This window comes from Halichoeres trimaculatus, unplaced genomic scaffold, assembly GCF_033239565.1.
Source record: "Halichoeres trimaculatus isolate MK-OKI-2021-1 unplaced genomic scaffold, fHalTri1.1 fHalTri1_scaffold_3, whole genome shotgun sequence".
Classification (NCBI taxonomy): Eukaryota; Metazoa; Chordata; class Actinopteri; order Labriformes; family Labridae; genus Halichoeres; species Halichoeres trimaculatus.
Window position 1 is genome coordinate 11431872 of NW_027437181.1, and position 57608 is coordinate 11489479.

General features: G+C 39.4%; 4 protein-coding genes across 6 annotated transcripts; 2 read left to right on the top strand and 2 right to left on the bottom strand.

The window, feature by feature from the left end:
* Positions 1 to 16161: 16161 nt before the first annotated feature.
* On the bottom strand, positions 16162 to 18818 carry tmem208 (transmembrane protein 208). Its single transcript, XM_074666784.1, has 6 exons — positions 18594 to 18818; positions 17934 to 18029; positions 17641 to 17700; positions 17398 to 17534; positions 16891 to 16975; positions 16162 to 16796 (listed from the first exon to the last, which is right to left on the bottom strand). Exons 1-6 carry the CDS (start codon positions 18597 to 18599, stop codon positions 16659 to 16661), a joined length of 522 nt encoding a protein of 173 aa, XP_074522885.1. The 5' UTR covers positions 18600 to 18818; the 3' UTR covers positions 16162 to 16658.
* A 1442-nt stretch (positions 18819 to 20260) lies between these two features.
* On the top strand, positions 20261 to 26988 carry slc39a1 (solute carrier family 39 member 1). The gene is made up of 4 exons (XM_074665613.1): positions 20261 to 20558; positions 21584 to 21714; positions 22180 to 22494; positions 25648 to 26988. The coding sequence occupies exons 1-4, from the start codon at positions 20444 to 20446 to the stop codon at positions 25999 to 26001; spliced, it is 915 nt and encodes a 304-aa protein (XP_074521714.1). The 5' UTR covers positions 20261 to 20443; the 3' UTR covers positions 26002 to 26988.
* A 7019-nt stretch (positions 26989 to 34007) lies between these two features.
* On the top strand, positions 34008 to 38350 carry rlbp1a (retinaldehyde binding protein 1a). The gene is made up of 7 exons (XM_074666862.1): positions 34008 to 34050; positions 34445 to 34573; positions 34658 to 34862; positions 35804 to 35982; positions 36071 to 36229; positions 36318 to 36428; positions 37615 to 38350. The coding sequence occupies exons 1-7, from the start codon at positions 34042 to 34044 to the stop codon at positions 37759 to 37761; spliced, it is 939 nt and encodes a 312-aa protein (XP_074522963.1). The 5' UTR covers positions 34008 to 34041; the 3' UTR covers positions 37762 to 38350.
* A 220-nt stretch (positions 38351 to 38570) lies between these two features.
* Positions 38571 to 57268, bottom strand: LOC141787908 (monoacylglycerol lipase ABHD2). Of its 3 annotated transcripts, XM_074666623.1 has the most exons (12): positions 57067 to 57268; positions 55221 to 55294; positions 54688 to 54729; positions 54254 to 54469; positions 50278 to 50453; positions 49280 to 49447; positions 48553 to 48736; positions 47376 to 47468; positions 46925 to 47026; positions 46766 to 46835; positions 46588 to 46672; positions 38571 to 43550 (listed from the first exon to the last, which is right to left on the bottom strand). In XM_074666623.1, exons 4-12 carry the CDS (start codon positions 54460 to 54462, stop codon positions 43342 to 43344), a joined length of 1296 nt encoding a protein of 431 aa, XP_074522724.1. In that variant the 5' UTR covers positions 54463 to 54469; positions 54688 to 54729; positions 55221 to 55294; positions 57067 to 57268; the 3' UTR covers positions 38571 to 43341. The 3 variants fall into 3 exon arrangements, with proteins under 3 accessions (XP_074522724.1, XP_074522723.1, XP_074522725.1); XM_074666622.1 differs by lacking the exon at positions 54688 to 54729; XM_074666624.1 differs by lacking the exons at positions 54688 to 54729; positions 57067 to 57268 and adding an exon at positions 56939 to 56958.
* Between the last annotated feature and the right edge of the window lie 340 nt (positions 57269 to 57608).

A 57608-nucleotide genomic window follows, 5' to 3' on the forward strand; every position in this document is an offset into this window, starting at 1 on the left:
AAATTTGTGAAAGTAAGTTAATGATTGTTATCTTTTGTATCTTAAGCTATGATAAATATAGCTCTAAAGCTAACGTAACTAAAGAAATATAAGCACTATAAAGGACATCACAAGATGACACCCTTACGAAGCTGTATTTATAGATTAAGTTAATAATTTACTTACTTTTACAACACTTCTGTCCATTTGGATAAGAAACCTCTTTTAACATCCGTTGTGTTGTGGCATTTGCATTTGTGTTTTTTGCTCTTGCATTTGTGTCATGGCATTTGCAAATGGCCTGACATCCACCAGCCACCATGTTAATTCTGTCAGGCAAACAAATAAAATGTAGTAACACTTGCAAGTTAGCAACAGAATAATTTCTCAAATTACATTAGTCACATACATTAAAAGCCTAAAGGCCATATTATAGCCATGCTGTAGTGCAGCCACCTACCACTAGCTGGGGCTGTGTCTTCGGTTAATGGCTACAGACGCAATGCCATAATGCTCTACTACCTGGGTGTAAATGAGCACAGGTGACAGCACAGTTTGGGAAAATTGTGGTGGCGAAAATATTGACCATCCAACTCAGATGCCGTCAGGGGTCTTGTGAAGGAAGAAAAAGGTTGGTCTGCATAATGAGTGTGTGACCTGTCACTTGTGAGGTTAGCCTATGGTCACAATAACAGTTCTCTTGAGTTGCTGCGTGTGTGTGTGTGTGTTTGTGCTTGTGTTCAAGGCCAGGTAGGGGAACAAAAAAAAACATATGAACTGCGGCCTATCACCATTATGTTACACTTTACTTAGACATGAACCTGAATGGAGTGATGCTAGCTCTGCTAACATTAGCCACACTCTGCAAACCAGTTTAATGGACACTGTGATCTTGTGTGTAGCTCCCCTGTTGTGCGCAGTCTTGGTTGTTTTATGACTGTTTCCTTACTTAGCTGCAAACTTCAAATTTCTGTTTACATTAATGGGAAGTTAGCAATTACAGAATATCCCCAGTTTTGCACGTCACTTGAGTATGAGTCAAAGTTTGTTATTGTTCCTTTAAAGTATTTGCAGGCATTTCTTGCAATTTTTACATTTTCATAAACTAAGAAAGAAAAAGTTGTTCTTGTTGGGCAGAAAATTAGAGCAGCTGAGAAGGGATAAATATTGACCATTAGAATCAGAGAGCATGGGGGGTTGGATGGAGGGTAAACAGGGGGTTGGGGTATCCCCCAGTGGCAGTACGCCAGTCTTTCCACTGAGTGCCAATGTGACCACCTCCTCTACTGCCTGTGACTGGCATTTTAACAACTCCACTACATATGTATTTTCCAAGTGGAAGCTACTGCTGCAGGATTAGCTCAGTCATCCTGGTGGGTGACTGTTCACACCTCATATCATCAGTGTTACATGTATGTTCAGTTACGTGTGCTGTACCAGGACCAGAGCACCCTAAGTCTGCTTCTGCTGGAGTATGTGAGGGACGCTGGCTGGAGACGTGGGAGTCAGGTTACAATGACAGTGTGTGTGTGTGTGTGTGTGTGTGTGTGTGTGTGTGTGCTTGTGTGTGTGTGTGTGTGTGTGTGTGTGTGTGTGTGTGTGTGTGTGTGTGTGTGTGTGTGTGAGGGAGGTCCACTGGGCACCTGTTCAAAATGTGTTCCCCTGTGTAACTCAATCAGATGCAGAGAGTGAAGTGTTTTCGAAGAGCTTTGTACAGAGTTGAATGTTTCACTGGCCACATAAACAATAATAGTCCTCACATGATTTATTAGTCTTCAAAACAATATAAATTTATTATTTCACCAAGGAGAATTTCAGGAGCGTCCACTTTTCATCAACAGCTGATGTCATTAACTGTCACCACTTTCTTTTTGTTGTGTTAATCATTGTTTTCTGCGACTCATTACCAGTGCAAATTGAAAAAAAAAAAAAATTCAGATGAAGTCAATAAAGTCACACACGAGAACACACAAACACATAAATCAAAGTGGGTGTAATGCATTCCTCTGAGTCAACAGCCAAACACAGATCGAGTCGTCAAAGTTAAATCACAGCAGGTTTAGGAACAGGTCAGGTGTGGCTGGAAACTGGATGCGTTTTTGTTCATCTGATTTCAGTGCTTCCTGTGTATGACATTCTTAAATAGACAGCATAAAAATATCATGTTTACATAAAGCAATGGCGGGAAAAATCATAAGCCACTATTTTAACTACAATCTAGGCCTAACTTTGGGAAATAACTTCTGTCATCTGACCGTTAGAAAAACAAATTCAAAGGGAAAACTATGAAATGATAACGGAAACAGTTGCATCAAACCCAAAGTCCAACAAAGTGGATGTGAGTCAGAAAACATGGCAATAAATTGTGTAATATTCCTTCACTATCACATCCTCTGAAACATCCGGTAAGCGCTCATAAAAGACTATAAATACAGTTCACATGCCTGAGCCATGAGTGGTTTATATACATAGAGACCAAACGCAGCATGTTCACATTTTCTCTCACACAGCAACACAAGCATGAAGGACAGCTAAACAATTAAAAAGCTAACAATTATTACACAAATAAGTGCTCTATAAACTGTATTCACCAAATCAATTTTGGATTTATTTACGTGCATTTTATGTTTGTATTATACAAATTGTGGGAATTAATGAGTGGAGTAGATTCGCTGTAACTCAGTTTTTATGTCAAACAGGTTAACTTTATTATCACAATGCAATATGTAACTCCTGATTAGAAAAAATTAAAGTTAGAGAGCAATATTTTTCAACTCTAAATTTTCATCAATTATTCAGAAGGTAACAAATAGTTAGCTATAACTGCATCAAAACAATGTAAAAGTTAAGCTATTGGGAAAAAAAGTTTTGTCCAAACAGGTAAAATATCAACGAGGAGACTGAGAAAAGCATTTCTGGTAAACACATTGTTTTCTTATTCTTTATAATTCCAATTTAAGCAATGTGCATATCACAATATAATAACATAAAGATTTATGGTGTAGTTTGATCAAACATTCATATTCCCAGGCACCAGTTTGGCCTAGAAGTAAAATAGTATACAACAAGTGTAGACACTACAATTCCTGTCGCAGGCTACCTGCTACAGGAAACCGTAGACTGTATAATACTTGAAGGTAGTCTACATGACATCCCCTATCCGTTTCTGCCAAGCTTTGAAGCCTACGGAGAACCAATATGCAAATGCCAGGTCAACCTAGCTCCTGAAGGGTGTGTGAGGTAAAGAGGCAAGCTTAGGCCTCGTTTATACGGCGTTTCACCCTAAAACACAAAAACTCAGGGACAAAAAATCTAGGCTTACACTGTAATGCAGAGGGACTGAAAATGGCGCCATAACTGTCTTGTCCAGAAGCGGCTTTTGGTAGATCCCCACTAAAGGAGAGTTAGGATGATCATCTGGTGTATTGGGGAATGCTGATTGCAGAAGTGGTGCAACAGTGGTGCATTAAGTTGAAAGTCAGTCAGCAGATTCAGTAGATTAAGCAGCACAAGCAAAACATGGTAGTCCACGATGATTGTGACAACGGTACTGTTTTATCGTCAATGCACATACGAGAAGTTGAGCATGACATCACCGTTTCCACTAAAAACACTGGCTGACTATTTACAAGACAACAGTGGTGGCAGCATTAGGTCAGCTGAAATGCTGTTTCCGTGTAAATGAGAGGCTGAAATGCAACAATACTTTTGTGTTTCATCCTAAAAGCATTGTTGTGTAAACGTCCTCTTAGAGCCTCCTTACTGACAGTTATATAGGCGCTCGTCAGTCAGATGAACTGTGCCTCTGATTGGACAAACTCTTCATCTTCTTCTGAAATGCCAAGTTATGATCAAATTCACCCCCTGTACAGGGTGTGCTGATAAAAATTTGAGCTATCCAAACAGATGTTACATTCTGTATCTGACTATGAACATGTTAATATTTGCTTTAAAAACCGTCTTTTTTGAATTGATGTGTTTGTGGTTTCCATACTTCCCGAGTCAGCCTCGTGTGGACACTTGGCGAGCTACAGTTTTTATCACATATGCACCGGCTTCATTTCTCATTGCCAAAAATTGTCACTTGGTTCAAACATGACCTGCATCCGTTTTCAATGTTCTTTCTTTCTTTCTTTCTTTCTTTCTTTCTTTCTTTCTTTCTTTCTTTCTTTCTTTCTTTCTTTCTTTCTTTCTTTCCAACTGTATCCACTCTCCTATCATCTGAATAGAGGCACCAAAGAAAAAATAATAATCTTTAAACAGAAATAATTATTCATGATCTGTATTTTCTCTTCTTGAATTTGATACAGTAAAACACACATTCTGTAATTAAACTATAAAGTAATAAATTGAATATGACCTTGTTCTGTAAACTCTGCTAATTTAATGACATTATATTCAGTGTTGTGAATTACTCTCTGCTTGACTGAATATGTTCATGCAACCACTTAGCTTGAAGAGTATAAAAGTTGGGTTTTCTAAAATTACCTGAAATTCAAATCAGTAGTCAGAAAACTGTTGAGTCTGCATAACTAAAACTAAAGGAGGACAAACTGATGTGTTGACCAGAGAGAAACTGGACACTTGACTAAAAAAGCAATAGTCAGCAGCCAAACCATCACTAGATTACACATTCACTGATTACTGCTATACTACGGGGATTGTTTCTCTAAACACAAATAGAAAAGAAAGACATGAAAGGAGAATAGAAGCAGATGTGAAATGTTGCATTGACTCAACAAAAAGTTCTCTAAAACAAGCTGTGTTCAATTTATGATCATAACTTTGTCCTCTCTTAAAATGTATTTTGTACATGTCTTAATGAGATGCAGCACAGAGATGAAAAGAAAAGAGGGAGGAGAGAGATGGGAAACAAGCCAGGTTTTTGCATTATCTTGGCCACCTGCTCGAGTCTCATAAATTTTCTGATTAAAACAGAACGTGCCAGCTGATAGTCATATTGATCTTTGTATGACTGCAACTATTTTCTCTAAGCTCGGCCATAAACTCACCAGCAGAGAAGAGTCACTTGTAAAAGTTGACATGTTTATGGACCTCACTGTTAACAGTTTTTGTTCGGTTTACTCTCTGTTGAGGAAAGACTTTCTATAAAAATTTTGTTAACTGCATGTCTGGGGTTAATGCGTCTGTGAGTGGACTTCTGGAAAGTGAGGCTGATGTTGAAAGATTTTTAAGTGATTTTCAAACAAATTGTGCACAGTTATCAAATTTCTCTTCATCCCATTTGTGTATTCCTGACGGGTATGTCTTCAAAGAGGGAAAACTCAAAACTTAACAACTCTAGGCACTAAAACATAACAATAGAATATGTGACATTTTTATATCATTTGGCCCAGCTGAGCCTTTAATAAGATCTGTTGTTTCAGCATTTACCACTGACGCCACGTAAAAGCCTTCTGGTTCTGTGTGTTGGTGATAAGGTGTGGGTGTGTGTATTGTGAGTGTGGGAAGAGGGGGGCGGTGGTGTTGGTGTATAAAGGTTGGTGGGAGAGTAGACAGGGTGTCCGGCACCAAACCACCTCCCAAAATAAACTGTCCCTGCGTCTCTGTGTCTGTGCGGTGGCAGACCTGTGGCTCCCACAGATCCAGCAGCAGGAGCAGCAGGAGCAGAGAGGAGTCTGGGGCCAGGCGGCCTGTCACAGGAACAACATGTCATCAGCTTCATCACTCCCCTAATGGCTCTCCTCTTGACCAGAGACATGGCAGACTGTGTTGCCCCACCAAGGCGGCAGTTTACTCTGCACTTACACACACATACACGCACACATGCGTACATAAACATTGGTGTGCGCACAAATACTCTGCTGCCCACTCCCTGCCACTTACAGGCCAGCACAGGAGAGACTAGGAGGCCCCCTTATGAAAATATGCAGAGGTGCTGGAGATAATGTCGAGCCAGACCCCTGGACCCGTGCCAGGCTGCCCTCTTAATCTGAGGTCTGGAGGAATCTCTGCCCAGGAACACTGCCAAGGGTCAGGAACATTAGCCAGCTAAAATATTTATCTGTTTGACGCTGATCCTGACTTAAAGGAATAGTTCAACATTAAGGAGCAACCCTACTGCTTTTTCATAGATATGAGTGGTTGCAAGCTTATCATTAAGTGACATTTGAGAAAACTTCTAAACAGAAAACATATAGTCAGCGGAGCTTCATCCTCATCAACGTCATCATCATCACTCATTTGTATGTGCAGCTCAATCTTGTAATGGAGCAATATTAGTGTACCAGAGTGCAACTAGGTGTTAGAGTGTTACGAGACCAAGAGGTAAACACACAACAAGAGTTACACAAACATCCTCAGGCAGGAGAAGCAATAGTCTTAGTAAAGTCACAGACAAGTCTTAAAAGTCATTATTTTAAGACATTAATTTTATGAGTTTCATAGCCAGGGGCATGGATGACTTGACTGACAGATCTTCACATTGCAGCTGGTTGTCAGGAGGCTAAAGGCTAACTTCAGCTCAACCTGGGGTGGTGAAAAGAGGAGGAAGATGCACAGTGAAACTAGACCATCAACTGCTGCAATGAGGACTAAACTAAGTGCTCAAACCATAAGGCCAGTAGTGCCTCCTCTTTTGCTTGTCTGACAAAAAGTGAGGTTTGAGTGAGTGTTTCCAAAATGGTGACCACCATCATTGGATATTGATAAATGGATGTGTATTATGTGTATTTGTGTATTTTGTGTACAGATGGCAGAGTGTGCTGGTTGGTCCCCTTCAGAAACCAATGGGTGGCGCTACTAAAACTAAGGGCATGCATCCCCCACTAGCAGCACAAAATATGAGGCAATGCAGAAATACTAAAATCTGCTGTTCGTCATGCGTCCGCTTGAGGCTAGTACCATAAACCAAATACACTACAAGCCAAAAAAAGCCATTTTCACAGCAGAAATAAACATGTTCACAGTCTGGTACAAAAATGCCTCCAGTCTAGATCACTATTTTTCTAGCACACACTGTGATGGGGTGATTTTTTTTCTCTTTCAGTTTAGAAAATACTTAGAACGCAAGTTCACCCAATCAGATGTAAAGCTCGGCTGATTGATTGACTGTCACCCCATAGCTGTTAGAGTGGAGTCTCAAAGCCTGCCTTATTTCCAATATGGCCCCTTCCAAAGATTTGCTTAAAAATTCTGCTTCACAAACAGACAGGTGACATCACGAAGCCTATGTCCATTTATAATACTGTCTATGATCCCTCACTTTCAACTGGCAATGAGAAAAGAACCCCAGGACATTAATTTGGGGTTTTGAACATGAATATAAAAACTTAACCGCAAAAACTACTTTGTTTTAGAATTTTTGTTACCAGATTTCACTTCTTATGTTCTTTCCACTCAGTGTACCTTCAGTGAGATACACTGAGTGGAAGCTTCGAGTGGATTATTATTTCATTGACAATTATGAGATATCCTTATTCCTAAAACATCAGTCTCTTAAAAATTCTGAGAAATTTTTACAAAAGCTTGCCATAAAGGGAGGCAACCACTGTATTTCTTTAAAATTAGAAAAAAAAATATTTTGTTAACAAGACATCTGCCTTATGATAAGAATATTTTTTGATTGCATGATGGCAGAATTTACTTTCTGTGGTTTCTCTTCCAGGTAGATAACAGACAGCTGGCTGTCAAAAGAGAAAGAGACAAGTATATTACCCATGATTCCAAACCATACCTTTAACTCACAGTTGGAGGCAGGTTAGCTTACCTTGAAAAATGACTTAGCCGGATTCTGTCCAGAAGTTTAAAAAGCTATTTATCCCAGGGCTTATATGGGTCATATTAGCAACTTATCCCTTTTTTGTTTGTGTTTCAAATCAAGATCAGAATATCTCTTGAACTCTTTACTTGCTTTCAACTTGTTTCCAGGGTTAAGCTAGGCTAACAGACTGCTGGCTGTAGCTTTATATTTAGCATTCAGACATGAAAGTGGTATTGATCCTCTCATCTCCACAGGAACCTCACACCTTAAGAGAGCCAAAAGGAGTCAAGAAGCCGCCTGTACTGCTTTCCTTGTTAACAGTTCAGTCCAGCACACACCCATCCCCAGCCGTCTGCTGGACGTCTGGCTCCAGAGAGGGCGTAATCATGCTTCGCTCTCTGCCCTCTCACTCACAGTTCAGCTCTAATGCTACACCATCCCTTTGAAACTGCACTCAGCTACCCTTTCAATGAATTTCCATGCACTCTTTTTTTTTTTTCAGGGGCCACATATTTATTTTCTTTCTCTGTCTTTGTGGGTCTGACTCTCACGCTCAGCACTGGAGCTAGGCGAGCCGCTGGCTGCACTAGTTAGCTCATTAATCACTCTCCTCCTCTCCCCCTCCTTTCTGAGAAAGAGTCACTAATTAATGGAAAGCACTTTATGACAGAACACAGGGGTTTCCTGGAAATTAACCATTAATCTAGACTTCCATTATAGGTCTAATAGCATAGGGTGGGCGGGATGGATGGGTTTGAAATGGTGAAAAAGTGTTATGGCAGAAACGTAACGCCAGAAACAAGAACTGCATAAAAAGTTGTGTTAAACCTCATCAGTGTTTATGCCGGCCATGACTAAATTTACAGCTTGCAGCATCGCTGACAGGATGTTTTAGATTATTCTGGTGTAATCTGGACGTTTCATGTGCACGAGTAAACACAAACATGTGGAGCTACTTCAGGCCTTTTACTCAAAATAAAGCAGCAAAGCATTATTTTATTGCACATGGCATTAACTAAAAATGCTCATGCTGCTCTGAGAATGCTTTGCAAGAATGCTAACACTGGTGTTTAATTTTCAGTGTTTTCAGTGACTTGCATCTCAGTTTTTTCTTACAGAGCACCCTCAATCTTCTGTTATCAATAAGTTTATCAAAATACTCCTGTAGTTATATCCATGCATGAAGCAGCTTCTTAGGCATATACCATATTCATTCACCAAACCTTGTCCTTGGCTTCTCTAAAAACTGAGTTTAGTTTATGGTAAAGGCCAAGGTTGTAGGACATGATATTTGTGCGTTTGTTTACTTTCACAGTATTGTATTTTGTTTAGACTTACATCAGGGGGAACAGTATCTGAGAAAACGAGGAAGGAAGCGGGATGAAAACAAAGGAAAGGGAAGGGAACCCAGTGTGATGGAGCCCTCTCTCACTGGTCCTGGATCAGCTGGAGTCATGTGGACAGTGGCGCCACCACCGCGACTAATGGCTGTGGTGCTCATGGAAGACTTTTATTTATTTATTTAAATAAATGCAAAATAATGAATGGAAAGAGGGCTGGTGTATTCTGCTGGAGCTGTGGTACCAATTAACAATCAGTCACTGACACTCACAGAGCCACTGAGGAGGAAGGATTTGAGCCTGACAGTCACAGCTTAGCAGGTTCATATCATTGCTGGGTCAGATAATTAACATGAAGAATGGGAGTTTTAGTGTGTTGTTTATAAGTTATGTATGTCTTAACGGTTGATGCATCTGTCTGACAAGAGAAAAAGAAAATGAGCGAGGAGATCATGGATGTCAAGAGACCACAGTTATTTTTGAAAAGGGATTTTATTGATGGTAACTTTAACCCAAATGATGCGTGCTTCTTTCAAAAAGAGTAGAAATCTTCATGGATAGGTTTAACTGTGAATAAAAAACTGTGTTTTTTTAAAGGTCCTATATCCTGCTCCTTTTCTGCAGTTTAATATGGATCATTGATGTCTTCATGAAATGGTAGTAACATGTTTTGGTCCAAAAAGCCAATAAATCAAGCACAGCAGCATTGTTTCCAGGCTCTCATAGCCCCTCTGTTCAGAACGGTCTGATTTAGTGGGCGTGGCCTTCATATGTAAATGAGTCCGCGCTGATACCGCCCCGCTCACTGAGAGCAGCGCCACGAGCTCCGAATGCACAATGTTACGGTAAACAGCAAAGCTTGTTTACCGTAACATTACAGGCTAAAACAACAGGCTAACCACAGCTAAAGTTAGCATCCTGAAGCTAACACAGAGACAGGGGGGACACTGAGGAAAAGCTCTTACATCTGCTCCACAGCACTCAGCATTTAAAATACTCACATTTCCAGGGTCTGAGGTTTGTTGGTGGATGGTTGGTAATGCGCCTGGATTCAGGACCAGTCTATTCACTAGCCCTCTGTTGTACTGTCCAAAGTTGGAAAAGCAGTCATCCGTGAAGTGACTAGCACACACATGCACAGTTTTACTGAGTGTAGCTGGCACATTTCCTTGATAAATGAACTCTAGCCACTTACTCTTGACTTCTTCTGAGATGGGAAGCTTGTGCATGATGGAACTATGTGGTTGTTTACAGCCCAAAACAGCCACACTCCTCTCCCTGCTGCTGGAGAGATTTCTCTTCAGATGCGGGAGCGGAGTGGACAGAGAGGGGGTTCGGGGGTATCTGCTCTGGTGGACCAAACAGGTCAGACTTGCTCCTGATTGGTCAAAAAAGGGAATCACTGATGTCAACAAACCCCAGAAATTCCAAACAGCATGATTTAGGTCAGGATTTTACATTCACAAGCACTATTAAGTACAGGTTTTGTCATTAAATATCACATTTTGTGGGCTTGGAGGAAATTCAAAGACCCAAAAATTTCAGTAAAAGACTTAATAAAGTGATTTATGCATAATATGGGACCTTTAATGACTAAAAATATGTTTGCCGGGGGGGGGGGGGAGTTAAGTTTATCACAGGAGAAGAGGTGAGTAAGTGATATTTGTCAATATTCAGGGTACGATGGATAAAATAATCAACGTTCAGAAAAAGAATAAAAGACGTAGCGCAGATGGCTCATTGGCAAAGGTTGCACCCCATGAAGTTAAGGTAGCTGGTGGCCAGAGTTGGTCCAGCCTGTGGCACCTTTCCTGCATGTCACTCCCCACTTTCGCCCCATTTCCAACTCTAGCTTTCCTATCTAACTGAAGCATAAAAAGCCCTAAAAATAACTTTAACCAAGAAAAAATATTAAATACTAAGACTAATAATACAAAGAAAAAGTTATGGGAATCAATATTAGCAAGATGCAAGGTGGCTTGCACTCGTTTGATTTTTAAAAGCTTAACATTATTTAACTGGACTCAAAAGCCTTCTACTTGCATTTCATTTTGAATGTTAATGAGAAAAGGTTTTCTCTCTCAACTTTCGGTCATCCAACAAACCAAAAAATCTATAAAATCTCTTGATAATGCCACATTAATACCGAATGGTTTTGATTAATTCATTCAGTTCTAAAAATTAAAAAGGTGCATTTGGTTTTTTTTTCACACTTGGTGTTGAACAGTTTATTTCTTCACAAATGTTAAAGTCAAAACGTTGTTTCATCTCGTGGTTACTGTTTCAGCTCAAAAATATCTCAGTACTTCCTTTAGATAATATAAAGAAGGTAACTTCATGTTGCTCAGTGGACACTAGTTTGCACTGGTTTGCTTTGTTAAACTCAGGAATCACAATTTTCTGTCTCTACTCAGATTTAACATGAGTGTTTTGGAGTTCAGGTATTATTTTGCTAAGACAGGAGATAAATAAACACTACATTGGTTCTATGTGCATGTATGATTAATTCAAGGGAATAGCCAAAATGCCCAGTTAGGTCTTATTTTATTGTTAACGGGCTTTGTTTTCTCAGTTAGCATGCTGCACCTATTTACGTAGGCCTAATACAATGACCATCCTCTCACACTACTTAAAGGAAGTCATATGATGTTTAGAGTAAATCATCAGAGTAATTTTTGCTGATTCAGGGGTGGAAAAAATAGAGGATTGATTTTGGATTCAGGGCAGACTTGTGTAAAAATAAAGAACTGATGGCTTTGATTCATTGATAGTGATGGGATAAGTGAATACTGATGGGCATTTCACGCAGCATCCATCCAACAGTTAGTGGGAATAGTTGTATGGCTTTGTAGAGTAAAATAGCTTTAAATGGTCAAAGACTGAGTTATACCTACTATGTTCTCTTCAATACTTGCTAATTTGTTAGAATTTGAGTTTAATATGTAAAAATGTACACACTGCACATTTTTTTCTCTTTGTGAAAGCCTCTGGATACAGTAACGCTTTGACAGTGCAGCTACAGTTTCACTTCAACAGAAAAGAGCAGGGTTACTTATTCCTAATTAGTGCACCAGGCAGACAGCAGCTGTGATAGATTGTTTTCAGGGCGGTGTTTGAAGTGTAGACACCTAAATTATCTTTAATGTCCCTGGACAATATTTCCAAATCAGCATAAGTTTTGTAAGACACTAAAAAGTGACGCTCAGTCTAGAAGTATTCTGAAATCTGATAATAAGTTGAGGCACATTAACAAATGCATCATTACGTTTTTAGTTTTATGGATTTGTGTCTTTGGTTTGCAGCTGCTAACGAGTAAGGGCAAATGAAAGGCTCACAGGAGACGGAGAGAGATGTGAGACAGAGGTGACAATCCCTGAGGAGGGAAGAGTATTTGCCACCGCGTCTGATGCTCGAGACACACATGGACACACATGGTCACACACATACACATGCAGAAATTCTTCACAGCTTCCTTTTAAGGTTACAGAGGGAGCTGTGAACGCTGCCTGGTGGGTGTCATCTTTAAACTGAAGATAAGTGAAAATATATTTGAAAAATAACTTCCAAAGCTGTTTCACTGTGACCTCAAACTGTGAGACCTGTTTGGGTCAGTAGTAGTTTGAGTCAAAAGGAGGTCAACGCAGAGCTGAGATTATAAACTTGAAGCAGACTACACCCACAGACAGGCCAAACACACTCAGAGAGCTCTGATTCTGTTTACACAAGGGAGGCTAAATGTTCAAGGGAACACACTCTGCATCGCATGTTATTACTTGTGATTCTCTCTCTTGACTTCAAAGACAGGCAACGCTGCAGTTCAAAGGTCAAAGGCTCTCCTGTTGCCCAAATGCCCCCAAATTTCCTGTTTTGTCTGGCTTTGTGAGTGTAATGAGATCTAAAATGTGAAGGCCACGTTCTGCTGGAGCCAGTGAGACGAAAAGATCCATTTCAACCCTGCTCTATTCAAATATATATCTGCTTTCCTTAACTTGAAAGTCTTTTTTACTCTTAGCGTTAGAGTAGGTTTAAACTTACATGGAGAGGGGTTTAAGTTATAGCATGTAAAGCTGCACATAAAGACAGGAAAATGGCCCCAACTGCCTTATTTCATCTTGTCAGGATGAACCCGTTTTTACCGCCATGGTAAACAAGAACCTCTCTCTCCCACTTTTCTCTCCATCTTAAATCAGCAGCAGTGACAGGGTTATTCTAGGAGATATTTCTCTAGGTTAGTCTAAACCTCAAAGAAAGGAACAGACAGTTTAAGATAATTAAACAAGAAGAAAGGCAGTCTGTCTGCAAAAAAGCTTCGGGCAAAAGAAAAAACATGTGGCAGTTTACCAGCCTCAAGGTACGCAAGTGTTTTCTGGGAGTTTCCAAGCAGACAATTACTCGAGTTAAACAAAGTCAAAATGCCCGTTTCTGCACATCTTCCTGCAGAAAACACAGACTGCATATGTGAGTGTTGAGGGAGTGGGGTTACGTGCAAGTGAGAGGCCCCGGTGCTAAATTACATTGCAACATGGTCCCTCTCAAAGCCCACATCTGGGATTGGCCCTGACAACTGGATGCCGTGCTGCTCTAATTTTGGTTACTTTGTTTATAACCCTATAATAGAGACAGTATAGGACCACAGGGCTGCTGGAATGAAGGAGGGTAGGACTCAGGCAAAGGAAAAGCAGTCATTTTGCAAAGGCTTGTGGGGATATTGACATTTGAGGAAAAGTTTAAAGTTAGGTAGAAAGAGCTGTGTTAATTTGAGGATAACTTTGAGTTCAGGAAACTTGGTAAAGTTGCCTCTGTTTTTATTTTTTCCTCTAAAAGATCCACACCATCCCACTTGAAGACTACATGTTGCAGCTTGTTGGATGCAACAACAACAACAATAAGAAATCTATAATTACCTGCAGCAGATCTGAGCTTTGCCTACCCACTCAATCTCTTTGGAGTCTGAGTGGAAACATAATCACTGAATACACTTTGTCAACACAGGATACACGGTGTAAAGACACTTAGTACGCTTGGTAATAAACAATGCTATCCCCTCAGGGACCGGGCTCAGCTCACATGATGAAAACAAAATGCTGAATGTAGCTCTGCACCAAGTGTCTGCCATTTCTCAAGTATTTGGGGATTAAAGTGTCAACTGTGCACCAATACGTCAGCCCTTACCTGAAATCTCTGCTCTCAAGTAAGAGAACAGTTTCTTTAACAGCTGGTAAATTCTCAAGAGAGGTGAATGACAGCTTTAATCTGAGGTCATTATTCATTTATTCATATTGTATTTTTTTTAAATCCTCTGTAGTCTGAAGCTGCAACATCCCCCTGGTGTCTAGCCACATATATACATTCCGAATTGTATTATGGGATAAGACATTTAAAATATAATTCATTGTAAGTAAATAAATAAATAAATAAATAAATAAATAAATAAATAAATAAACTCTGCCAAGTTTTGTTGACTTAAAGCATGTTCCTGTTTGCTGAAAACCACAAATTTCCAGAACTGGTGACTTTTCTGACGACATGCCGAAACCCAAAATCCTCAATTGGGTCATTCTTATCTTCCTTAAAAGCTTGACTTTATTTTTCTAGTATTCAACTCTTATTTCCATGCTGTACACTGTGAAATCTTAACTGCTCTATCATATCATAATAACAAAATGACTGACTTTCTTTTTTTTTTGGGGGGGGGGGGGGGGGGGGGGGGATTTGAGGATTATTTTCCACTATGTGAAATTTAACACTTTTATTGATTGGGGATATACTACTTACTTTATTAATCCCAGAAGGGAAATTCATTATATATATATATATATATATATATATGTGTGTGTGGTGATGATTTCTGATTTTGTTTTTCTTCTAACTCATCCCATACTACTCCTTGCAAACAGAAAAACAATAACTAAGGAGTGCCTCATTGAAGGGTGAAACCATCTATAGGTGAATGGGTGGAAACAAGGAGATGATGGAAAGGCATCATATAGAAAAATAAGCATTTTCTTCAAGACTTTGGTAAGTAGTGATCCAAGTGGTTAACAAATGTAAATTTGGATGACACATTACGGAAATGTGGATTTTTATGTATTACCTTGCTTTTTTCAACTTCTTCCTATGATATTCTCCTTTTTGTAACTTGCTCTTTGATTTTTGTTTTTTACAGACTTTACATGTAAATGTTTCTGTAAAATGCTCTATTTGAATCCTGTTAGAGGATGAGATGGACTGAGATTGACTTGGATTTATAATAACCCCTACTTGTGACTGTGCTTGGGTTTGGTTCCCACCCTTTCCTCCTACTCAAACTGTTCTTACATTACCCCATAACAGAGCCAAATACATTAACTGCATTGCGTAACCCATTGCACTCTGCTTGTTTGGTTATGCCGTAAAAATGCAGAGACATTAAAAATAGAGAATAAAAGCATCATACTTTCTCTGTACTGTCAAATAAGTGAAAGATAAAGAAAAGCATGTTTCTTCTGTGTTTGGTCAATCACTTTGTCTAAAACCTATCTTGTTGCAGTTATACTAAACTAAAGAGCCTTAAAACTTAAGTGGTCACTTTAAATACAGATGTTCTTGTTAGTCTAGTTTTGTATCTCCTATAGAGGCATCACTTGCAATTGATAATCTGTTCAGATTCTTTTCACAAGGAGGATTAAATTTTAAAAAATCATTTTAGGTCATATATCCAGCCAATCAAACGTCTGAAAACCAGGGCAACTCGAAGCACAGCACTATGGCTATGTGAACTCACCTCGCGAAGCGGTATTGTTAAGAAAACTACACACATCCACACTTACCTGTTCTCAACTGAAGGACACAACTTCTAAGAGTCTCCATGATTATCACATTTCAACTAATGACATTACATCAACTAAACTCTGAGTCTAAGGTACTAGTTTTAAAACCAGTATTCCAATTTTTCCAATAATTTTGAAATACACCAGAAGCAAGTTTTCTGCTCAAGGTAAAGCTAATGAAATATTGGTATGTTCACTAAAGCCTGAACAGTGGCATACATACAAAAGGCAGATTTTCCTGAGAAATGACACATCTTTTTGAAACTCCCAACTCCAAACATTGGAGGAAGAGTTTTTATTACAAAACGCTTTCTGTTTTTTTCCACTGAAAAGTTGAATTTATAAGACTCAACAGCTTACAAACAATAGCTTTGCTCTTTAGTGAAGGCTCATAGATTACTTCAGTTTGATCAAATATCACAATGAATGAAAAATAAATAAAACATACTGCTATGAAGGCTGCACTGACTGAAGAGACTTGTTTTCGTTACTACCTGATGATTAAAGAGGTGTTCAGAAAAAGTCTTCAGGGTCAGTGTGATAGACTTGTGAAACAGCACACTCTCAAATTTCTGTATGAGCATAAATGAAATTTGGACCATGACTTAATCTTAACAGGGAACATTTCTTTATATAAATTTTGGGGAAAATTACATAACAGAAGAAAAGCAAACAAACATGGGAAACAATATTCCGCAGTGTGCAGTTTGAACTAAACAAAATTTCTTCCTGAATAACTTATGAGGTCCTCACTTTCTGTAAATTAGATTCTGTGTATAAAAATACTGCTTCATCTGCTCTGCAGCATCAGAATCTCTTCATCTGTCTGCGCTCTTGTCTTCTTTGCTTCTTCTCGTTCACTTCTTCAGGTGCTGAGGGGCTTTCTGCCATGAACCAAGGGCCCAGAAAGTTTACCCACAGCAGGTGCAGGGCGCGTGCTGGAGCCTGACACACACAAACACGCGCAAGGATTGGATTAAAGGTGAGATATGAAGAAAGAAGGCCTTGGATATACAGCACCTTTCAAGAAATCACTTACCAGCAGCCAGAGATACCAGAAATAAGAGGAGATTACACTGAGAACTTGCACTATGGCTGTGAGGAGGATGACGTCTTTCAAATGTCTGAAATCGGAAAACAGACAACTTAATCTCACTCACCACAAAATGTAGTCTCAAGAGTTTTTAAACAGACAAAAAACAAACTATAAAGCTGTTTTAAGCTGCATACTTCTCAGTATCACTGCCCTCATTGCCTTAGCACTGACTGAAGTTCAACTGCAGTGTCATTTCATCAAACACTGTCGCCTCCATGCAAAGATATAAATTACAATGTTTACACAGTGGAGAATGAAGACCAGTATTTCTAACTCTTGGCGATGTCCCCAAAGCTTACTGTCCTTCATTTACTCAGTCAATCAAACTGTTGTGAAACCACAACACTGTATACACACTCTGACAACTTAAAGATAGATAGTTGCATTGTTTTAACAGAGTAAGAAGACCAAGAAAGGACCTTTTTCCCCCAGCACTTTTTAGTTGCTTACTCTGCCATTCCCTGTTCCATGTTCAAGTCGATTCCTCCATCCAGGAGACTTCCATCCTCAGCAAACACTGCCTTGGCCATGGCAGACATGGAGCGGTAGCTCCCGACATACACAGTGAGTGCAAACGCAAGCAGCAGCTGCAGATAGAAGAAAGAATTGAAGGTTTAGAGTCAAGAAGAGTGGGTGGCGTTCAAACTATATACAGGCATAGAGATTTCGGAAAAAAAAAAGAAAAACACTCACCCATGTCCAAAATGTGGACGAACTGTAGAAAACCAACAGATTTACTGCAGCATAAATTGCCTATGGAATAAAGTAGTATGAAGCTTGTCGAGCAGTTTAAGCAAGCATACTAAGATAAAGCTCTGGATCAAATTGTATATACTGTCAGCAACAAGTCACTATTTACAGTTTGCAATACCACTTCAAGTCTTACATCAACAAAGTTAGCAAAGATGTTTGCTTGACAAAACTCATTTACAGAATAGAGGGTGAAACTTTTAGTGCAGTGACAAATAAACAAAACAAGTTCTTACATTTGCTCCAAGGATGACTCGTGTGTAAAACTTCAACGTAGCCTCATTCTCCTCAAAGATCTGCTTCTTTCCCTTTGTGCCAACCTTACCTTTGGGCTGTAGAGCACAACAAAGAACATATCAGAATGGCTTTTTTTTTTTTTGTTTTCACAGATCACAAATCGATGAACGTCAGGTTAGTGGGAGAATTTTAAAGAAGTCTTCATGACTGTTTAAATGTTCTTTCTCAATTTGAGATAAATGCAAAACAGCTTCTTCCCACAACCTCTTCCCTGGTAATACCATGGGCAATTGATGTAAAGCTTTATAGCTAAAGCTTCATCATACTGCATCAAAATTGAGTGAAAACATGGATTTTGTGTGCAGTTTCATATTCAAACAGGTAGAATTGTAGTCAAGCTGCGTGGAAAACGCCACATGATAATAATATGCACCTCAAAGATTGACCACAGCTGAGATTCAATCGTAGGAAATGTCTCAGTTAAGTAAACTGATGAAAATCGTGATTTCAAAGCCATCATTTCTTACAAAGATTGCGGGTTTGCTACAACAGCATGACTCAGAGTCTTTTCTTTTAATATGAATGTGGAGGTAAATGGTGAATGTGTCAGTGTTTGTGTCTCTGCTGAAGCTGAAGCTGCATGTGTGTGTGACTCTCACCGCCATCGCCTCTCTGACCCGCTGCTGTTGCTCTCTTTCTCTGCGTCCTCTTTGACATCGACTTGCAAAGCTTTTTTGATAAACCTTCTATTTTAATTCATTAAACTGGACAATGTACAGACCCTCAGCTGTATGGTTTCTTGTAACACATCAGCATTTAGGATCCATTCGGCTCAACATTTCCGGCGCGCAAAATCTACGTCATGAACAATTCAAACCGCAGCTGTCGAGTATGTGGCGCCATCTTCCGGACGTTTTGAAAACTGACTGTTAACAATAATTTTGCTCACGTAACAAAAACTTCAATTTGAGGTTAATTATTTTCCTTTCCTTTTACTGCAAACCATTACCATATTATTGAACACACCATGTAAACATTTACAGAGCATATATACAGAGCAGGGTGAGAAAGAGTGTGCATACCTAGTCTAATGACCTCTTCAAGAGCTTGTTGAAGTCAGAAGTTAGCCAACCAGTAGTCCAACCAATGAGGCGAGATTGGAGGTGTAGGTTAAAGCTGCCCTGCCTTATAAAAAAAAACACGCACAGGGTTTGACACATCAGATATTAGGGGTGGGCGATACTGGGAATTTTGGTATTGATCCGATACCAGGTAAATACAGGGCTAGTATCGCTGATACCAATACCGATACCGGTATGTTTCACATGAAATGTGATGTACATTGAATAATTTTGTGATTTCGCCTTAAGGTGGTTGATTATGATTGTGATTATGGTAAAACAGCACAAAGATGTTAGGCAATAAAAATGCTTTTCTTAAACTAACCACAACAATAGAACAACATTTTAACTGTATAAAAGTAATAAAAAAATATTCTACCACCACAATTGTTTAGGGAAAACAAATCACAAGTGCAAAATAACAAAAAGTTCCTTCCCATTTGCACAGGAAAGTAAAGTAAAGTAAATTGCTGGACGACATAAGGGAAACTGCAGTATCGATCTCATCACGCTAGTACCGATCCAATACCAATACTCATCTTGGTATCGATATTATCGATATTTAGATCGATACGCCCACCCCTATCAGATATCAGAAGACCTATGATTGAGAATGGTTGATTTTCATAAAGCTGGAAAGGATAACAAAAGTACACTGTCCAGAAATGGAAACAGTTCAGCTCTGGCCCCAAATTTTAACAAACACTTATCCTGTACACATTGTGTAAACCTTATTTTAGTTTATTTAAAAACACATTTCCTTTCACATTCTTTACGGAAAGAACAGTTTACATATTCTTAGTATTTATATTTTTATATATTATTCTACAAGTTTTATATGTTTTAATCAGACCGAGGCAAAGTCATTGTTATGTAAAACGTTCTTGTACATAAAAGAAATCTTATTCTGTTTTTAATATCCATCAGATAAAACTTTTCGTTTCTTGTTCTTTGGATAGGTTGATTTAAAGACAGTATATCAAGTCAATTTAATTTTCTCTTATTTGCCTTTTAACAAAACTGTTTTACCATCATAACCCTAAATATGTGTAACTTAGAGTTTTACCTGCTCAGATTTTTCTATTGCCCATAATGTTACTTGAGATTCTTGTATTGAAGTCTTTATCTGCACTCTTTTTCGGTCAGTAGATCAAAACAGTCCACAGTTTTTTTGAGCGCACAGTCTTCCGCGAAGGATCTTCTCGGCCACCGTAGCCTTCACAGTCCAGCCTATGCTTTCGCTATAAAATTCCAAGGAGTCTGCTTTTCTCAGTGCTTATCGTCTGGGGTGTTTGCAAGGTCCGACTGGCTTCATAGCTTATCAAATGATTGAACAATCAGTCATTTAGTTCCCCTTTGTTTTTAAAACTGACCGTTAATGCTTCAAAATGGACTACCTGCTCGCAGTGAAAGTAGGCTCCCTATTCGGTTTATTGTTTTTAACTCTGCTTTTCGGATTTATCCCTGCTCGGGTGCTCTGGTTCAGGGACACAAACGCGACAGGTATGTACATGATAATAACATAAAAGGTCTGACTCAAGCATGTTTACCTAATAGGTAGATAGATATACTATGTTGTCGTTTTTCAAAGAGGACGCGCGTTTAAATCGTGTACATCCTGAGGTAAACAATGCGGGTTATGGCAAACAAATGACAACTTTCTTGCTTTTTTAGATGACTAATTTCTAATCAAAGCAATGCCGAATTAAAAATGACAATTCACTGGTCGGGTATCAGTTTTCATTTCTGTCCTACACCATGTAGACAATTGACATGAAACAATTCAACATTAAATTGCCACAGGTTTCAATGTGGTTTCGGTTTAAAGGTTTTTCTTTTAAAGTGAAAGCTAGCAGATGGGTCACTAGTTTTCACAACCGCCTGTTTGACTGTTTGATCATAAGTTTAATGCCTAGACAGATAGTGTTAGAGGCTTTTAGCTGCTATTGACTGTACCACGTAAGTCAATAAGATTATTACAGAGTTTTGATGTAGGGGTTGATAACAGGGTGGGTGATAATCATCTGCCAACCCCAGAATGATGATACCTTTAAATTGTTTGTTTTGTTAAAAAGAAATGCCCACATATCCAGTCAGTTTTTATGCCATATTTTTTTCCCTCTCCCATTATGAACATAACTTTTCCATTAGGTAATTATATATTGTGTAACCCCACATTTCAAGCCTTTGTCAAGGTCACCTGAGAGGGATGAAGCCTGAAGCCTAAGCCCTCACAGCACATGGTCACATTTGCATCCATGTGTGATGAAAGACAGTGTGTGCATGATAAACTTCAGCTTTCTTAGATGGAAGTGAAAGTATCATTTCTCCTCTCAACTTTAATGTCAATGTGTGTGCCTGAGACTTGCTGAGCTTCACTTCTGTATATTCAGTCATAATCATGATGTGTCACATGATCTCCAAAACAGATTATTAATCTTTGTATGCAATAGTTATACATTTTTTGTATAAAGTAGGATGATGAAAAATTAAGAGATGCTTTTAAATTATGTTCTTTTCATTTGCAGAAACACAACGCACAGTTCTGAGTCTGATTAGCTGTTTTGCTGGTGGTGTTTTCCTGGCAGCATGTTTGCTGGACATCATCCCCACATATCTGACAGACATGACAAACGAGCTGGATGCTCGAAGTGTGGAGGTACATCTATGTGTGACTATTTCCAAGTCGGAAACTGATGATGGTGTTTTTTCTACTGATTTATTATTTTAAACATTTATCTAAAATGAAATGACTGCCCATGCCTGTGTGAGAATTGACACAAAAAAAGAAGAACAAGAAGTTGGAACCACAAAATATATGAAGTCATTTGTTCACCATCAGATTATGAGATGGATAATTTCCCTATTTAGACTGTAAACAGATGTAGTTACAGATTTGCTGTAAAAGGAGAAAACATTTTTTTATGTGAATAATTTGAGTAATTGTAATAACTTTATACTGCGAGAACAAAACAAGCTGTTTCAGTTACTTTTGACACTGCTTTTATGTATTTTGATGGCAAAGATTCTTATTGAGAGAAGAAATGTATCTTGTTTACAGTCTTTATCATGATTTTACCAGACTAGGTCTTCAAAATTATTCCTCTCTCTTTTTTCCAAACAGACCAGTTTCCCTCTTCCAGAGTTCATCTTGGCGATGGGCTTCTTCGCCGTCCTCATCGTGGAGAGGATTGTCCTAAACTGTGGAGGCATGAGAGGTGTACAGGAGGAGAGGGCGCCTTTGATACAGGACAACAGGAACGGTCATGGACACATGCATAACCATCCAGCTGACCCTGAGGCAGAGAGCAGCAGCCAACATGTCCACGTTGACTTCCATGCTCACTCCCCCTTTCGCTCTTTTATACTCTTCCTCTCGCTATCTGTCCACTCCATATTCGAAGGTCTTGCTATCGGCCTGCAGAGCACTGACTCAAAGGTAAGAAGATAGAATATTCTTTACCTGATGTTAGGTAGTGTGGATTACAGTTCTCAAAAAAATTAAAATGTAAAATTGATGCTCATTTATGGTGTATCCTGTCCCCCACTCATGAAACTGTTGTTATAATTACAATCTGAATAATCAAGTCAGAAACATTTTACAACTTTTGCAAAGTTTGAGTCAGAGTGGGAAAAATACAAGATGGCTTCTTTACTTACTAAAATACTCTTTTGAATTTATATGAAGGGTTTAATGTGCAGTAGTATGAGAAACATTTTTATTTTTTTAATGTCAACATCTTTAAGGAGTATCAATAAATGATGCATGATGATGTTGTCTGCAACAACAGCATAGAGTACAAGTCAGACAGCTGCCTGGCACAGGAATAAATACCTACTCCCGTCAGACATTGAGCTGCTCAGACTGTACGCAGACTTTGAACTCGGAAGCTGGCAGGTTTAAGTCTCTATAATGTTCAGGGCAGTGGATTTAGGTATTTATGCTCTTGCATGCACATTACTGGGTGAATTCGGGACATTTTCAGGAATACAGAGCTGATGTGAAAAAAGCAAGAGAAAATGAAACCTCTGTCTTCATCCTTATCTCACCTCAAACCTCAGCAGAACAACCAGAATGTGTTTTCTCCTCATCCTTTTTTTCTCACACTTAAATATCAATAAAGACTTGTATTAACATCCCGTCACAGGTTACTCAGACATTATAACATGTGATACACATTGTACAAAACTCTCTAATGGATTGTAATCAACTCGAGCACATTGCACTCTTATCAGAGACTTTGTATATAAGCCATTCAGTTCTAAACTTTTTCATGTGAATAGTTAATTCCCTCTTCTCAAGCAGCCTTCTCTTTAATCCCCTAAATTGGTATCCTTTGTTACAGCAGTGTGTAAAAGTGTGTATAATTGGTGAAAATGTTGGGTATGATAAACACTACCTGACGTTCTGCTTTATGGTGCTTTGGTTGGAGCTGTCAGTGCCTAAGTATAAGAAGCTTATGAAGTTAATAGCTGCCATAAGCTTAATTGTCAGGCCTCTCATATGCAGTCTATGAGCAGATGAGAAACCCAGTGTTGAGTTATATTTAACCAGTTGTGCATAATCCCATGATACAAAAGTCACACGCACCATCGATCACACACTTTATGGACAATTGCACTATAGGGAAGTGCTGTACAAATGAAGTATGACCATATTTACAACATCATCATACACAGGCCTCTGTTGTATTGCTTCAGGGCAGGTGTAGAGGTCAAACATGATCACTGTCATGTTGGTCACATTGGAGTTTGGTGGTCATGAGATAGCTGCTGACATTGAGTTACATACATTTCATGTTCCCTCTGGCTCTTTTGGTAAACAAAGATTTTGATTATCTGTAACATTTTGTGACAAAAAATACCTTTGGAGGAAAAGAATGACTTATTGTAATAAATTACAACATGGAAAATATCTTGGGAGAATCTGAAGAGTAACTTGTGTTTTAAATTTGAACCTTACCACTTAAAAGAGGGCATTTTAAAGGTCCCATATCATGCTCTTATTCTGCAGTTTAATATGGATCATTGACGTCTTCATGAAATGGTAGTAACATGTTTTGGTCCAAAAAGCCAATAAATCAAGCACAGCAGCATTGTTTCCAGGCTCTCATAGCCCCTCTGTTCAGAACGCTCTGATTTAGTGGGCGTGACCTTCATATGTAAATGAGCCACCGCTGATACCGCCCTGCTCTTCCGCGTCACTGAGAGCGGTGCCACGAGCTCCAAGTGCACAATGTTTAGAAAACAGCAAAGCTCATTTACCATAACATTACAGGCTAAAACAACAGGCTAAACGCAGCTATAGTTAGCATCCTGAAGCTAACACAGAGACAGGGGGGACACTGAGGAAAATCTCTTATATTTGCTCCACAGCACACAGCATTTAAAATACTCACATTTCCAGGGTCCGAGGTTTGTTGGCGGATGGTTGGTAATGGGCCTGGATTCAGGACCTGTCTATTCGCTAGCCCTCTGTTGTACTGTCCAAAGTTGGAAAAGCAAGTGACTAGCACACACATGCACAGTCTTACTGAGTGTAGCTGGCACATTTCCTTGATAAATGAACTCTAGCTACTTAGTCTTGTCTTCTTCCGAGATGGGAAGCTTATGCATGGAACTATGTGGCTGTTTACAGCCCAAAACAGAGCAGTGATGGCTCTTAAACTTTGGCATTTTCCTTCCCACTGCTGGAGAGATTTCTCTCTAGCAGCGGGGGGGGGGGGGGGGGGTGGGGGGGGGGGGGGGGTGGGTTCGGGGGTATCTGCTCCGATGGACCAATCAGGTCAGACTTGTCCTGATTGGTCAAAAAAGGGAATTGGTGACGTCGGCAAATCCCGGAAAATCCAAACAGCATTGTCATTAAATATCACATTTTGTGGGCTGGGAGGAAAGCCAAAGACCCACAAATTTCACTAAAAGACTTAATAAAGTGATTTTTGCATAATATGGGACCTTTAACCTTTCCTTTGAAGATGACTGCCTGGACATGATCTGAAATCATGGAAAATAACTTATCTGAGGCCTCATTTTTAAAGTGACACAGTTTGATAAATGTTAACTTCTTAAAAGTGAACAGAAATACATTTTTTACCTATTTTTTTTGTCAAAAGAGTAATATATTTTGAAACACAGGGGAAGAAATGTGAATATGACATCTGGTGAAACAACAGTGGGTTCAAATGTAACTTTCCTGAAAAGAGCTTAGTGTTCAGTTCAATGCAGGGCAGGTTTAACCAGATAACATGTAGTAGATCGATTTCCAAGCTTGCCTCAGTGATGCAGTAGTGTTTACATAACATGTCCTAATGAAGCCTTTATCTAATACAGGTTGTCACAACCGTTGTTTTTTTCCAACCTAACCTGACAACTTGATTCTCTCCCTGATCTGATACTTTTAGTTCAGCAGTTGGATGTGTGCAGTATAACTCAGTGTCTAACAGATAGCTAGCATGAAGCATGGTTAGTTTTATTTTTGTGATGTTTAAGTATAGATATTCCATGTGTTGAGGGGACCTTTTTGTTGTTAAGCTTGATTCTAAAACCTAAAAAAGACACACGCATTAACATGACACTCCTCTGATTCCCCCAGGTATTGGAGCTCTGTGTTGCTATACTCATCCACAAGAGCATCATCGTGTTCAGCCTCTCTGTGAAGCTGGTCCAGAGTGCAGTGTCTCCGTTATGGGTGGCCGCTTACATAGGAGTGTTCGCCATGATGTCGCCCATTGGCATTGCCATTGGCATTTCTGTCATGGAGGCAGGTCTTGCAGCTGGAGCTCTCATCCAAGCGATCCTGGAAGGGCTGGCTGCAGGAACGTTTGTTTACATAACCTTCATGGAGATCCTTCCTCATGAGCTCAACTCACCAGGAAGACAGCTCATCAAGGTGCTCTTTGTCCTGATGGGCTTCAGCGTCATGGCAACTCTGACGTTTCTGGGCTGAGACTGACACCAGGCTGCACATCAGGATGTGACCAGGTGCTTTGTGCAAACTACTGGAGCTCCCATCGGGTGTGGGTACATTTTATACTGAGACAAAGAACAAGAGAAATAGGGTTACTGATGCACTGTTACGTCCAGTTCTGGAGTATTTAATGTCAAAGGCAGCATGACAACAGAAGTTGGTTTCATTATTTTAAATATTCTTTTAAAACATTTCTTGGAGAGGAATCCTTTGAATTTGTGTATAAATAATTTGGTTGTAAGGGTGGGTAACGTGAAGCCAAGGCAAATTTGTCTGAATGAGAGAAGCACAGGGGACAAAAACACTGTCTGCTTTTTTATCACTGTCCTCGTTTTCAAACATGTCTCTGACCTGTGAACAGAACCTGACCTTTGTTACTATTGAGGAAACCTCTGGAAACAGAGGCTCTTGTACGTACATGATATCCTATAATTAATTCAATCATGCTAGTATGAAGGTACCTCCAGATCTTAAATGTTTACTTCATTTGTTACTAACTCAAACACTTCTGCACTTTAGTTGAAGTATTCCACGTGGTTTGTCCTTCACGTCAGCTTGACGGTCAGCTGTTGTGAATCATTACTTTTATGGAGTTTGTACTGACACAAGTTACCTCTTCAGTGCTGAAATTTTAGTTGCTTTTAGCTGTAGTTTTTAGTGATGTTATGCTTTTAAGTTTCATCTTTACTAACTGAATCATCGATCAACATTTCATGCATCTGTCAGAACACTAGTGTCAATGTAAACTGAGTCCCTGATGCCTTAAAGAGATGGATGCCAAAAAAGAGCGAAAACATGTTTGATTTGTTTTTATTCTGTTTGCACTTTTCTAATAAAGCATCAGTGGTTGTTGCCACAGATGAGAAGGTATTCAATGTTCTGGCTTCATTTTAAGTGCGTATTCTTTGTATTTACACTGTGTTGACCTTTGAGCATTTGTAACTTTGTCGACTGAACTCTTACATACCTGCATCAGGAAATTCAATTAAGCAGGACAACAGTGCAGCACTTTGTCCTTATATAGAGCTAACTCATAACAACTTTTCATGTTCCACAATTGATACTAAAACCATAGGTCTGACATAAAGTGAATTAGTAAATTTTTAAGTACAGAGCACACTTTAAAAACACACAGTTTATACTTGCTTTCATCTGCTCAGACTCAAAATCTTGCAAATTCCATCATATGCAAGTTCTTAACTGTGTGCAGTCACAATTCCTATTTTAGTCTCTCATGTGAGGGTCTAATGGTTTCATCATCAGAACAAATAGCAGAAGTTTGAAGTTGTGGATTAGTTGTTGCAAAATAACATGTGCATATATCAGCAGAAAAGTCTTTTTTATAATACCAGTTAAGATGTGGTATTTTTTTTCATGCACACATAATGAACAAATGTCCCATTTAAGGTAATCTGATCTGAAAGTATTAAACAGATTTGGTAAAAATGTCCTCAGCACAATAAAATGTATTTTATCTAATCTGTAATTGACAGATCAAAAAGTCTTTTTATGAAAAAAGCAAAGGTCCTTTAAAAGCTTAATTATAGCTTTAGGAATTGAATTATTTTATTTATTATAGCTAATAAAAGCAGGCTTGTGTATTTTAGATAAAGATATATATTTTAAGGGGTGTTGTCAGCATACAGTGTAAAGAAATTTCACTAATTATGCCATTTTTTATTTTTATTTTTTACTTCACATACAACTTTGAATTTTAACCATGACTGCTGAACAGCTTTCCTTCACGTGATCATGTTCATTTCTTGTGTTTAATGGCATGACAGCAGCCTCATCTGCTTGCTCTGAAAAAAGGTGGCAAAGATTAAGTTCTATGTCTGCCTGGTGTAAAACATTTTTTATTTTCAAGATCAGGAGCACAATAATGAAAACTATGTCAGGATAACTGTGTGAAAATAGAGTCATGTTTGTAAAGTAACAGGTCAATGGCAGCCTCGTGGTAAGCCAGGGGGCATTTCAGGAGCAATACTGTGAAGGATTCTGTGTCAACACCACAGGAATTAACGTGTAGAAATCTGAGTTTCTTCAACATTAAACTTTTCAGTACTGGGCATTAACTTCCAGAGCTTGAGTAAATTAAGGTTAGCACTGCTTATTTAGTGGTTTACATTTGAGATTTGAGCTGTGTTTCAAAAATAAGCACTCAACAGATTTAGTCTCTGCATGGAGTCACTTTGAGAGGGATATAAAGTTCACTCTTGCCTCTTGTTGTTGTTGGTATTTCGATTGAAATCACAAGACACATGAAAATTTGGCAAACCAGTCAGCTGACATGTAAGAGAGTTTTGAAAGCTAAAGGCTCTCCACCAACTATATACCCTCTCTTTGCAAGTCCTCAGTGTTTCTGTGATATCAGAAGGAACTACCAACCAAAAGGGGGAATATCCGGTGCCTGAGGTATTAATTTGAGCGTGATTCCTGTGGTAAAAACACAACCTCACTAGCGAAGGTTGTAGTAGTTGAGAGGTGGTTTGGAAGAATAAGGAGTATAATCTGGTTAAATTTACCATGGTGGGTGCAACCAGGCAGCTTCTGCTTATTCATATGCATGATCAGACTTATCAGATTGGAGTTCTACTATTTTACTTAGTAGACCCCACAAGCAAGAAATTAGACAGAAGGAAAACCTTAGTTAGTGCAACACAAGTTATTTGGCTGCAGGTGCTGCCAATAAGTGCAGGATTTTTTTTTAATATAAAATAGAACAATGTAGCCAACAAACCACAATTAATTGCTGCAACAATATACGTTAACCTTCAACAACATTCAGTAATTTGTGCTGAAAATTCACTAAGAGGGTCTGAGACCCTCTGACACATTCTAATCCTGAGGAAATAGAGGAGAAGAGTCAGATTAAGTGCTTAAATGTTCCCTGAACAGATGAGTTTTCAGACAGCTCTTAAAAGTAGAAAGGGACACTGGATCGTATAGAGTTTGGTAACTCATTCCATCATTTGGGCACAACAGAGGAGAAGAGTCTGGCTAGTGATTTGGAGCTGCGCTGAGCTGGGAGCACCAGGCATCTTTCACAAGCAGAGGGTAGTGGGCGAGAAGGAGTGTAGACCTGGATGAGAGACGCCAGGTAGGCAGGAGCCATTCTTATCAATGTTTTGTAGGCCAGAAGAAGAGTTTTAAGTTTGATTGGAGCTGCAACTGGAAGCCAATGAAGAGAGATTAAGAGTGGGGCAACGTGCTGTTTTGAGCTGGTTAAAGACCAGCTCTGGATCATCTGCAGAGGTTTAAATGTACACACAGGGAGGCCTGCTAGGAGGGAGTTGCAGCAGTCAATGCGTGATATCACAGGGGCATGTACCAGAAGTTGCGTAGCCCCTTAAATAGAGTGCATAAAGACAAGATCAAGCAATCGAGGCCATGTAAACCATAAAGGTCAGCTGGTGATCAATTACTGCTCACATTTAAGCTTTCTTATTTTAAGGACAACTGAAGTCTTAATTGATGACTGCGATGAAATATATGTCAAATTCAGCGTTGATTGCTGAAAAACAAAGAAGGTTTAGGCCCCTGAGCGTCCATCAACATTGATGTGACAGCGTTCTAACAACTGATCCTCTTAATGTCAGTAATGTGTGTTGATTCCCACATGGTACACATTGAAAAACTCATGTAAGGTTTTAGTTCCCTTCCTCTAATTCTTTTATATTTCAACAGATAAAATCAAGAACTCTACAAGCTGGTAGTAAATGCTTCAGATGAATAACACTTCCTGGGTTCCTGCTCTGGTGTGAGCTGACAGCTGAGACCACTAGGTAGAGCTGTTGATCCTGCAACTGCTGATGTCCCTTTCAGGGGTTCACTGAGGTTTTGTGGCTTAAGGATGACACTTTAATGATACATGTTTGAGTAGCTAATGAGAAGATTAAAGTTTTCAGTTTTAGACTCTTTAGGAAATATTGCTCCATCAGTCTATTCGACATTGGGAGCATCACATACATACACTGATACAGGTAAAACTGCACGCTCGCTCTGTATCTCACTGTCATGGTGAGAACTGAGCTTTGTGTATATAATTTCTGACACTCACCTGCGCTTTCCCGTGTAAGACAAGTGAAAGCGGATCTAGATCATTATTCCTTGTTTTATCATTAATTGAGGTCAATTCAATTTGCCAATGCTCTAACACTGGATGACACTTTTAGGAAAAAGCTTCACTTTAACAGGCAGAAACTTCTAAAGCCCGTATGATCGGTGGACAAGCATCTACTGTCAGCTGTGTGGGTGCAGGATGCGTAGAAATCGTACAATTTGAAACCCATAAATCATTTTTATTCTCTAAAAACCTTCAAATTATTGATCATGCAGAAGTTCGTACATAACCTGGTGGACGTTACATTACTTTCTGTGCATGCCTGCTTGTTGTCTCGCAGAGGGACATAACAGGCAGTAAATTCCTTTACATCAAAGGAGTTAACCATATATTAGAGGAGAAAACACTACAGCCGTGTCTGACGTGAAACATGGAGGCATTGTTAACCCCTGTTTGTCTCTGTGAGGGAATAGGAGGTCATTCATGAGCATCCACTAATGAGAGAGCTGCTGATAGAGAAACAATGACAGGGTACAGTAAGTCTGCCAGTTCTGGATGACAGAGGCCTCAGTGTGTGGACGAGGAAGACCCAGCAGAGCATTGAGTTTGAGAGTGGGCTGGACACTTCCTCTGTTCACCCACAGCTCATTAAACTCTGTGCAGTCAGGATACGAACCTGAATTCTCCCTGTTTGCTTCTTTTAGACGTCATACAGAAGAGCAGTTTTTTAGGTGATGGTTGCATGGTTCATCTAAGGCACAGCTCGAAGATGCAAGGCATTCTTCAAACCAGAGGATTAAAGCAAAATTTGCAACATGCTTTAACCCAGAGCCAAACATAAGATTACAGCTAACCTTATTTGCTACAGAAAATCACACAGACAGTAACTTTTGTGTGCTCTGCAAATCTGTGCAACATAAAATAAATCTGTCATATATTTTTTTGTTGCTTTTTAAAAATATATTTTTTCTTTTCTTAGAATGGTTTGAGAGAAATGATGGTGATGAGAGAGTAGGTGAAGAAATACTGTAGACTAGATGAAGGTTGGCATTGGGAATTGAACCTGTGACCTGTGCCACCAGGACAGTAGCCTTAAATAAGTGGCTCCTTAGCTGTTTTGTAAGAAAAAAAAAACCACAAATACACAGTGTCCACAGTTTTCTGCGCCACTGAGAGACAAATAGCAAAAGCACAAGGACAAGTAAACCCTGAACCTAACCCTTCTAACAGAGTCCAGCTGGGGTCACACAGCTTCAGCAGCTCTTAAATGTCGACAACAGTCTTATGAATTTGATCAGAAGCCAGTGCAAAAACCTTTATGAGAGTCTCACCACCAGTTTCAGCGACAAACAGCCTCAGTTTGGTCACGCTTCTTAAAATATTTTTAAAAAAGAAGAGGAGAAAAACCAAACAAATTACAAGACCTTGTATCAAAATTTGTGATCCACCTAGTTGATGAGGTAGTCTGGGTAGTACAAGGTTGGATCAGTATCTGACTGAAATAATCAACAACTAATGCTGGTAGACTCACTGCTAAGTGAAAATTATGGTTAAAGAACTGTGTGACAGGGCACGCATGTGGTTTGGGTCGCGTGCCAAATGAGGCTGGCCTTCTAGCGGGAGGCCCTGGTTTGAATTCAGGAAAAAGAAGACAATAAATAACAGAGATAAGCGAGAAAGAATTATATAAATTACTCATGAAATGAATCCAAATGATACTATAAAAATATTTAAAGAGTTGTGATAAGAGTAGTAACAGAAAGCTCTTTGATCAGCACTGTGGTCTCTTAACCACACGTCACTTTTCTTCCTCATCCTGTTTCCCGCTCTATCCCCATGTCTTGTCTTGATAAAGGGAGAAAAAGCCTGACAAAATTCTGTCAAAAACAAATTAAAAGTGTCACAAACTATTATCAGTCTCCAAGAACTTGAAACCAACATGGTTGAACGCTTAACAACTGGAATTCACAAGTGTTAAAAGAGGTTTTCTGATGTTGTGCAATCATGAGTAACTAATTCATAATCTGAGAACCAAAACAGGCGGCTCCCTCTGATGAGGATTTCAAAGAATGTGTATCGTGAAGCTGAAAACATGAGGTCCTCAGAGGTGGTCGATTCCCTCATATGAGAATTCCACAGGCACAGGAGTATCCAGCTCAAATCCCACCTTTCGTGTCACATGTGCTGGAAGTCTGAGTGGGTGATGGCGGGCTCAGCAGGCAGCTCACAGGACACCTGAGGTCAGGGCAGACAGAGAGGAGGAGGCAGCTGAACACTGAAACACATGGCAGCTCTATACATGCAAATACAAAATCTCGTAAAGCTCTTTTATCTGACTTTGGCTCCAGTCATCTTGGTTTTTCAGGGGGAGAACTTATTTTGCTGTAGAGCAGTTGGCCACGCAAATACTGGTCAATAGGTTGTTGTGGAAGCCACGGCCCTTTATGTCCTTCTTTATCAACACTTTTCTGATAAATGGGACCTCTAGTGCAAAATACACTTCATTTTCCCCCCAAAAAGACTTGAAACTAGACATTGAAGAAATCAGAGGCAATAAAACTAAATTTAAAAGTAAATTTCATTTTGCATCCTGTGAATCTTCCTCTGCTTGTTGTGTTTTCCCCACAGGATCACTGTTAGCACCACAGTGATGATCCAGAATAACACGTCTCCGCCTCCATCCCAGCTTCGAGAATGTAGATTAGCCCCTCGTTGTAATCCACTGTGTCATTTTAATCCTGCTTGGAGTGATACCGTTTCTCCTGTAGCTCCTCCCCTCCTGGTCCTCTCTCCTCCCGTTGTCTCTCCTGCCAGTCTGTCTGCTCCTCTCATCACGACTGCTTGAGGTAAGTCTGCTCAGCTCTTCAGTCCAAATATCCTGAAGCTAGATCAGGAAATAAAAGATAAAGGTCTCTGTGATGGGAAATGTAATTTTCTGCTAGATATTCAAGTTAACCAACACTTTTTTGAAAAGTTTATTTTAGTGGTTGTGTTGCAAAGTTTTTTTTTTTTGCATTTCGTACTATATGAAATTCTGTATTTGACCTGTTTCAGCCTTTCTGAGGAAAGTTCATGTGTGACTTTTTGCCAGTCTTACAACCTGTTTTTAATCCAACCTTATTTCAATGTTGATTTATATGATGCTGTTATTTTTAAATATGGATTTAGGTGGATTGCTGAATCTGAAATATCTGAAGTTGCAGATGTAGGTTTTAGACACTAGACCTCGAAAAAACAAGAATAGTTGTACAATAACACAATCCCAGTTTTACTTCAGAGGTCTTTCAATTTCCTCTAATGATCCACTTTCCTGTACGTTCATGATAAAACATCTTGTTTTTAAGTTTTTTGTGAAATATGTTAAAAGTCTTGACTTGATTTCTAAAACATAATCCAGAAGTTAACTGTTAATGTTTCAAGGATAGGCACAAAATGATACAGATCTGCTGATTTTAGAACAATAACGCGTTTGAAGTTAGTTTTATATCTAAGGATTAACATAATTTTGGGCTACTTTTGCCTTTTTGGGTGGTCAGTCAGCATCATGCTGTCTCTAGTAAAGGTATCAGGTATTTCTACAGCACCAAGGACAAACTCTGATTTTGAGTTTAAAGTCAGTCGTCTTCAGTATTCTGTCTTGCTCTTATGTAAGAGGATGTCTGCTCCACTGGTGAGCAAAACCATCAATCAGCATCTTTAATTAAAGTATATCACACTAAGCCGCCTGTTGTGTTTATGCAGACTTAGTCATCCACTAACTGGATTAAAGTATTTCTGATCCTGTGCCCTCTCTTTAACAAACTCTGGCATGAACAGACTAAATGTTTGGACCACTCTGAAAGCAAAGGGTCACTCTTCTCTCTTACACGGAGGTTTAAAAAATGAGTTCATGCTCTTTTTGTGCCAACTCTTCTTTGTTCTCAGTGTCACTGGAGCTGCTGTGATACGCTGCAACCATGGCTGCTGTAAGTTTAAACACTCTGCAACAATCCAACACTTGAGCGTTTCGGTTTGATCAGACATGCAGCCACTTACTTCATATAGTAGGGTCCAGGTTAAAACACAAACACTGTGGAGTCTTTTGGCAATTTCTGTTTTTGCCTACAGGTGTTTTTGTGCCGCTAGATTCAGCCTCCTGGATGGATCCTTAAGCTGTTTTTAAGAAGTGGCTTTAGAAGTTCTCTCTGTAATCATGTGAAGCAGATTAAGCCGTTGTTCACTGGTGTGCATCGTGTTTAAGCGAGTTTAAAAGTGGCACTTCTCTTTCTTTCCCAAAACTGAGGCTGAAGCTTTGAACTGAATATTTAAGACAAACTAAAGTTAAAGTGTGAAAAGTGTTTGCCATTCATCTCTCTGCAGACTGGATCTTTCCGTATGGTGTCAGAGGAGGAGCAGGCCATGAGGGCAAAGCTGGAGCATTTGACAGTGAAGGATCATGGGCCGGTGTTTGGGCCTTGCCACAAACTGCCTGGACACACTGTGCAGAAGGTAGAAAGCAAAAAGGAAATGATGGCAGGCTTTAATGAGAGCTTACAGTAGAGATATTTTGAGTGTTTATTTCTTCTTCTCCAGGCAAAGGATGAGCTGAATGAGACGGATGACAGGCGGTCATCATCCCTGAAGGAGCTGCGGGCCATGATGAAGGACCGAGCAGCTGAGGGAGACGAACTGGCCAAACTGGTGCTGGAGCGCTTTGGGGACAAACCAGATTCTCTGCTGCTGCGCTTCCTCAGAGCTCGCAAGTTTGACGTTGGCAGAGCTCACGAGCTTCTGAAGGGTAAAAAAAAAAGTCCCAAAAAAGTAAAATCTTTCTACACACACTCTTCTTTTGCTCCTGCATGTTTGGCCTTGATGCGCTTTGATTGAGCTTCTGCAGTTGTTTGAGTAATTGAGGGTGAGTCTTCTTTTGTGCTCCTGGTTTGCATGAATCCTGCTCATCAGAGAGAGCAGGCATGTGTTCATTAATTGGGGGCTTTTAGATACTGCCTGAGTTTCCCCCAACAAAGCCCTCCTTTGTGTCCAAATGGGACGGGCAGAGATTACTTTACTTGTGAACCCACACTGTTCTCCTGGGAACTTGTGAGCGTATGTGCTGAGTGTGCTGGTTTGGAAGAAGAGATGAGATTAAAAAGTGGAGTGGTTTGATGCACCAGTGAGAAGATACAATATGTTTGACTTGCTTTTTGCTAATGTCTGTGTGTGCGCTGGGGGGCTGGAAAGAGTTCATTTGCAGTTGTTTTATATAAAAGCTATCTAACCATATACCAACAAATCAGTTAGTGATCATCCCAGCATCAACCTTCACACACAAAGTCCAGACTAAAGAGTCGAAATGTAAAGCTACAAAAACCTCTAGACAGAAACACCAGGACACACATTTATTCCTACAGAGGCTGAACTTGCTGGTGTGACAGGGGAATTCGATGTGAACGTGAACTTGTTTCGTGGGGTTAATTGCTGCTTGCAGTAAAACATGCACGTGCAAAAGGACCCACACACCCACACACACTCAGACATGCCCATGCCCTCAGTGTAACTCTGGGTTAATTGGGCCTCACTATGAAGGCTCAGAGCAGCTCTGTAGATACAGCGAGACACTGGTGTCATTGTGTTTTTGGCATTAACGCTGACATCGTACACAAAGGCTTTATGAACAATTAGTGCTCAGGATGCAGCTCATCTTTGAGTGTTTGTGTGTGTGTGTGTGTGTGTGTGTAGGCTATGTGCACTTCAGAAAGGAGTACCCTGAGCTGTTTGAGAACATGACCCCTGAAGCAGTCCGCAGCACCATCGAGGCCGGTTACCCTGTGGTCCTGCCTAGTCGGGACAAGTACGGCCGTGTGGTCCTTCTCTTCAACATTGAGAACTGGGACCTGGAGGAGATCACATTTGATGAGGTATCAGTGAAACACAGCTGCACTTGTCTTAAATGAGAGCATGGAAGAGGAAGTAGTTGTTGAAAGTGAGTCATTCTTTGTGTCTCAGATCTTGAGAGCGTACTGTGTCATCCTGGAGAAGCTGTTGGAGAATGAAGAAACCCAGATCAACGGCTTCGTCCTGATTGAAAACTTCAAAGGCTTCACCATGCAGCACGCCTCAGGAATCAAACCAGCTGAGCTGAAGAAGATGGTGGACATGCTGCAGGTCAAAACAGACAAAGCATTTCTTTATGTGTGATCTGTGAGCTTTTATTTTTTATCAATCGTTTGCTGTTTTATGTCTTGTTTTGCAGGACTCCTTCCCTGCACGTTTTAAGGCAGTTCATGTCACCCACCAGCCTTGGTACTTCACCACTACATACAACGTGGTCAAACCCTTCATGAAAAGCAAGCTGCTGGAGAGGGTATGAATAGAGGAGCTAAATACAACAATTAGTGTGTTGTCAGGGGAAAAAAGATAAGAAAATTCTTAAAATTGTCTTACTGAACTGAAAAGATGATCTAATGTCGTAGTTCTGTCAACTATTAGTTTGTGAAGAGCTGTTTTGTGTCTTCCAGTTCATTTTTTTTCAGCTGCCATTTTTATTTGACCCTGTCCAAGTAGCAACACCCAGGGTTGAGAAATGAAGCCAATAGTGAACAAATCTGCAGTTCTTGATATGTCCACTAGAGGCTTGTTTCAAAATTCAAGGAGCCCCATTAACACCAATGTTAAAATGTCCTTAAACAGACCATAATTAGACACATTTACAGCCCAAGACAAAAAACAGCATACATACTCTGAATAGTTCATTTTTTAAGACTTATCGATTTTGAGTTTACAAAAATAATTATTTATACATGGAATTGTAATTAATCCTCTATTGACCATATTTGGACATGAAATGGCTTAGAAAGAGGAGAAACATGGCAGTTGCTTTGCTATCAAACTTATTCAGTCAATAATCAAGGCTAGTTCATTAACTCCTCTATATCTGCTCACCACCTCCCTCTACAGCTAACATATTGTTATTGACGTTTTGTTTTTAATAATATTTAATTGTAAGGTGTTGTTAGAAGCCTAAATGTTCTGATTTTGCCCTGGACCTTTTTAATTTGTCCTTTTTGTGGAACCTATTCTCACATTTGGACCAGGACTGCTAACAATGACTAGCCTTTTGTCTAACTTTGGCATATTAACAGAAATGTAAGTGAATATGCACTGTCTCTGCAATAAATAAATAAATAAATAAATAAATAAATAAATAAATAAATAAATAAATAAATAAATGAATTATTTGGAATGGAAATAAGAGTTCAACAAATGTTGATCCACTTGTTTTTGGAATCAGCCTCAAGTAGACACTCAAAGAACAGCAAGCTTTCTTTTCTTTTTTGAGGTCTGTACTAACATTGCTCAAAGCCTAAAAAAGTCCTGCTTGAGAAAAAAAAAAAACTACAATTGCTAACTCAAATCTGGAGCTTTAAAATAAGAGTTTCATTGCAGTCTTCTAACAAATTTAAGTGAACTTCACATGAATACATTTTCCTGCCTTCATGCCATCTCTGTTATCGTCTTCATCTCTAAAAGCTGTTCATTACTCTCTGCAGGTCTTTGTCCATGGTGACGAGTTGGACAACTACATGAAAGAATTTGATGCAGACATCCTGCCTTCAGATTTCGATGGGAAAGCACCTGTGTCCGACTACCAAGCCATCGCCACCAAGCTCTTTGGCTCTGAAGACACTGCTCTCTGAGAGACAGTCCTCTGATTTCAAACCCAAGAGTAGTGTCCTTCACCCTAGATGCCTCTCACTGATCAGAACAGATTTGTGGTCTCTTCTGACGCTAGGTCGGCATTATTCAGGCAGTTCCTGTGAGCAATTAGGAAGTATCTAGTGTTAGGAGCTGGATTTGGTTTGCAAATGAGATATATATGTGACAGTACTGGGAAAGCAAAAAGGATGTGTAGATAAAACAGAGAGGATAAGTGACAGTTATTGATCACCAATGCAGTGCTGACATTTCTTGTAGGAGCAGAGGGACGACGAGGGAGTCGATGATGTAGCTCACATACTGAATGAAATAGGAGTTCTTTGCCTTAAAGATGAATTTCACACTACACAGACCAGCTTTGTGCCTACATTTTGTCAGATGAATGAGAGCCGAGGAGTATTACGGTGTCAGATTGATTTATAGAAGCCATGAAGAGGGAAATTAATAATGAGTGTGTCTGTGTTTGATAACTTTATAAGAGGCAGGAGCCTCCTGATGCAATGCACAAGCATAACTTTTGTATCAGTACCACAATGACTGACACTGAAGCATTGGATTTGAGAATGTCCAATTAAATAGACTTTTTGTGTGTCTCTTTATTGTTTCTTTGTTCTCCTGCATTAACAAGGAAATCTATTTCTCCAAAGCAGTTATACGATGGTATACTCAAGTAAATTTAGCAAAAACAAGGTGTTGAGCATCAACAAAAAAAAACAGCATAAAAAAAGAACAAAAAAAGGTGAAGAAAACACTCTTGTTTATTTTCCCGCATCAAATTCACAGTGTCAAGAGAAGACATATTCTATGTCAGAAAACATACCTTACAAAAAGAGGAATGATTTTGTCAAAGGCACCAAAAATTACATAATTAAAAATCTCTTGGGGGAGCTTTAAGTTAAAAGAGTCAAATGGGTATTTTTGCAGTCCAGCTCATTTCAGATTGTGTACATTTTGATTGCTTTATCCTCTTTAATGACTATAACTGTGTATTTTTGTCTACAAAACAAATAATTTTTAGTATTCACATAACTTGTTAATGAAGTTGTGGAATCCCTGTGAAATTCATCTCAGATATCAGATACTGAGAGAGAATAGTGAGTGGTAGGACTAATGAAGGATCTGAATTTTTTTGGTGGCAAGTGTTGTTCATCAGAACAAATATATATTATTACTACAACAAGGATTTGGACCATAACGGCTTCTTATTACATTAAGATCCATGTCAGAGTCAATAGATAAAATGTAAATACAGTATTCTTTATCTGTTAGATAAAGCATTATCATAAAAACAAAAAAAAAACCCACAACTCCAGCTAACTAGCTCGTTGCAGTCAACAACAAGCTGAAAAGCAGAATTGTAAGCTGGGGGGACGGTGTTTACAGTCCAAATCACAACTTTAAAATCAAACATACTGACTTAAGACTCTGTGTCATGTAAATAAAACATTTTACACCAAATTGTGGTGAAGAAAATAAATATAACTTTAGGATTGTTTGAGTTACCCAGTTGCACTATAACTGAATGAAAAGGCATCCTGAGTGTTCTGTCACCATATGAAGTCATCTGTGAAAAAACCTAGTTCAAGTTATATAACACTTTGCATTACAACAACATCACCACAAGAGAGCTCCACTGCTGTTAGTCTAAAGCTCCACATCCTTCACATCCCATCCTTTGTTTCCACCAACATATTGAGCACAAATTCTTGAAATAATAACCAGCTTATACAGAAACATGGGTGTGGCAGAGTTTTCCCAGAAAACAGAAACTTCTTTGTTCATTTGAGAAAATAATTTATTTTGGAGCACAATAATCATATTTCCTCACATTAGTAGATCACACACACCATTGGTTCTCTTCACCAAAAACACCCAGTGTTTAAAACCAGATTACATCATGTTGTGTGACTCTGAGCGTTCACTGTCATCGCTGCCACATCTTGAAACTGTTGCTCAAAATGCTCAACAGAAAATTAAAGCTGTATGATAAAAACATACTGTAAGCCCTGGTCCACTTTGTTTTAAATTGTTGGTATTTCAAATAATGAGTCATTTAAAAGGAAAGCAACATTGTGCAATGTTCATGCCAAACACAAGCTTTTTAGATTAATTACTTGAAAAAGGTAATATTCCAAGTGTTTAGCTTCAAATGACAAAGATGAGTCTGCAACCTTGAAAAACAAGATGTTTGAAACACTGCGGTTAGGATAAGTTCAGTGGAGCATATCAGCACAGTAAAACAACATCTCAGATCCCACACTCCATGAAGAAAAGATCTTAGTCTAAATGACATGATTTGGTCTTTTGCCACCTGACATTTTCTAACACATAAGCATTAATATGACAAGAAATCCCTCCTGGTTGGTTATTGCCTTTATTTTTTTAACATCTGTTCCCTCAAATATTTAAATATACACTTTTTTTCAAATATTTCTTTAGCTTTTGTTAATTTTTAAAGTGAAGAAGTTTTGGTTCCTGTTAATCAGAATTGGTGACATGACACGGTATACATTTACAGCATGTTTACTCGTCACCAACACTCACACTCTGATGCATTTGCACAAGAAAATGATACAAAACCGTTATAATAATACAAAGTTTTTTTAAAAAAAACAATACCCTAAATATTCAACAAATACATACATACAATACACCCAAACCTGCATTTTTCAACAAAGTTAAGATGAGGCAAAAATCATAAAAAGAAGACAAATGGCTCTCACTGCAGACACCAGGTTTGTGCTGGTGTTTTCAGTGTTCAGCAGATTTTTCTCCTAAAGGATACATTTAAATCAGCTGACTTGTCTGTAAATCAGAGCTGTGGATACTGTGAACCATGAGTGGGTTAGTCTCAGTGCAGGGACTAATCAGCAGTTGTAGTTTGTTCATTTCGACAACAGATGGCGACAGTGATTTGTGGTTTGAATGATGCAGGATGACAAACAGCCTCTCAGTTGATCTGGCATCAGAGATTATGTCCATTTCAAATTAATTTACTTTTATTGCCAATGTCAAAATAAAATTCAGAGCTTTTTTACACCTTCAGTAAGTCATGCTTGGCTGCTGATTTAGTACAGGAGGCTGAACAGATTAAATTTTGGAGTAAAATGAGGGCACTGGTGTTGGATCAGTAAATTCTCTGTGTATAGAGCGGTGACTTTGGATGTGCAAATCTTTTTTTTACTACAGCCAAGAGCATGGGTGAGGCTAATACCTGGATTCTGTTAAATTTTCTTAAAGCAACTAAAGTTTGAGAGTTAAAATGAAGCAATTTATACCGCAAAAAAAGACCTCCTTACACTGGGGGTAATTTCATTCTTGAGCAACTGTAGTACAGCAAAATTAATTTTGATAGGAGATCAATAATTTCGGTACATACTTGAGCAAAAGTGTCAAGAGTTTGACTGTTCAAGTTTTATGAATAATGTCTAATTTCTTTCACAGCATCTCATTTTCTCAGATTGTAAACAAAACTATTTTTGAGGCTTCAAATGAACTTAAAAGACATACAATGTCTTCTTTGAGAGTTAACAAATGCTTATTTAGTTCCTACATGACTTTTTGATCTGTTCACTTCAAGATAAACACTGAGTTCCTTGTCTGTTCCAAAACTCGCTACCTTGAAAAGACATTAAACCCAGGTCTTACAAAAGCCTCAAAGCCTCACAACATCAGCTGTTGTCAATAACCTGTTTTCCTTTCATCATTTTTAACCACCCATCTGTTTCGTCACAGTGTTTCAGAATACAGATTACTTGGCTGGACTGGAAGAAGCTTCCAAAGCCCTTACATTGAAATTCTCCAATAGATTCAGGTTTTGAAAAGTCTATAGTTTCTATTATTGCAGTATGATTCCATCAAAACACAGTTGATGTGGATTTCAACATTTCACTACAGTGTTCCAGTGCACCCTGCTGTGCTACAACAGCTTAGGCGCTCAGCTCAGCACAGACAAGAAAAACAAGAAATGCCGTCTTTGAAAGAAAATATTCCCTTGAGTTAAAACCAGTCTCATCTATCTTGCATGCATTGCTTTTCGTCTTATTACACAGTAGAACAATCACTTGCATTTAGAAACAATCAGCTGAAATAAACATTTGGTTTAACACTTGTATCCTTAGCCCTCCTACTCATCACACCTCACAGCTCAGATTAGGAGAAAAACCTGCCTCATGCTGCAAAACTCCCTCTCGTAATGACCACCGTTAGCCAATCAACCAGCAGCCTCAAAATTATGGAGGGGAGAATTCGAAAAATAATACTGAGATGTTTACAACCAGTGAAGTACTTTCAAGTTAGTGTGCTCGCCCTGGAGCAGTAACACAGTCTAGCACTGGACCACTCAGGGGCTCGGCTGGTAGCAGGTCTGTGCCTGTGCAGCAAGAGAAGCACAACAGAGCGTTAGCTGGACCTGAAGCTGATCAAAGGCAATGAGAGAGTAAGAGGGCTCAAAGACATGGACAAAAGACAATACAGGGAACATTTGAGTCATCTAACTTTTCGTTATCATCCTTGCTCCTTCCTGGTGTTTCTATCAATCACTATCCAGCTAAACAGCTCATAATCTCTATCTCAGGGCCTTGAATGAGGAATCAAAAGAAGATGAAGACGTGTCACACAGGGAGTAAAGTGCATTGAATCAAAGTGATAGAATGCAGTAGTGGGAATGTGCATGTTTTCCTCCAGGGTTGATCCCTGCTCATGTTTTACACTTTCATTTCAAGCGCATAACACAAGTACCAGAAGGATGTCATGAGGTGGAAATAATGTTTAAAATCCCCATTGTAATACTTGTTTTTTTCAACTGGATATTTTCTAAAAAATTGGGTGACATTTCATTCAAAAGAACCGACATAAAGGGGTCAACAGACCACCAACTGAGAGCTCAGATCACACCTACCAAACACAAAATCACATGTTCTGTCACGGGTCTTTAACTCTCCATCTACGCAGGCGCACACAGACACATACACACTACATCTGGAAGTTACACACACATAGAAAGTACAAAGACGCTGTGTTGGTTAAGACAGCAGACTAGGCTACATGGCCTTGGCGGTGATAAGCAGTGAGCTTCTTACAGGTGCAGTAAGTTGGCACCTGCTGCAGCACAGTCCTTGATTACAGTTACAGGAGGCTCCATGTGTGCTCTTTTTTTACTGGACTACTCTAAAGTGGTGCTCTCAAGTTCTTTTCAATGCCAGCTTGACTTAATGTTTGTCATTTTTGGTCAACACCTCCATAAGCAAAGGATCAATGTTGTGTACATGCAGAGAACAAAATGTTCCTGCTTCGAATTCAGAGTCTCCCTGATGGAGAAGGGCACAAAGGCAGTTCGTTGTTTTTGTTCCTTCAAATAATGTAAGGTGACGGTGAATCGAGGGTGTCAGTGTAAAAAGGCATGGGGGACTCTGTGTGTGTGTGTTTTAGAGATTTGGGTGGCACCAGAGGAGAAGGCAGAGAAGAGAGTTAAGGTTTAGTTCAGATGTCTCCTCTGTGCTGGGAACTGAGGGGCTGGAGAGGGTGAGAGGAAAGAGAAGATGTGAGAAAGAGGCAGAGGTTTATGCTTTTTCCTCTTTACAGGAGCTCTCACTCAGGGGGCCACTTTGGCACGGCGGTTTCTGTTTCTCCCACTGGCATATGGCGTTGGCGTAACCCACAATCACTTTGTCCATCCAGGTGAGGGGCTGGGGGAAGAGCACCGCGCCCTCAAAGAAACCCAGGTGGCCCCCGTGTAGCGTCAGGGAAAAGATCACATTGGGCTTCTTTGCTGAAGGATGACACAACACATAGGAATTAGGCCTCTGTACTCTGTACAGTGTGTGCTTATCAGTATCAGAAAACCAACAGTGGACACATGACCAAATAGGGGCATGACAGGGATTATTATATGCCTGATATAGATAAAGAGGGTGTGTTTGGCTGGGCAAACAGATAAGAACATGACACAACTTCTGGAAGGTATGGTTCAGTAGCAAATACCACAGCTGAAAGTTTAGACCAATGGATAAGCTGCAGATGACGAAACTGCAAGATTGAAGTAAAAAAGAAAACAAAACAAAAACAAATGCTTGTCTTTGTCCCCACAGAGCCATGACCTTGTCCTCATCAAACTCCTTTTATTGATCCCATCCCTTACATAACTGTAAGCAAATCCCTGCAGCCACGATGTGAGCGCCTGTTTTGTAGCAGCCCAATGATGCTCAAGGTTTTGGAATCAGATGTTCAGTGATCAAATAAAAGCGCAATGTTCAGGAATCTTTACTCTTAGCTATCAACAAACTGACCAGACAGGGTTATGGGCTACGCCTACACAAGGGAGAAAAACATGACTACAGAGACGTGTAGAATTTGACAGATGTTAAATATATGTTGATCTATAAATATACACCTAGAATTACTGCCTCAGGGATGCATACCTCTGGAAACCTGTTAGGCTGCAGTTTTACAACCAGTTACATGTTTCTCATGGAATGACAGTGTAACTTTTGCTGGTATGGTATGGGGACATACGAATAAACTCAGCATTTCTGACACATTTTCCTAAAATCACAACAAAAAAATTGGAAGACTGATAAGAAAATTAATCCTTTCTCTCTTTTTGAGTTTGAGTTCCCAATAATGTAGAGGACAAAATCCTAGTTACTTGAACCCTTTAACACAAAAATGTTCTCAATAAATTTCGGAGTCTAAGTGATTATGCCTTGACAAGACTAGGATGGTAAATGTAACCAAAGAAGTGTTTTTTTTTCCAAGGAATTAAGTTAGGATGTCAGTTTTGGAGGTTGATCTGACTTTTTCAATTGTCATCACTCAAAATTGGATCCTGTTAAAAAACATGTGATGGTGAATCTAATATTTGACTTCCACTTTATCTTCCACTCAAAGTAAGCATTTGTGCCAAATTTGAAGACAATCCCTTCAGACATTCCTGGGATACCATGTCAACTCAAAATAGAAAGCTGGAGGTAAGTGGAGGCAAACCAACAGCTAACTAAAAACATGGCGCCTCCTGTCACAGTTATCACCAGCAGAGGCTTAAAAAGGAGGACAGCCTTTATTTCAATCCATGTATGAACCTCAGCAGAGTGCTGTCGCTGCGGTCAACCAGGCAGAGTGGTCCTGTGAAAAGGATTGGCCTGAATCTTGTTATTCTCTTGCTTTTATCTGGGTTAGTGGGTGAGCCTGATGCGGTTGACTAGTGATTAAGATCCCACAGGGTTTTCACCACTGTGCACTATTCATGACAGCTGCTGAGCTGCCACAGGACAGCCTTGAGCTCGTTCAGACCCGAAGCTATGTTTCTTCAGCAGTTTCTGAGTGACAGGTTGGAACAGAATGATCTGGAGAATAAGTTGTACTGAGAAAAGGTGGTGAGACATGTTATTTTTTTCACATTCTGTACATCACTGCCTGAAAAAAAACTATAGAAGAACAGATCAAAGATGAGTATTACTTAATAGCAAGCTAACGATTGGTCTTATCAAATACTTTCATCCAAGCTAATCACAGCACCAACACAGCAAGTTTATTTCTGTTCTTCCTGGCAGCCCTGTGTCTGAGTCACTGTGACACTGTTTCAGGGCAAAGGTGACTGCTGATCCTCCTTTCAGTGAGTGTTGCTCTCCAGAGACATATGAAGTTGCATGAACTCCCAGCCCAGACTCATCTGACTACACAAACAATCTCACATGAGGGTATTTTCTTTTCCAAAACAGTTTAAGTGCTCAGTATGTTTAAATATAGCTCAGGCTGTGAGGGGGGACGTTTGATTAGTCACTCTGTAACATGAAAGCGTAACCACTTTTTATGAACTGAGCTATAGATGTGCTGTTCAGACCAATGCAGGTTAAAACCTCTAATGATCTAGACCTGTGAGACAGATAAACTTGGTCTAACCCTAACCCTAACCCTAACCCAGATGCAAAGAAGGACCATTCACTAAGCTATATATGTGATGGATTGTTGCAGCTGCTTAAACACACCCAAAGGCATAACTCACACCTCTGACCTGATCTACAGTGTGCGTCACTCCCTGCTCTCATCAGGGTGGAGGGCCCACTTATATATAAGAAGGCCTTTTGAGACTGCAGACATGTTTTTATTTTGAGAACTAAACATTCAGAGTCAACAGCAACTGTTATGGTTAGACAGGACAAGCCTGCTGTATCTACAAAAGCAATGACTCAATGGAGAATCAAATATGGGACACAGTGTGTCTGTGTGAACATGACAGACTCCAGTACAGAATTTCCCTCCACAGAGCCAAGTACACAACATTATTTTTGGCACCGTATTAAATATTCAGTAAAATCTAGTGCCATTAATTTTTCAGCTTGTCAGGGCTATTCATGATTGGATTATAAAACACTGGTTATATGCAGGTTTCAGTGAGAATTGTTTTGAGTGACTGATGTGCAGGGTTTTATCTTCATTTTTTTTAGATGTGGAAAAAACAACCAAAACTGTGATTGCAAACCAACATTTACTCAAAACAACTTTGCACTTGAACAAACCAGTACTTGGTATTACTCATATAAATGTGAAAGAAATAAAAAGTGCATGTGTGTCCTGCCCTTAAAGAATTGTAGTTTGACTTTTCTGATCCCTACACCTCACAAAACACCAGTCCCCAATGCAGGAGAGGGAGCAGAATCATATGATGAATATGAAACTTGGGGCTTCCACGTTGCCATGTGAATGGCTAATAACGATCTCCCAATTCTATGTTCTAGTGAGCTTGGGGTTACAAAAGTGTGTCATTTTCCCCACAAGAGTTAAGTACAGCACTGCTGTCATGTTGTTACCTGCTAATGTGCGAGGGATGGTGAGCAGTGAATCATGAACCAGAGGATCGTCTGCTGAGTTCACTAGCAGCAATGGCACATTTACCTGCAAAGAAAGACCCGTACATTACAAAAATACACAAACAGACTTTGAAAGAGTGACAGAATGTGTAATGAAGTGTGCAAAAGCAATTCTTACATTGTGAATATAATGTACACAACTCTCCTTCTCATAGTACTCCTTGAGAGAGCTGTGGCCGTGGAATTTTCTGTTGAAACCAAAAAAACAAAAGTCCATCATTTAGGTTTTTTTTTTATCAGAGATTTGTAACCTTTGCTTATCTGCTTCCCATTATACCTCATGATGCTGTCATCAATCTGCATGAGGGACGTTGCTATCCACAGCCGACCGACATCTGCGTTCATTGATTTCACTGAGCTTCCCCCAAACAAGCTGTGTCTGTAACAAGCAGGAAAAGGGACATAAACACAAAGAAAAACATATTTCAAAATGTTGAAATAGTTGGTTTATAAATGTGCTGTAAATTACTCTTGTGTTGTACATCACTTTGGACAGAAGCATCTGCTAAATGAAACTAAGGAATAGTAGAATTGTACTCAGCTTTTTATGCAGTTCAGATCTTTACACAAAATGTTAATACAGCATTTAACTTTACAAGGTGTATGTAAGAATGCTGAATGTGTGATAAGTCTGTGTATTGTCAGATTAAGCTAAGATGAAAACAGAGAAGGTCATTGTTCATGGAGTTCCCTACAAGCCAACGAACTGCATGTACCAATGGTGATACCTGTGTGAGAGGATGATTTTCTTCATGTTGTCAGCCATGAGAAAATTATAAAAGCGTCTGAACTGGTCCCACTGCAGGAATGTTTCCTGGGCCCTGAGGGATAAAGACAAACACACAGGAAGTCAGCTCTATGCAGCCTGTCTGCATTACAAACAACACACCAAATGTCCTGAGTAATCCACAGGACAAAGAGTCACGCCTGTGTGCAGAGTAGAGCAATAGTGTCAGGCATTAGTTTGCAGCTCACTAACAGAGACAGGCAACTCCAAAACATTAGCAAAAATGTATCTAAAAAAATACATGACCATTTGATAAAATAAATGTCGCATGCAATCAACACTATTATTAATTAATCAAATATTATTTGTGAAGAGGAACGACTCTAAAAGACAAAAGTAGTCGCAGGGTCAAAGGGTCAGCTTAGGTTGGGACACTGATTTGAAAGGAGGATTTAGTAAAAAGGGAAAATGTGAAATCCTGCTTTCAAAGCCGGCAGTCACTGCAACACAGCGCTCCGTCTGCATCCAACTTAGACAGATCCAGTCTGTCATGTCTGCCAAGAGACTCTGGCTGCATGTAAAACCCTGAAGGTGTGGCTCAGTCCAGCATGAACATGGGAACATTCATACATTTATACATTTGTTTGCCCTGTGGGCTTCACAAATATGCCTTTGTGTATACAAAATGTTTATACTTGGAATGCTGTTAGACCACCGCTTCAGTTCCCTGTGTTTTGCAAACAAACCCTCCTGCTCTTTATGCACCATTAATCAGATGAAAAGGATTTAGGTAGATGCTTGGTATAGACAATACAGCCTGGACACACAGAGACCTACCACACTGCAGAGTGACAGCAAACTGGGAAAACCTAACGACATTTGCCAGTGCACAGCACTTCCAAACTCTGATTCTGAGTTTTTGTGAGTCTTTCTATTTCAAAGGAAAGGTTTTGAAAATGGTAATTGAAAAACTACAAAGTGAACAGCTGAAAGATTAAACAGCTGGGATGCTCGGTGACCCGGGCACATGGTTGTATTATGTAATCACTAATCATACTGTGGCATTATGCTGAGCTTCATCAATATTTATAAACTTGTGAGCATCTAGTGCTTGTGTAATACAGGGGTTTAAATGAAAGTGTAAATTTTTATTAAAACATGAGAGGACGTCTTCTCACCTGAGAGCACTGTACCCCTGACAGACGCTGACACAACACAGCACTCGCTCCTGGTTTGTCCTGTTCTCTCCCAGAAACTTGCAAACGATGTTTCCACCCAGACTGAAGCCCACCACAACCAGCTGGGTCTGAGGATACGTCCGCTTAATGTATCCCACCATGGACGCAAACTCCCATGTGCATCCTGTTAGGGAAAGAGTTCAGTTTTCAATCAATAACACCTACATGAGATGGAGTATTTTTCTTTGCTCAGCAGTCACAGCTAAAGGTGCTTTTAGCTCAGAGTATAACATTTATCTCTATCAGAACTTTTAAATAAGATCAGGACTAAAATCTCTTATTATCTCTTATTCTTAGAGCTTTAGTAGCTCATAAAGCCTTTAAGCCTCACCTTGATGTTGTAATGAGATTTGTCTCAATGCAAGAATTAAAATACCTCAAGCTAAACCAGATTATATTGACACAAAGTTAAGGTGCGACAATTTAAAAACATTAAACATGTATTTCAGCTGAGCTCACAGCTGTAAAATGAGTGAAAGCTGTCTTAATCCTCAACCCCACCCGACAGCTGGAGAGGGAGTGGAGTGGGTTAAAGAAATAAAGTGATGATTCAGTCATGCTTTTTTTTTTTTTTAGATCGCATCAAATTCTTTTTTCATTCCAATACACTAGTAATTCTGTTATTTTTCCCCAAGTACAGTGCAGTAGAGTCAGCTCCTTTACCCACCATAGGTAAACATGCGTGGAGAGGTCAGCTCAATGTTGGGTAGAGCTCCCAGGTGGTTCAGCACAGCACAACGGTATCCGTCCTTCTGGGCATAATCCACAAAGGTTCGGACGTAATGCTTTTCACTATGGTTACCAATTCCAGGGCATATCACCATGGTGATGTCATCTGTTGTAACAGGCAGATGGATCAGAGTAAGACATCCTCCAGTGAGAGTAACAAATGCTCAATTATGAGGAACAATATGCTCCAATCAGTCTAAACAGCACATCTCTGAATTTGGGAAGGAAAGCAGAAAAGCAGAGCACTGCAGCAGATCCCTGATTAATTTTTCCTGTCGATTACAGCCTCAGGAAAAAAAGAATACAAATAGTAATGCTACTTTTTAGGAAACTCGTGTCATGTGAGTCTTAAGCTTTCTTGGAAGATCACAAGATTACCACTGAGGTCAGGGTTCAGCTAAGGCATCCAAAGCAAGGGATCCATCTTTAAAAATGTTCTCACACAACTGGTTTCCTATGTCCCACCTTTGTGGGTCACAAATCACTGATGAATAGTTCAAGGGAAAACCTGGAAAAACACTTGAAACTAGACAGAATCAAATCTTTATGCTCCATTTTTAAACCTGATTTTTTTGGTTACTTTTAAAGCAAAACAGAGAAAATAACTTCCTTCATTTGGCTAAGTTAGACATATCTATCAGGTATAACCAATGGGAGAAACTAAGGAAGATCAGGAGAAGAGGGATTATTTTACAAGATGGATATGTTTGTATACCAGTAGTATAGTATACTAGTGATACAAAAACAGCATTAATAGAAACCCTATACCAACAAACAAGCAAGACTTCCAAAGTAAGAGGGTATCTATGTTTTGCTTTGCATCAAACAGCCATTTGACCATCATCTACTGGAGTAAATGATGTCCAAATAGCAGCAAACAACAAAAATAAATAGCTGGTGAAAAAAAAAAAACATTGATGAAATTTAATTTATCACCTCCTGTTCGATGGTCCCCAACTGGCTCAAACAGGTCAAAGGTGGCAGTGGCCCCATCCTGCATGGGTAAGTACTTTCTGATTCCACTTGGGTGAGGTGAACTCACCCGACCAAGTTTCCCATACAGAGCTGTCTGGAGGTGACCACTCTTGCCCCACAGAAGAGGAGGAATGTACCTGGATAACACAAATATAGACGCTGCTGTTAAATCTGATCCAGAGATATGAGCTTACTGTCCTAACGCACTCAATAGGAGCTCAAGGTTACAGCCCAGAAACACCAATGACACAACATCTCGAGTAGATGAAAATGCATTCCTGGTTTATGACACTTTGTGACATCCTGGCACATAGTTTGCATACAGAGTGATATTTCCTCAGCTTTTAAAAGATCACTTTATGCTCCTTTCTGACATCTGTGTTTAGCACAGACTCTTGCTATGTTTTTATAAGTTGTGCTGAGCATGTGTACTTGAAACCCTCTGTAGGAGTTTGCTGTGGGAGTCAAGTCGCTGGGTTACATAATATTCCTTTGAAACATTGTGCCTTGTGTTGTGCATTATCATGAATTACCATCTTATTTCCACACCAGGTCCAAAACCATGTGAACAACCTGACAGGAAAACTGTGTCAAGTGCTTTTTTCACCCTCTCCTAACATCATTTAAAGAAAAGACCACTTTGAAGAGACTCTATAATCAGGATAAGAGCTTTAGGGATCACAACTAAAGCATATCTTTGTTGTTCTCCATGTAATGTTGTAATTCTTTTCAGGGGTTAAAACTTCTGAATCATGGCCCAAACCTGTGGTTTTATCTGCAGCGCCTTCTTTGAGTCAATCTCTGAACATCATGCTTTCACTGAAAAAAAGGGCATCCTGTGTTTTGATTAAAATCTCTATTTGAGGTTTCGGTTACTTGTTAACAATTTAAAGTTATTTTCTGAGGCATTTCTGCAGTCACTGATAGGGAGACTGCAAAGAGAAAAGAAATATGTGGCAAAGGGTCTTGCCTGGCAACTGCTGCAAAAAAGGCTGTATAGCCTCTGTATGTGGAGCGTGCCCTTAAGCCTCTAGGTATGTTTAACTTTTTTGGTCAGTTTATCTTTTCAAGTATTTCAACTAGACTGTTTTTATAGAAGAATGGAAATGGTTGAAAATAGCATGCATCTGAATGCCTCTTTTCACTTTTCCTCAGTTACATAACATCATATCCGCAATTTTTTGTCCCTTTTGGTGTGTCTTAGAAGGCCATTAGATGAGATAAACAAAACTCTGTTGACACTAATAGTGAACAAATGACCTAAACACAGAAAGATCCTAAGTAGCAACACAGAGCAAAGGGTTCAGTGACATTAACAGTTACACAAGCCCTTCAACCTGGTGAGGCCAATGGTCTTACACCACCTACAACAATTACTGCTCGCAGAAAACACACTCTTACATAATGGGACTGTCAATCAAAATCAGACTGCTTCCATTTACTGATAATGTAATCACGTCCAGCATGGAGTTTTACAATAAGCATAGCTTAACCCCTCTTCTCTAGAAGGTACTCTGCAGGCTTAATCTATAGCTACTAGAAGAGGATAACCTCAGTGTTGCAACACAGATAGTTCTGTAACAAGTAAGGTACACAAGCAGCATCATAAAAACCCTTTAGACAGGCCAAATGAGTCATTTCTGACAACCAAGCTAAAGACATGCTCACATATGACTGGGGACTTTTGATACTTGATACATGATCAGCATTTACTTTCAACCCATGAAAACAATTAAAATACAAAACACATTATAATTATAAATCAACAAATGTGTGTGATTCAAAACTTGGTGATGATTTGTTTCTGATCTGAGACTCTTTAGAGAAGTAAATTTCAACTTCTCATACAGTGTCCACTCTCTGTTTGCTTTAGCAGCAACAAGTGACAGGAAAAGGAAACAGACACGTCACTGTGGTTTTGATGAGGACAAGATCTAAGGTCCAGATCAAAGTCCAGAAGTAAAGTCACTGCCTTTTGATGCTTGCAAACTGGGGAAATACCAAATACTCTCTTAGATGAAAGAAAAATAGGCTGGAGAGTGCTGGGTTTCTGCTACAAGACTGCTTAAGAGAATGAATAGATGACAAACTGATGGCTTGTTTATGAAAGCTATATAATTCATAATAGGGCTGCAGCTATCAAACATTTTTAGTGTTCAAGTATTCTACTGAAAATCCCATCGATTAATCGTGTAATCGGATAAAATACATTTTTGTTTAGTTAAAGAGCAGCTATTTTTCAAATGAAAATTTTTCTCTTTAAGAAATAGACTTTTCTGATACAGCATGTCAATAAGAGCACTTGCTTTGGTAGCTCCAAAATTTGTAAACACACTTTGACACATTTTTTGTGCCTTGGACATCTCATCAAACGTTGCGGACCCAAATGGCACCCGTTTCTTAGAATGACCCATTAGTCTCCAAACTCCAGAAAAGAAGCTAGATTTGTTGCTAGTTGCTATTTTGTATAAGGGGTAGCTTGAGGGATCTGAAAACTCTCTTAATATGTCCTCAGCTCTATCTGAAATACCACTCTTTGATCTTTTTAAAAATTAAACGATTCCTCGAAAAAATTACTCAAGTATTTTTTGTAATCAAGTACCTCAAATCATTCGAGGAATTGTTTCAGCTCTAATTCATCCCCAGAAAAAATGTATAATGCTGGATTTTATCGCTTCTCTCTGTGCGTCTATTGCAAAGCTCTGTCTGAGTGTGTTGCTGCTAATCTGTCTGGTATTGATCTCTTTATTATTGGCAGCTAGTTTGATATAAAGTATGCACTTGTTACAATACCCCAATGTCTAAAAACTTAAAATAAATGTCTAAAAACTAAAAATCTAAATTTATCAATAAGCTGGGAGTGTCTGTGATTGTTGTTTAAAAAAGTAAAATAGTATTTAAATTTAAATATAAAAAACAAAAGCTATCACCTTAAAGGGTCACTTGTCCTGATTTGCTCTGCATGTTGGCTGACAACCTTGTGTACATGTTCCCAAACAAAGCCAAAGAAAACTGCTGTTGACTCTGCTAACCTCACAACATCTAAGCTTTTCCCCATGCAACAGAACTTTGTTATGCAAAACCACAGGCAAGAGGTCATCACAAGCGTCACTTCTCAACAACGCAAAGACAGGACACTGACGATGCCAACATCAACAGAACAGACAGCTTTGAAGACTTTGCTATATCAGGGCCAATGACAGTCGTGTCACATACATTTCTGTAAGCAACATATGGCTGTTCGGGGGGATAATGACAACAAGGGAGACACAGATGTAAACACCGCAGTGCCCTTATGATTCTGTGACCCTGCAGCTGAAAGGCAAAGGGCTCCGTAACAATCGGTTATACAAACAGACACTTGTGATGAGGGCTCAAAGAGAGGCCACCCTACAGAGATCCCCTGGAATATTACGACACCAGCAGACAACAGGACATTAGTAATGCTCATTGAGATTTAGCTTGAGCAGGTGGAGGGTTTAACCAAATCACAGGGTACTGAAACCAGGCAGCAGATCTGGTTTAGTTTACCCACTAGACCAAAGTTTGCAAGGATTACTTAAACCCAGATAGAAGATTTAAACCATTCAGGAGATCAGACTCGTTCTCATTTGAGGACATGCACTGTTGTACATGCAAACATGGTTTCCCTACAGAAAAGAAGTCTGTATTCATAATGTGAGTGTGACAAACCCAGTCCTCCATCGGGACAACCCCCTGCAAACACTGCCTGATGTTTATTCATGCTAGAACTGGTGCCTAGACAAGACATCTCTGGCACAGACATGAGGCAAATTCAGGAACACTGATGACAGATGGGACAACTGCCAGATAAACAGCTACCTTCACTGCAGCCCCAGATGGCTCACAAGTATAACCATTTCCATGGTAATGCCCTGAGTCTTTGTGACAGACACTGAGCTGAGAACAAACTCACTCTTTGGTCAGCTGAGGACAGGACTTGAGCAGGAAGCGGTTGAGAGGAGTGTCCTGGTAGGTGAGGTCTGGTGGTGCAGTTGGGCTCTTCAGGTTTAAGCAGCGGACAACTACGTAGAGCACTGTGGCCACTGCTGCCAGCTTCATGCCGTCAAACATTGCTGGCAGCTCTGGGTAGATGGAGTGGACGTCTGACTCGTGGGCGTTCATGGTGATTCTGAAATACAAAAGAGTGTGCCACATTTCTTTCAGTGCTTTTACAATAATTTACATTTATTTAATATTTCAGCAACAAATTCACGGCTACTTGTACTCGCTTTCACTGTTTATTTAGGATTAATTTACTAAGCTCTGAAACAATGAATATGATGTGAGATATGGGCTTAAACACATGGATGGAATGTGATAATATCTGAAAATATATGTCTGACTAACCTAAATACTCCTCCTTGTTCCCAAAGCCCTGCAGCAACCAGTCTATGGGAATACAGAGGAGCAGCCCAGTCAAATACAGCACAGTCGGCTTCATAATACACTCACCTTAATTACATTTCAGCTTAAAATGGGTCAATAGGAGCCTTTGCTACATAGCTAATAGAGGCGCTAACATAACTTAATATAAAGACACACTGTGATTCTGGACTAAGAAATACCAAATCTAACACACTGCAGTTATATCATATTTATTTTTTAGTTGCACATGTTAGGTGCTTTAAACCAAATTCAAATGAGCTCTGAAATTATCCAATTAGTAACTATTAAGAGCACATATAGAACAAGAGTATATCTAGTTATACGTAAAGGAGAAGTGTTTGATTTCTCAAGCGTAAATAACAGTGTGCTTTCCATTGTTGACCAAGGGCTTACATAAGACTGACAAAACAACAAATGGCGGTAACTGTGTGTTATAACACATGTACGGGAGATGGTATGTGTAAAGCTGTAAAATGTGATATCTATTTACTTACTATTGATGTTTAAGTTGTTGTCCAATGAAGACTTCACAAAGTGTGAAATGGGATGTCACAGTGGTGTGGTCAACCTGAAGAAAAACACAATAAATATATTAGTTCCTTTATCATAATAACTGATGGGTATTGTTTTCCATATTATCAAACACAATCCAACTACTGTCTCGTGTTAAAGTTTCTTAAGTGTGTACTGACCTTCTAAAATTGTTTTTTTTTTGTGTGTCTTTAGTACAGTCTTTCTGAAATTCTTTGCAAAGCACAACAAAAACAACTGCAAAGGCTATCACATTGGTACCTCTTGGTATTCCCATATCCTTGATAAAGAATCACACAATCTGTGTTGGGACCTGTTTGAAATTATTAATTTACATCTTGATTATCATATACTGTTTTTGGCTGGTGGTCAAAGCTATTGACAAACTATGATATTGAAAACATTCAGTCCACCAGAATGTATATATATATTAAGACCAAAAAAGGTGTTGTAGCACACAAAGCATTCAATGTACCTGTCCCTTACATGTGTGAAGCTGGTTTGAGGTCAGACAGAGGTGTTCAGCAGTAATACATATGAATCCTTTTGGTTCTGTGTGTTACATTTTGGAAGCCTGAGAATTACACTACTCCCATTAACACTTGACCTTGGGAGTTGCAGTCATTGGTGTTAGTCATTAAAAGGTTGACTGTACTCAAATGTGAAGAGGAAAAGTCAGAGTGTAATTTACTTGAGCTATGGCTGGATTGGTATCCTAAATAGAGCTGGTTTACTTTAAAACTTTGACTAGGGTCTTGGTTGAATATTGTCCGGAGATTACTGAACTGGGAGCTGTCTAGTCTCTGATGTGTGTTTATGTTTTCTGCAGTTAAGCGGTCACATAATTACATTGCTTCCACAGTAGCTTTTTTTCTGTACATGTGACATATGGACCCATAGATCCTTTAAACTCATGCACTTACCCCCAACTACATCTGTTTAATCCTTGCATACTTTGTCTTTTATGTGCACATCTGAAAAATCTCAATCTAAGGAAGGACTTAACAGAGAGAAAGTTACAAACACTACCCTGAAAATGCCTTGAGTGACTTTAATCAACAGCCTAGCTTCAGTCTATATAAAAACACCAGTTGTGGTAACAACAGGGTGCTAGAATAATACCTGCTGAATATAATTAGCTTCATTAATTACACAACCCGCCCCACATCCACGCAGCTACCACCATTCTCATCCACCGCCAGCATAACCCGTGAGTAGCGTTATATCTGACAGTTGTGCCTGGCTTGTGCCAAAAGACACTGCGCTTATTAAAAGCCTTACAGTAAATAAATGATCTAATTTAACATGAGAGCAGCTGCAAGGATTAGCTCTTCATTCGTTGTCACGACTTCAAGCAGTCCGCGAGACAGTTCACAGCACGCGCTTGAGACGTTTGTAACCGTTGGTTAGCAAACATAGCGATAACGGGGATTTATGATCAAAAGAAAGAATGTTACGTGTATTTAAATGATATTGTTGCCGAAGAGGATGCAAATAATCCCAGCTGTATCTCTATTCGCTTCACTCGGTCCCGAAAATGATAGCCACCAAGCCCTTTTGTCGAGGTTGCTGACCAGAGAGTATTTTGCGCAGGAACTTCACATTGAGATACTAAACAAAGCACAAGCAACCAAGTAATATACATTTACATTCCTCAAAACCTCAGCTGTTTCATGCCTATCTTACAATTCGGCTTGTCGGTGAGTCCTCGGGGTCCATATTACAGCCGTTAATAATCAATATGATGAGGTAGCATCATCTCAGCACGGATAACACAAAACACAACAGCAGCCTTTTTGGTTTACTTACCTCGGCTGTGAGGAAAATTAATTAAGTCCTTGCTGCTTAAAAAGCGACAAGTCTTGTTATATCCGTGGCATTTCGTTTGTTTGTTTGTTTGTGCTCCTTTAAACCATGACTGCCTGATGTGTAGGACACCCACTTCATTCACTGAACCCAACTTAGCCACACTAGCCGACAGCAGCTCTGCTCTGACACATCTCCAATTCTACTTCCGAGAAGAACCTGGAATCAGGATACCTGCCTCCTCATTGGTTAACACAATCGATGACGTAAACATTGGCATCATCCCCACGCCCCTTATCTATAACAAACAACAATGTCACATATTTTTTACCTTTCCTTTCTCATCATCAGGTATTAATTGGTTGATTACCAACTAAATCCATAACTTGTATCGTTAGAGCAGTTCTTTAGTAGGTGGATAGATAGATTGAAATTAGCTGACATTGAATCGAGTGGTTCCTCCTAAACGTGACAGGAACGTGAGCTGAAACCTGTTACATAACATTTCCTCTTCCACTGTCTCAAAATTTTGGCATAGACAAATG

Coding starts and splice junctions, on each gene's coding strand:
- rlbp1a (XM_074666862.1), top strand. Junction 34,574..34,657: donor CTGGACACACTGTGCAGAAG/GTAGAAAGCAAA, acceptor CTTCTTCTCCAG/GCAAAGGATGAGCTGAATGA. Junction 36,230..36,317: donor AGATGGTGGACATGCTGCAG/GTCAAAACAGAC, acceptor CTTGTTTTGCAG/GACTCCTTCCCTGCACGTTT.
- tmem208 (XM_074666784.1), bottom strand. Junction 16,976..17,397: donor ATGGAACAGGGAATGGCAGA/GTAAGCAACTAA, acceptor TTCCGATTTCAG/ACATTTGAAAGACGTCATCC. Junction 16,797..16,890: donor TCTGGTATCTCTGGCTGCTG/GTAAGTGATTTC, acceptor TGTGTGTGTCAG/GCTCCAGCACGCGCCCTGCA.
- slc39a1 (XM_074665613.1), top strand. CDS start 20,444: ATGGACTACCTGCTCGCAGTGAAAGTAGGCTCCCTATTCGGTTTATTG. Junction 20,559..21,583: donor CAGGGACACAAACGCGACAG/GTATGTACATGA, acceptor TTTCATTTGCAG/AAACACAACGCACAGTTCTG. Junction 22,495..25,647: donor TGCAGAGCACTGACTCAAAG/GTAAGAAGATAG, acceptor TGATTCCCCCAG/GTATTGGAGCTCTGTGTTGC.
- LOC141787908 (XM_074666622.1), bottom strand. CDS start 54,462: ATGAACGCCCACGAGTCAGACGTCCACTCCATCTACCCAGAGCTGCCA. Junction 47,469..48,552: donor CAGGGGTACAGTGCTCTCAG/GTGAGAAGACGT, acceptor TTTATCCCTCAG/GGCCCAGGAAACATTCCTGC. Junction 47,027..47,375: donor AAAATCATCCTCTCACACAG/GTATCACCATTG, acceptor TGCTTGTTACAG/ACACAGCTTGTTTGGGGGAA.